Raw genomic sequence first — 72,089 nt, 5'->3', positions numbered from 1 at the left:
GGAATCTCAGCGAGCTAATAAAATACCAAAAATAGTCAGTTTATCTGTCTGTCTGTCTTCTTTAATCAATTCAATTCCTTCTCCTAATACAAAGGAGAAACTTTCCCAATCATTAGCAGCAAACACAATCACAATGACACAGAGAAGGTTCCTGTAGAGTACTACAGATATGTAGGGTGTTTAAACACTTCCCTATGTATAACCGACCCCCCGGACTCCAGAATTTCTAGTCTAGGTGAAATCCCCACACTTAGTAAACTCCTAGGGTTTAGTTGAGATCTTTTTTTCCCTTTCCTACTCGTAGGACAAATAAGAAAGTTCGTGTGATATCGTAGGAAGAACTGAAATAAAATTCATCCCACCACGGGCGCATTCTCCTTCCAAATTTCGCGTGAAGGGTTTAGCGTGCCGTCCTCCCAAGTGAAACGGGGAGGTAAAGAAAACGACCACCACAACTACATATACAGAGGATAACTAAAACAAAAACATAAAGTTTCATGGTAGCACCTATTATCATCAATGGCTACATGTACATGATATTAACTACACAAAGTATGACATTATGGTGGCCCCCATCCCAGTCTAGGGAGCCAGCGCCCCTTTTCTCAACTTTCTCCGGGGGATGGGTGCCCCTTCCTTGATTCTCCAAGGGAGCAAGTGCTCCCAATTACTATTCCTTAAGGGGGTGACCGCCCCTCCTTCACACACACATAGGGAGCGTTTGCTCCCTCACACACACACACACACACACACACACACACACACACACACACATATATATATATATATATATATATATATATATATATATATATATATATTCGTTTCAAGCCACACAGACTTGAGCAATTATCCAGTTTCTTTCTTCAATCCTCAATCTCAGACCAACACAACAATCAAGAATATGTTTAACTATAATTTCCTAACATAGTTTCCAGCAACACATACTTTAATCAATTGAGATTTCATGACAGTCAACACTAATTACTTTTATTAATTCCATAACAATCAACATTACAGCACAACGTTAATAAACAACAACAATTCATTATCAATCAATAATTTTCAGTACCAACCACAACAATCGAACATAACAGAAGCCATTTTATAAACCCAATCCCACATACTATTCATCATATACCCTATTATAGTGTCAGAACCCCACCCCTACCTTGGATTGAAGGTTTCTGTTGAAAGTATTTGTGGGTAAATATTTTCTATATATCGTATCCACAGGGATTGGTTTAATATCACTGCCGTTCTATAACAAATTATCTTGAGTGAGAAAATATGATTGAGTTTGTTTTGTTATTTTAAAGACGCTATTAAATCTAAACAAATATTAAAACTGGAATGCTGAAACTTGGTTAACAATAAAAGAGATATGTTGAGCTTTAGGGTTCATCAACCTATTCCTATACAACGTATTAATTAAATCATAACTGAACCATCATTTGAATCATCATCTTCATATATCCTCAAACTAGATCTCATGTCTGCAAATCAAATTAGATAAACTTCTACCGGTATGAGATTCGATCTCTCAAAATATCAATATCGATTAAAGTAATAAACCACGATAGTAATGAAAACTCATTCACAATTCCATCTTTGCAAATTATGAATTCAATAAAGGAACCTAGGGCAAAAGTTTAACCTTCTCTTTCAATCAAAGATTTAACAATAATTTAACATAAAAACAAGGTTTCTTATTGATAATGAATTCAAACAATTGTTCACGAGAATTAATCAATGGTATTGCATAATCATAGGTTAACTACTACCTTAAACTCAACAAAAGAGAATTAGCTCTCCATAGACATGAAGAACACACAAGGATTGATTAAGGAATTCATCATGATCAATAAAATATCTTCAATTGATGTAGAATCGTTCTCCAATGGTTGCTCTGTGCTTTAGAATCAGACCTCTCTCTTAATTTTGTTCACTAAAGAATCACACCTTTTGATTGGCATTAGGGTTGCTATTTATAAAGTTTTGGGCTGGACACGCCGTGCCCGCGGCGCGGCACGTAGTCCCGCGGCGCGACCTAAGGCAGAGGGTTTGGGGCGGCGCGCAGGATTCCTTCGCGGCGTGTCTTGCTGGAATTTTCTCCTTCTTGCTTGTCTTTTGATTTTTCCAGCTTCCTCTCCTCTTCATACCCTTTTAAAGATCTTTTTCAGCTCCAAACCTGCATCAATAATACCCAAAGTGATTCGATTTGCTTCACAACATGAACTACACATATGTAATTCAATTCTTACTGAAAAACACATGAAACTAGCACACTTTGCTTATGTTTTAGCTCAAAACTTAGTTATAATAACCCATGAAAATACCATAAATTCATTCCTAACAGTTTCCCTATAATTTTTTTTCTCCGATCGAATTTTAGATTTTGTGCCTCCTTGCTTGCAACTCTACGTATCTCTCTTATCCAAACCCTTGTTCCTCTTTTCTGTTAACCTAAACTCTTTCTACTGATACTTCTAATTTTCTTTTATTATAATTAACCAATATAATATTCTATTTGTCTTAGTGGGCCTAATTTCTACACCCCCACTATTACTACTTCTAACCATTAAAAGCCTAAATAATATAATCTAATATTATTTATAATACTATATCTACAACTTAATCAACTAAATTATCATCTAACAGCTTGACAACTTAAATTAAGATTTCACAACTTCGACAATTAAATCGAAAATAACTTGAAAATATTTAATTAAATAATTAATTAAATATCGGTCGTTACAATTACCGAGGCGCGGGGAGTCACGCTAGAAGCAGTAGGATAATGGTGCTGAAGATGAAGATGGTATAACTATAAAGGGTGTTCCTTCCAATGTGATGTGGAAATTATGAAAATAATACTAGATGGCATGCAAATGAAATATTATGTGATGGAAAAATTCACCATGTAGCCGATTCATTGCAATGGAAGAAAATTAATTCGTTATTTCCAAATTTCCCCCCTGAGCCAATGAACCTTAGGCTTGGAGTTTCCACCAAAGGAACAAACCCATTTGGTAATTTGAGTACTAACCATACTTCATGGTCTCTTCTTCTCATGATTTACAACTTAAAGATATTGATTGAAGATGTAAGACTTTTTTGAGAGGAAGACTTTGATGTTGACGATGCATATACAGGTGATAACTTTAAATTGCACGCCATGTTGTTTTACACAATTAATGACTACCCTGCATAAGGTAATTTGTCTGGGTATAGCGTCAAGGGACATGAAGTATGTCATATATGTGAAGATGAAACACGCTTCCACCAATTTCAAAATGGAAAAATACTGTGTACCTTGGGGCTCGAAAATTTCTAAGACCTAATCATCTATACCATAGATTGCAGAAGACTCTTAATGGAAAGTAGAAGTTTGATATCACTTCAAATCCTTTATCTGGGAAGGAAGTTTATAAAATAAAACAACACACTAATGTTGTCTTTGGAAATATACAAAAGGGCTTGTGGAGAAAGATAATTGGAAAACAAGGTTGGTGTTATTTCATTTTCCATATTGGTCTAGTCTCGATGTAAGACATTGTCTTGATGTGATGCATGTGGAGAAAAATATATGTGATAGATTGATTGGAACACTTCTCAACATTAAAATCAAGACAACAGATACTAAGAAATCCCATCAAGATATGGTGGTGATGTGTATACGACAAGAGTTAGTCCAAAAGGCATAAGAAATAGAAAATATTTATCCTGAACATGTCATACTCTTCCTATAAAGAAAAAAAGGTTTTTGCGATTGTTTGTGGTGTGGCGGGAAAATCGAAATCAAGATATTGATTAAATTAACTCAACAAAAGAAATAGTCGCCACTGAACTTTATTGTTTCCAAAGGAAAGGAAAAATATTGATAAAACCCAAAACGTAAAAATAAAACAAAAGGGTTATAGATATAGGATCCAATTATGCAAGGGAAAGGTATTAGCACCCCTCACATATATGTTACTCCAAAGGAACCTCTTGAAATTTTTTGTTAGGCTAAAACGACATTGTTTACAAAAAGATTGAGGTGATGAGAAAATAAATGTTTTTATTATTTTTGTGCTCTCCAAGACTTCAAAAGTCTTGTGCCTACATATCCTCCATGTGCAATGAGAAGTCAGAGCCTCGTAGTCTGTGGTAAAAGCAACCACGAAAGTGTGTTGATTGATTTTAAATTGGAAAGATATTTTATCATATTCGAGTGGAAAACACAACTTGCCATCCACAAGTACGAGGGAGTGAGTATTTGCATCATCTAGATATGGAGAACTTTTACTTGGACTTTCTCACAAGCCCGTATCAACATTCATGTGGAAAATATCAATCACTTCACAACATCTTTTAGGGTCCTAGTGGTTAGCATCACCACAAGAATTTAGACTAATATCCATCCTTTGAGAAAATGTTTTAAAATAAAAAGTGCATAAAGGCACAAAAATAAATTTGACGAGGTTTTGAATATGCTTAAGTATCTTAGCATTTATTAAGGAAAAATATTTTCGGTATCACTTGACAAAGTCAAGGTTTATTAAGAAAATATTTGAAGCTTAAAACAAGAAGTTCTGAAAATAGAGAGAAGTTTTGAAAATTGAAGAAGTGGGTAGGAGATGAAGAGACTATCCTAAAGCATAAATATAAATGAAAAGAAAATAAAAGGTCTCATTGTAAGGTATTCCATGAGAAAGTCTTTGTGTGTGCAAGTGAACCACACGATAGAGTAAGCATTTGATATTGGTAAAAATGAGCATTCATTTCTCTTTGGATTAAGCAAAAAGATAAGCAAAGCAGACAAGCATAACATATGATCAAATCAATCCTTAAGCAAGCATATGAAAATCACAAGCATCATATGAATATCTAGATCAAAATGTATCTAATGAAATCCCATTTCTTCAAACCAAGATTAAAAGTTTCTAAGAACAAATCCAAGTCTTAACTTGAAGTTCAAAGGTCCATATGAATCACAATGTCTTAGATACACCACTTTCAAGAAAAGGAAACAACTAAACCATAAGGTCCAAAGTCCAAAATACTCCTCAAGCAAGGGATATTAACACAAAGTCCACAAGAGAATTATAATGTTTTTTAGGATTTTTCCCATTTTATGACGTTTTTGGTCTTTTTGAATTAACAAAGCGAAAGAAACAATAAAGAAAATAAGCATAAAAATAATGACAAGAATGTAAAGGCATGAATGTAAATGGCATGAAAAATAAATGACATTAAAAATAACGGCATTAAAGATAAAGTGCCTAAAAGTAAAAGTTAGCACAATTATGTGTTAAAGTTAATGTTAATGAGAAATCAACGAATCAGGACAATTTAGCGCTATCTTAAGCAATTGTAAGTGTACTTATGTAGAAATAAAACTTATATGAGGTTTATCAATAGAAATTTATATGTCATACATGTTAGAGAAATGATACAAGACCATTCTCCTAAAACAATATAATACAATGTTTAAAACAAATGCAAAAAGAAGAAGATGAAGAAAGAGAGATGATCAACCACAAAACAAATTTAAAACGTTTTAAAGAGGTTTTTAAAAGGAAATTAAATATAAAATACCAAAAAGGCATCAAAATATCAAATAAAATTCCCCAAAAGTTTGAGAAAGTCAGAAATATTCCAAGTAATTAGACCTCAAAATTTGGAGAGAAAAAAGTTTAAAAATGAGTGAAAATTAATTGTTTAATGGAAATAAAAAAGAAAATAGCAAAAAATGCTAAAATGATTTTTAAAATTCTGAAAAAGGTATGTGATAGAATATTTTTTTTATGATTTATGAAAAAAATTAGAGTGGAAAAATTTAAAGGATCATTTAAAATTAAATGAGAAAAGAAAATAGAAATTAAAATGGATTTAAAATCAAAAAGAAAAGAAAATACCCAACGGCTAGCTGCGTGGCGCGTTTTGATTGGTTGGAACATTTGAATTTCCCAACAACGCGCGAACAACTTCGTCTTCAACCTCTATCTTGATTTTGCAGAATCATGAATTTTGAGTTTTAAGCTCAAACAACAAACGTCCAAGCTTTTACTCAAGTCATCGTTCATGTCTCTCTGCATTGAAACTATTAATTGATTATGAGAAGAGAGAATTTATCAAGGACACGAATAACCCTATCAAAGTAAAATTAAATGACAAATATAAACAATAAATTCCAGGTAAGAGAGGGATTTGAATCAGGGAGCTAAGACGAAGAGAGTGGTAACTTATTTGTTCAGGATTGTAACTCGTATCTACCTTTTCAGTTGAAGCTTTGAAGGTCAACAATGCTGAAATCAAGTTGAAGGTTGCAAGAGGGTGCAAGCTTCAACAGTGCTTCATTTAGCTTCAGAAGGTCTCGATGAGTGATTCTAGGCAGAGACTTGAAGTGAAAACAAGCTTAAAATGGCAGAGGTCCAGTGGTTCTCCAAGCTTGAAAATGAAGGAAAAATGAAACTCTATTTATAGGAAGTGAATTGAGGTAATGGTACGTGTGAGATTGGATCTAGAATGTGTGAACCAAGTAAGAATGTTTTGATATGCAAACTGTGTGAATGGATGGGTGAAATGCGTGAGTTTGGCATAAAAACAGATAATTTTCTCATCATCCTACGCATTTTGCAAAGATAAAAGTTTTCACATGTGTCTGTGATCCCAAGTGAATATTTAGTGATTTCACGTTTTAGGTCTTGCGCAAATTGCAGAGTTAAGGTAACCATGTTCGAGTTTAGGCCAAATGAAATTTCCTCGTGCATTTTGTGATTTTCTTTGGGTCAAATGATCTTCTTTTGACATATAATCAAATGCAAAAAGAAACAAGTCAAAAGGATTCTTGATTTGAGAATGGCATGGATGACAAGTTAAGGTCACAAGCTGAAAAACTAGGCCAGGAAATAGGTCGACCATGTTTTGGTCCTACTTTTGTGCACAAATGGCATCAAGGCCAATTCAAAAATTGAGATACTTAGGAGCAAAATTGATATTTGACCCTTGAAACAAAGTTGTAGATGAGCTCAAATGTGACATTTGGCTCAAAGAAGAATCCAAAAATGTTGAGAATTAAGAAAGTTTTGGTGATTGGATCAAATGACATGCCATACTTGAATTTTGCCAACCAAACATGCACCAACTTGAGATTTTTGACATTCCCTTGCATCCAAAAGCTCAATGATGATCACTTGAACCTATAACGAGGAAACCTTGACTTGCCCTTGAAAAAATTGAGAATTTGATGGAGATGGCATGAAAATAAACACATGAACCAATCTTGAATCAAACTTGAAAACAAAGCACCAAACTTGAAATTTTCTGGATTACATGAAGTTGAATGAAGCTTGACATGAATATGAACTAGGATTATAGGTCATGTCTTGAAGTAAAAGCTCTTTGGATCAATAGCTAACCAAAACTTTGAATTTGGGAATCCAAACCCTAATTTGGAAACCAAGCTTGTTCTTTTGGGAATTTTCAACAACAAAACAAGTAAACTTGAATCTTTGATCAACTTTGATCATTGAACAAGATCCTATTAAACATTGGACACTCTAATTATTATTTGATTTCCATCCCCTACCTTGTACAATAAGAAAAAAGAACGAAAACATATTTTTGTATTTTGAATAATGTTTAGTAAAACAAATTGACAAAATATAAGCAAATAAAGATGCAAAAGAAACACATGAGTGCTTGGTGATCTCCCATAAAAGATAAACCTAAAGATTAAGGGGATAGGAGAATGTCATTCTTGTGATATTGATTGAATGCAAATGATATGATAATGGATGATAGATGAAATCTTAGGGGTAAAAGTTAGGGTATGACATTTTGCAGGGTATCAAAGTTCCCTAGGGGTACTCATCAATTTTGAAGAAACTTGTGTCAATTAAAGATCTCAAATTAGTTGGCTTAAAACAACTTCTACCAGTAGAATTCCCGAGTCACGTCATGATATAAGATATGATGGTAGAGGTACTCAAGGTTTAAGTTTTAAGAAATTAGACCGAGATGTAGTTCTTCAAACACATTTTTATCTATTGAATAACATTGATGACGTCCAACCTTACTTTTCCGGTCACAGAATTATTATCAAGGAAAAATTCCTTTAGATGAGTGAAAAATTGTTGTTTACAGAGCATAACAAAACTTTCATAACTTGGTTTAATGAAATGGTTTATAAATAGAGTAGTGCATTAGAGATAATTAAATAGATGCCAAATATGGGGTTATAGTTGAAGTTTAATCCATGTACTTATCTAGTTCCAAAGATAACAATCATGTACTAGCATCTAGAGCATACTTTATTGTCATTGAGGAGATTTTAGAGATTGATTATGTTTCTTTTAAAGTGCCTTTATTTAAGTACAACTGGATTGCTAGTAACACTGATGTAGAAACCAATGAATTAGGATTCACAAGGGCTGATCTTCGAACAACAACTTATATGAACGAATCGTTCATCATGGAACCCTAAGCAAAACAATTTTATGTCACTGATCATTCTAATACTAGATGGTCAATTATTTTACAAGGAAAACATATTTTTGATAGTGATGAAAATGAAGATTTAAATTTTGAGACCCTTTCTTTTGCAATACATGTATGTTTCTCATTTGAAGAAAATCATTTCGATGATGTCCATGCTATTTGTCATGATCATCAAGAGGGGATATGGAAAAACTAGTAAGTAAATGTTTTATATCACTTAGTAATATATATATATACACACACACACACACACACATACATACATTATTTTGATTCTTTTTACTAAATATTTAATGTTGTTGTTGATTATCATAATTGGTTTTAAATGTTGTTCAAATTACAGGTGCTTAACAAACGTTGACAAGTCACAAAAGATAATTTTTGGATGACCACAAGACTTTGCATTTTGGTTATTGATTTTTTTGGTTAATCATTTGTTTTAGTTTTGTTGTAATATTATAAGGTGTGTGACATTTTGGCTTCACAAATTATGTAACCAATGATTTTTTTTGGTACAATGTTTATGTTAAAGAAATGGACAAAAGGTACAATGATTATGTTTCAGAAATGGGCAAAACATGGTTCTGTAATACATGTTCAAACAAAAAGTATAGAAAAAAAATTAAATGAAAATGTTTTCCCCTCAGTTAATATTATAAACTGAGGTAATAATATTGATATATTACATCGGTTATACTTTCAACCGATAGCAAATTTTGGGGGCGCCATCCAGTTTTGAAAATAATAAAAGTGCAGTTGCTGGGGATTGAACCTATTTGCATAAAACTTTACCCCCGATTAATAAAAAATTGAGGGGAAAAGTGGAAAGTCTTCATGATACTCTTCGATACATCGCTTGTGTAACCGAAGTTAGATCCCATTCGCGCCAGAGTTTAAATGTATTTTTTCTAGTAGTGAATGAACCATTCATTTCAATTTATAATGTAATATTAATATATTTTTCCAATAATATTTGATGACTTCTCAACAAGTATACCAGGTTTTGCATAGAATCCCTTATTTCTCCCCTATTGATGTTTAATACATTAGATGAATGATAAAGTCCTTATATTTCCACGAAGAATTAACAAAACTACTATACCCAATTTTTTGATGTATAACTCACTAATTTATACTAGAGGTATCCTATCCCTATTCAACCAGCGTAAGTGAAATTAGAAAATGCAACAATACATTAATGAGAAAGAGGCAATTTTGCATATAATCCCTTATTTCTCCCCTATTGATGTTTAATACATTACATGAATGTTAAAATTATTATATTTCCACAGAGAATTAACAAAACTACTATACCCAATTTTTTGATGTATAACTCACTATTTTATACTAGAGGTATCCTATCCCTATTCAACCAGCGTAAGTGAAATTAGACAATGCAACAGTACATTAATTCAAATGCCACTACTATAGGTCTCCTATCCCTATTCAACCAGCATAAATACAATAATTGCCCTAGTTCCAACACATAGACTAATAGTCAGTATTCCCTATGCGCCCATAATCAGATTAACAGAGTATCTCAAATAAAAAGTATTAAAAACAAGAGGGAATTAAATGAAAATATAATTTCAATTATTCATATGCACTGTCAAATTAAACGTATGCACCGACAGGTTCAAAATAAATTCATCATACAAAACATAACCTATGAGTGTTTAGCTACTCATACTGATGCAAATAAATACCAAGTAATAAGATGATGATTGCATGAGAATATCCTTGAAGATCTGGCCTCTAATGGCTTCCAATGCTCTCAAAATCGCACTCTCGGTACTATTTTTCGTCACTTTCCGTCAAAATTTACAGAACTCCTAACAAGATGCCAAAAACCTCCTTTTAAAGCAGTTAGAATGGGTCAGAACATGTCAGAAAAAGTCCAGAAAATGGCTCATCGCGCGCGATACTGCTTGTACCATCGAATCATGTGCACCATAGCGCGCGATTTTTCCAATAGCTTCCACGCTTTTGCTCTCACCGAATTCCTATTTCTTCATATTTAGTGAGTTTTGCATCTTTCTTCAGCCTTTATACTTTATATTTACTCATCTTTGATTGATTTTGATGTGATTTCTCGATGAAATATACGTAATGATCGAGTGTCATCGATATTCTTTAATCAATACCATTATGATGAATCTTAATATTTTGATAGTGGATATTTCAATAAGAATATTTGTGTTTTTTTAATAAACATTTGTCTCTCTTTTTTATTTATACAGTTTCCTATGTGAGGAAGGAGTATAAGTTTATCATAATTAAGATATTTTTTTTTTCTTTCTTCTTATTGAAATGTCTAGAAATAAGGATCTCTCCATATTAATACATTTTGATGAAGTCTTCTCTAGCTTACTATTAAAATATAAAACATCACATGCAAATGCAATTTTGTTAACTAATAATGGACAACTTTGTTCCAACTTTCGACAAATATCCAAAGACAGTGGGTTTATATTTGTCCTTTCCAGACAATTGATTTGAATTGTATAAATTAAATATGTCCAATAGTAATCAATTACATTTAAAATCACAATATTAATACCAATTTTTTATCTTCTTTTTATTTCACAAACAACAATCCTATCTTTTTTTATAGATAATGCTAGCTAGATTATGGGAATACAACAAACTCAAAAGCCAATAATAATAACAAAATTTGCTTTATAAGGCATGCTGTCCACATGAACACGTGATAGTTCCTTTCTCTTTTTCTATTGTCTCTATATAATTCTCAAAAATAGATAAAGACATTGATTAAATTCTTTACCCTATCCTAACGCAATTAGATCTTTTTATCACTAAAGTAGTAAAAATATTTTTTGTCGTAAAAAGAGTGATAGAAGCCTGAACAATCAATCTCAAATACTCAATTTTCATGTGAAAATATAAACAAACATTACTTTTTATTTGGTGGCAATTATATTTACGGTAATTGTTTATTTTCTACTCCCTTTTAGTGTGTTTAGCACGTTATTACCTGGCATTTGAAGTATGGTTTTTGTTAAATGTATTTATTTAATTAAATAGGTCCAAATATACTTTTGTAAAGACAAGCAACCTTGCCAATCTTGAAACATTCAAAGTCTAAATGAGTGAGTTGGATTGCATGAAAGTTGGTGCAAGTCCTTGTAGGTTTTTCACCATTGTTGATTAGCATTAGAGTTTTCATTTTGACTAAACAAAAGGATTGTATTTTTAGTTACATATATGAAATGATGGTTTTACTACCTACTCAACCCGTATAATATAAATTGTAATTTTTAGAGGGTGTGAGATGTATAATCGTCTCTATTTTAAATTATTTAATAATATTTATTTAATGTATTTACTTAATATTATTTTGAATTCAATTTAAAGAGATAAAAGTAGAAAGAAAGTTGCAAACTTTCCCATCAAACCTTAATCTATTTAACAAAAAATTCAAAGAACGCACACAAAGAAGGTAGTGTTGTCGCAAATGTCGTACGCATGCGACTGCAACAATCAATTTTTCACAACATGAAACACATACACACAAGGTCGACGGTTATACCATCTGCCAAACGCTGAGTCAAATAAGTATTCTCAAGGCACATAGACTCTAATTTCCTTTGAGCTGGTCACTACAAGAAAAAAGCACATTAGCTCGGCCTAAAGGCGTCGCTAATAGAGCAAAAACTGACGCTAACCACGTTTAGCGTCGGCTAAGCGTCTGTGTCGGGGTTGTCATTCCCAACCTCGAAGCCAACAGTAGCGTAAGATCGACGCTAACATAATGTCGGCTTATAGTAACGCTAAGTGGGACGCTACGCAAGGACCAGAGGTCTACGTTCTACAGCATTAGCGTCCGCTTGGTGCAACGCTAAAGTAGGACACGCGGTTATTTTTTATTGGGTTTCCCATTTATAATTACATTACATGTCATCTGTAGCGTCATCCATGTACGTCGCTACAGTACGCCACATGTTCACTTATGATAGGCTAACTCCTAGAATACAGTTTTTCTATTCAAATATTAGTGTCGGTTGTAGCCAACGCTATGTTTTTTCTTGTCTGACCAGTTTTTTGTTACACCTATATATTATAAAATATGTCAAACTATGTTTGATTACACCTATAAATTATAAAATATGATACAATACTATTACTAAATATAATTTAACCGTTTTGAAATAAAAACAATAAATTGCAAAATATCATACAATACTGATAAATCTTCATAGTGATACATTACTTATAACACAATCCTATAATCAGACGGGTTTACTTAAACATGCCAAGGTGTACCAAAATAAGAATACTTATAAGTCAAACTAGACATAAGGTTAATCATAACACATCCTCCTGCAACATCTTCCTCATCCTACTGATCCTGATCATGATCATCAACAACATCATCTTCCTCATCCTCCTGCAACATTTAAAAAAACAATGTAAATGTGAGCAGGAATCCAGCAGCTATTAGATTACTTTAAATAAGTGGAACACTTGTGCTATAAGCTCCAAATAAACTAATAGTTAATAATTATAGTATTTCACACAATAATCATATTTATGATGGTAGAAGATATCAACTGATTTATATTTTAATGTAGATGTTGAAAAACAAAAATCCAAAACAAAAAAATGTTGAACTTAAAATTTATAATGGTCTAATCTTAATTCTTCACATTACACTTTTAAACAAATGCACCAATTATGTCCAATTCAATTATGAGAAAAGAACAAAAGATAACATGTAACATGACCAACATCATATAAATATAATAACAACAAAGAGACACAACCTCTAACATATTGGCATTCATATCTCAAACCAACTACACCACAGAAGCACATAAATAAAATCAATAAAACAATGATGTTACATTGTTCAGCTTTTACACAAATTGCATATTGGCATTCATCTTAAATTTTATATGGGAACAATTCACTAGAGTAGAGACACAAAAGTGTAAGGCAACCATATCATCCTAGTAGATAAAGAAAAACAAGGAATACACCAATGAAACAAATTGCACTAGTTTCTCTGTATGTTAATGGAAACCCCTTTGTAAAATTTAATGCTCCTTTTTCGCCTCTTAAACATACAAAATATGCAGTACTTTAACTAGGGCTACGTATATCTAAACTAACATTAGCACCATCTCAAAAAACCATATATCACACAACAAAAGAAAACTACAGTCATACGCAATTTTTCCAAAAGGAGTCCATATGCAAACAGAGAGAAAGAAATAAAAGTCAAAGGAGTAGTAAAAGTACCGAGTAGTTATAATGAGCATGTTCACTCGAAGGAGCACTAGAAAAACCCGCCTGACGTGACTGAAAAATATCAAACATTTTCCTAAGATCTTCAAATTTCTTTGCCAATTCACCTGTCTGCGCATTAGCTCGTGCAACCTCTTCACGTGCAGCAGCAACTTCAGCTCTGGCAGCATCAATGGCTTGGCTATCTTCTTCTCTATTGGGGTTTGTAATTGACACCTGTGTCAAGAAGCTCACTCCATATCTTATGTTGTGCGCCAATTGTGCAGCTCCATAACACCGCCCCCGTGTTTTACCTCCGGCAACTTCTTTCCACATTTGTATTCTTGTTGATCCATCCACATCATTACCAGTTTGCGTGGCTTGTGCAAGACTAGTCACGTATGTTTCCTATACAACATAAGATTAATGTGTAAAAGATTACAGTAAAGGGATGTCTAGTGCTGTGTGAGACAAAAAATCGAGTGTGTGAAAGAATGCATACACAACCCCTAAAACCAAAATTTTAAATGACTCAATTTAATGATTGACCATTGAACTTCAAAATATATATTTATTAACATATTTCATATAGTTAGGCAACTTGCATTTATTTATTTTATATGTGATAGAATACTCGACTTTCTTTGAAATTTTATGGTATAAATATGTTGGTGCACAATGAATAAAGATGGTGACAAAGAGAATAATAGAATAACGGCGCAAAAGAGATGAGAGAATAAATGTTGTATTATGCTAATGATAGCTATTACAAGGCTATTTATAAGAAAAGAAAATCTTGCCACATAAGCCCTAAAACAGTAAACTTAGTGAACAAGTCTAAGGTACAAACAGTACAGTACTACAAAAATACTAAAGTACCCTTACTACAAAACAGCTAAGCTAATGGGACCCAGATAACATCTTCTGGTCAATACTATCTTCTGAGTAACCATCAGAAGATCAGTCCATCTTCTGAATATTGAATTACTCTTCAATACCATCCCTTAATTCATATTCTTCAATCAAAACTGACAACGCCAATTCCATCCCTCAAGAGCAGAAATTGATCCGTCTTGATCGCCTTCGTCAGAACATCTGCCACTTACTTCTGAGTGCTACAGTGCACAACTTCTAATGTTCCATTCTGGACTTGGCTTCTCAAGAAATGATACTTAGTCTCAATATGCTTGCTTCTTCCGTGTAACACCGGATTCTTGGCAAGATTGATTGCAGACTTGTTATCAATCATCAGTTTCAGAGGCTTCTTCACCCTAATCTTTAGGTCTTCTAATAGATTCAGAAGCCACACAGCTTGACATGCAGCTACAGCGCCTGCGATGTACTCAGCTTCACAGGTTGATAGAGCAACAACAGGTTGCTTCTTGGAACTCCAAGAGATAGAGCCTCCCAGAAACATGAACAAATATCCAGAAGTACTCCTTCTATCAACTCTGTCTCCACACCAATCAGAATCAGAATAACTCAATAACTCTGATTCTCCCTTTCTCCCAGAAGGAAACAATATGCCAAACTTCAGAGTTCCCTTGACATATCTCAAGACTCTGACAGCAGCTTGGTAATGGGACCACTTAGGTTTACTCATGAACCTACTAACCAATCCAACTGCATAGCATATATCAGGCCTGGTATTACACAAATACCTTAGAGAACCAACCAGCTGTTTGAATACCATAGCATCAACATCTTCACCTTCAGAATCAGAGTCCAACTTCTGATTCACTTCTGACGGTGTAACAGCAGCTTTGCAATTCTCCAACTTGAATTTCTTCAGAAGTTCTAACTCATACTTCAACTGATGCAAAATGATACCATCTTCTGAGTACAGAATCTCCATCCCTAGAAAATATGACATTTTCCCAAGGTCTGTAATCTCAAACTCATTCATCAGCACCTTCTTGAACTTCATCAGATCTTCTGGACAACTCCCCGTAAGCAATATGTCATCAACATAAAGACACAACAGAATCATATTGCATCCAGAATGTTGCACATAAACTCCATATTCCATCTCACACTTCTGAAACCCTTGCTTCTTGAAAAATGAATCAATTTTCAAATTCTAAGCTCTGGGCGCTTGCTTCAATCCATACAGAGCTTTGTGTAATTTGTACACCATCCCTTCCTTATTCTTTTTCACAAAGCCAGGGGGTTGTGACACGTATAACTCCTCTTGTAATGGACCGTTCAGAAATGCAGACTTTACATCCAGATGCATCAAGGACCAACCTCTGTTCGCAGCTAACGCAATCACCAGTCTGATTGTTTCATGTCTAGCTACAGGAGCAAACACCTCAAAGTAATCTAGTCCAGGTTTCTGAAGAAAACCTCTAGCCACTAGCCTTGCTTTGTGTTTACCAACTGATCCATCTGGCTTCAGCTTTACTTTGAAAACCCATCTGACGCTGATGGCTTTCTTCTTCTTTGGAAGTTCTGTCAGCTTCCAAGTTTTGTTTCTTTCTATAGCCTCAAGTTCTTCTTTCATGGCATTCAGCAGACCTTCTTCTTGAGCGCTTCTTCTATACTCACTGGTTCAGAATCTACTAACATGGTGCACTGAATGACCTCTCCTTCTGAGTCAACTTCTGTGTCTTGCAACATGTCAAAATCTGCAAACCTTCTTGGTATAGTTCTGACTCTTTGTGGTCGCTGAGCTACTTCAGAGTCACCACCTCCATGATCATCTCCAGAAGCTTGTCCTCCAGACCCTATGTCTTCAGAGTTTTCCCTTCCAGAATCATGACTACCACAAGACTCTGGATCATCATCAAAATCTGGATCAGAATCAGATTCTCCATCTGACTCATCTTCAAAAGATGCTTCATCTTCTGACTCGTCTTCAGAAGATTCTTCATCTTCTGACTCTAACTTTTCTTCAAAAGTTATCTCTACATCAGAAGTTTGTTGAGACTTTCTCCAATCCCAAACTTCTGATTCCTTCACAATGACGTCTCTGCTGACTTCAACTTTGTTAGTCTCTGGACAATAGAGCTTGTATGCACCTGTACTGTGGTACCCCACCAATAACATCACTTTCCTTCTATCATCCAGCTTCTTCCTTCTAGCTTCTGGAACGTGTTTGTAACACACAGAACCAAAAACCTTCAGATGACTAACACTCTGTTTCTCTTTAGTCCACTTCTCTAAAGGAACAATTTCCTTCAGCCTCTTTGTTGGACACCTATTGAGCACATATGCTGCAGTAGCAACAGCTTCTCCCCATAGATTATGAGGAAGCTTCTTCTCGTCATATCAAGCAAAGTACGGTTTCTACGTTCAGCAAGACCATTGTGTTGAGGAGTATAAGGAGCAGTAACCTCATGCTCAATTCCATTATCATCACAGAGCTTCTGGAATTCTGTAGAGTTATACTCACCTCCACCATCCGTTCTGAGAATCTTTATCTTCTGACCACTCTGCTTCTCAGCCTTCACCTTGAACTTCTGGAATTCTGTGAACACCTCAGTCTTAAACTTGATAAGTGTTACCCACGTCATTCTTGTGAACTCATCCACAAAAGACACAAAATACTTATTTCCTCCAAGTGAAGGTTCTGGAAATGGTCCACACACATCAGAGTGCACTACTCCCAGAGCATGCTTTGCTCTTGGAGCAACTTCTGATACAAATGTCAATCTGGGTTGCTTGCCTTTCATGCATACCTCACATGACTTCTCAGGCTTTACAATCTTAGGAATGCCACGTACGAGCTTCTTAGAACTTAGATGCCCCAGACTTCTATAGTTCAAGTGCCCCAACCTCTTGTGCCACAGCTTACTATCACCTTCTGAGCCTTCAGCACTCAGACACTCTGTTTCAGCTGTTTCTACATTCACCTTGAATGTTCTGTTGATTCCCTGTTCAGATTGCATAATCAACTTCTGATTGGAATCATACAACTTCAAGAGGTTGTTCTTCATAACAACTGAGAAACCTTTCTCAATGAGCTGACTCACACTCATCAGATTGCTTCTGATTCCAGGAACATACCAAACATCCTTGATCAGAACAGTCTTTCCATTCTTCACTCTGGCTTTGACATTTCCCATACCTTCTGCATATAGGTACTTATCATCAGCACATCTGATCTTTGTCCTCCTTTCAGAGTCAAAGTCTATCAGCCATTATTTGTTTCCAGTCAAGTGATTTGAACACCCAGTGTCCATATACCACCATTCTGACGAACATCTTTTGTCCGACTCTGAAGCCATCAATAGCACAGGTTCATCATCTGATCCTCCTCTGGCTATATTTGCTTCTTCTGATCTCCTTCCTTTGTTTGCCAAACAGTCTCTAGCAAAATGGCCAAACTGTTTGCAACAGTAACATTGAACTTTCTTCTTATCCTTTCCCTTCTGATATCTCTTCTCATCAGAAGTTGAGGCTTCCTTCTGGAATCTATCACCACGTCTATGCTTCTGGTCCTTCTTGACAAAAGAAGCCTTCAGAGCTTGCTCAACTTCTCTCTCAGAAGTTCTCTCAGTCAGACGCAACTCTTGTGCTTCTAAACTGCTTTGCAACTCTTTTATTCTCATGGTTTCCAGATCTTTAGAATGTTCAATGGATACAACAATATAATCAAATTGAGGAGTAAGTGACCTCAATATCTTCTCTATGATTACTTGTTCAGAAAGAGTTTCTCCACAAGCCTTCATCTCATTAGTGATCACAATCACTCTAGAGATATACTCAGAGACTTTCTCATTGTTCTTCATGTTGAGATTTTCATATTGCTTTCTCAGGGATTGAAGCTTCACCTTCTTTACTGATACGTCACCACCGTAACACCTGACCAGTATATCCCACGCCTCCTTTGACGTCATAGAATCAGCAATCTTCTCAAACACATTTACATCCACACACTGATGGATGAAGAACAACGCCTTTTGGTCTCTCTTCTTCGTCTCTCTCTGCGCTTCTCTTTGTTCTTCCGTTGCATCCGCTGCAACCGGAATATATCCTCCAGTGACAAGATCTAGAACATCTTGAGCACCAAATAATACACGCATTTGAATCATCCATCTATTCCAGTTTTTACCATCAAGAACTGGAAGTTTGGTATTCAAGTTGCTTCCACTCATCTTTAAACTTGTGCAGACAAAAACAGATTTCACTCACACTCACACAGTGTTTCCCAACCCACAAACAATCAATAAAAATGTGATTCAACACAACTTTGTTTCCCAGAAACAAAATCAATCACACAATCACACAAACTCACGTTCACTCGTGTTTCCCTGTGTTTGGAACCGGAGCTCTAGATACCAATTGTTGGTGCACAATGAATAAAGATGGTGACAAAGAGAATAATAGAATAACGGCGCAAAAGAGATGAGAGAATAAATGTTGTATTATGCTAATGATAGCTATTACAAGGCTATTTATAAGAAAAGAAAATCTTGCCACATAAGCCCTAAAACAGTAAACTTAGTGAACAAGTCTAAGGTACAAACAGTACAGTACTACAAAAATACTAAAGTACCCTTACTACTAAACAGCTAAGCTAATGGGACCCAGATAACATCTTCTGGTCAATACTATCTTCTGAGTAACCATCAGAAGATCAGTCCATCTTCTGAATATTGAATTACTCTTCAATAAAATATAGAATCTATCATTCATTACCTTGTCATTACTTAACACTCAAACATCCATCAGTATCAACAAATAAAAGAGTTTATCTTGTGTCTAGTTAAGGAACTACACAAGATAAATAATGAGCCTTGAAAAATCACATTATCAAAAGTAGTATTAAATTCGTATGAATCAATTATCTGAGACACACTAGCCATTAACTATTAAGTTTTATTTTATAGGAAAATGGTTTTTATTATCTCTAACACAGCCCGAGGCAAGAGCCCTGGGATTTGAAGCATGGTTAATCGTGCTTGAACTGTAGAGTACTTGGTCGTAGAGCTTTGCTCTCATGTTTTAAACAAACTATCTGAACAACAGTGTTGTAAATTGTGAATCACTTGAATAACAATTTGTTTAAATTCCGCTACACAACAGTGTTATAGCCGCTATTTGACAATATTTTGTACTAAATAGCATATAACGGAACACTAGCGATTTATTCAAATTCTGCTACGCTAAAGCTTCGCTATTAATAAATACACCTAAAAAGCTTCGCTATTAATAAATTCGGCCCAAACCGTCGCAAATATGAAAAATAAATAATTATATAAAGCAATTAATGAAAAGGAGACAAACAAAATTGATGGAGGGAAATGAAATTATTTCGCTTTCGCATTAGCGTCAACTACAGTCGACGCTACTGTTAAAATCCTAAAAAAATAAAAATTGCTTTTTCTTAACTAGCGTCGATTATGTGAGAGGTTACAGCAACACTAGTAGCGTCGGAGTCGGGGCCGATGCTAATAAATTGCAGCTAAAACGTGATTTTCTTGTAGTGGGTGAAATAGATGCTTGAGTAGATGACAAAGTGCCCTAAACAAAAGCTAGAGACTTGTATTTCCTTCCTACATCCCTCACCAAATAGATCACCTTGTTGGTAAGAGAGTCAGGGAGATCAAAGGGGCGTAAACCATTACTTACCCAGGTAAGAGAAGTGGAAGCTGCTTGTATTTCTTGCATGTAAGTATCCCATTGGAGCATCACTATGCAGACACTTTCTTCAAGCCGATGTTTCTCCTCATGTTGCTGGTCAGAACCAAAAGCATTAGAGCGATTGGTTCCTCTAAAATCCAAGGTAGTAGAAATGCGTCTGTGTTCCCTTGATGAGCGTGGGTCCGAACCCTTCAACATCGTAAAGGTTTGACGACCCGAAGTACGCAGCGGCCTTGGAAGGGCATTCAAAGCAGCATCACCTCCATAAGACTCCAAAGTTCTTGAAGAGCCTGCTATAGTTCCTATTCGCCATACTCCCCGCCTTAAAAGTTGGAGCACTACTTCATCCTTCATTAAGTATCCACTCAATCATTATCAAAGCAAACATGTCATGAATAAGTAAGTTGAAAGCAAAGAAGCCAATAACTTTCAAAACTTACCAAAATAATCTTCCTTTATTTCCAGGTATGGGCATCCACCAACAAGTGGGTTGATGAGACGTTTCAAGCATTTCCAGTAAGCCTCATCTTGAGGAATACTGCCCTTGAAATAACCCTATTCTTTGACAAAACTCATTAGTTGTTTCTTCAGATACATCTTTTCGTGAGAAAGGTCCTCCTCTTTGTATATGTACACTATATTTCCTAGTAGAAAATGACTCAAAACCCGGTACTTGGGGAACAACTCAACATATTTATCCTTGAGCCTCTAGGAAGATAAGGGTAACCAGAAAGAACTGGTCTTCGAAATGTTGCAAGTTCTAAAAAAAAGTCTCGAAGCCTCGAACAGTCGATACTAGAGAAACTAAGTCACTACTTTGCATACAAGTCACATGGCCACTGCGAACTCTGAAGAGATGAAAGAAAATAGTCAGAGAAGGCTTCCCCTTCAAGTATTCACACCAATACTCAAAGAATTTGACATACGCCCAACTCACTGGAGGGAGTTGCGACAAAACCACTATTAGATGCTTAAGAACTTCGATCTCGAAATCATTAAAAGGCAGCCTAAGGTACAATATTAAGAAGAGGAATTCATAAAAAGGAATGTAACATTCTACATATTTGGTCATTTTCACTAGGGGTCAAGACACTCCAATCAGACGATGAACCCACATCAAGAAAGACTCCCTCAAGATCACCCTTTCTAGTAAAAGCATAAATAGTTGAAGAATAACCAGAGGCCACCCATGAAGATTGAGTATTCTTCTATGATTTTTGACTAATGATGTACTATTTTTCTAGACACAAGGAAGTGAAATATCAAAAGAAAAGAGATAACGACAAACTGGTAAAGATAACTCAAAGAAAGGAACCATTGACTATTCCAGAATCATATGCTAGCATGCAAAAGAAAGTAGACTATATCAAACACTTCAAATCACTCACACACAACACTCAAGTGTTCCAATTCCCAAGGGTTATATGAGAATACCTCCGAAAAGACGTTTGAGATATGGGACATTAAAGGCACAAATTTCCAAGAAACTAGAACATTTACTCTTTCTATTTTAGGATAGATGAAACAATGACTGGTCATTGAGGCTTATACGACAAGCCCTCACCTTGCTACACAGAAACAAAGGCTTAAGGGAAATTGTTCTGGGCCAACCATATTATTCTCCCTGCCGACCACTCTAAAGGGGCTACAAGCCTTCTAGAATCATCTCAGCACATGAGAGCTATCATGCAGATAAGTACATAGGATCCAAAATCTTGATACATCCGAGGAATTTCTGCATTTCACGCTTAACAAATAACAAGTTATTTTTCCTCTCCACTATATATAGATATTGCACCAATTAAGGTACTCAATTTTTAAATTCAATTTCAATTCATGCTTCTCCCTTGCTTACTGACTTGAGTGTCGGAGGGATAAGCTTACATGTCATCTCCCCCTTTCTTTGTACCAAAAGCTCAGATCTAATGTTACCTGCGATTCTTACTCTATTTATGATTCTAGAACGAATCAGGTACCCAGATATTTTTGGGTCCTTTTGCGTTAATGGAATCCATATGGTCTCTAGAATTTTAAACACAAAAATAATATGAAACAAATATATTTATCATTTTATTTGCATGATATTTTTTATAAAAGTGAGAATGAGGATAAACATTCTTGCTTTCATGATTTTCATAACGATGCAAAATAGAGAAACATGATCATTTTAAATTAAAATAATTACATTTTGAAGTCATATTTGCACGACATATCTTTAGTTTCATAACCTAAAAATAAAATAGAGTGACGTATCCAAAATAATAGAAAGGAAATATTCTCATTTTTTAAAATATTAGATGGATTTTCCTTGGTTGTTTTGATTTGTGTCAAGTAGCATTTAGAGTTATGACATTCTTCAATTGGTGGTTTTTGGAGGTGATGTGTGATGTGAACTATTCACAAAGTGATTTTAAAAGTTGATAGAATTATTTTCTAATCCTTTGATCCAAGTCATGGAAATTGCATTCTGAATGACATAATAATCTAAAATAATTTCTATGTGCTCAACGTGCTCGTTAGGGTCTTTAGTGCCTTCACACACTACAAGAAATCTTTGAAATAGCCAAGGGATTTAGCCAGGGGTATACCTTCACGCAAAAAAAATAACGTTGCTTGGGGTTAAGCCCCTCGCAAAACACAATTTAAAAACAAATACGCATACCTAGGGGAGACCCCTCGCAAATAGGAGAAGAGGGAAATTTTGATTTTGAAAATTTGCATTGCGAGGGGATACCCCAAGCAAAGTAAAGTGGCGCCAAAAATAAAATTCATTCTGCAGCTAGTACAGCATTTAGCGAGGGGATAACCCCAAGGAAAAAAAGTACAGATTTTAGCGAGGGGTAGCCCCTCGGAAAAAAGACAGTACTGTCTCATTAACTGGCGCAAACAGACTGCGCGTGCAGTCTCTATTTTCAAGGTGAAATTTGCGAGGGGTCCCCCCACGCCCCCTTTGACCGTTTCATTTCCGTGGGGCAGCCCCTCGCTGATGTCTGACCCCATGTGCACGCATTTACTTCATCTTCTCTGTTTCCGAACGTTACCCATTTCAAACCTACATATTTATCTTCTTCTTCCTTTAACCAAAATACCCATTCATCTCAACTTCCTCACAACCCCATTCATCTCAAATCTCATTCATCTCAACCAACAACACCATAATTTGAAGGTAAAATTTCTCCTCTACTTCCTCTAAGTAATATTATACATTCTTTTTTATTTAAAATATAATCTAATTTTGTTTTTTTTATACAACAATTGATTTATAGAAGACAAAATCTTGGAAGAAAGATCTTATAATTTGAAGGGAATCTTCAGGCTACAGGTTATCTTCAATTAAGGTACACATATAAAATTTTTGAAATTTTTTTATATGTGTTTATGATGGAAGTGTTTATATATATATGTGTTTAGATTTTTTTATATGTGTTTATATTTTTTTATATGTGTTTATGATGTTGTTATATATAAATTTTATATATGTGTTTAGATTATAGTTTATATTTTTTTTATGTGTTTAGATTTTTTTATTTAATTTTTTCGAATTTAATATCATAATTACAGTTTATTTCTTTTAAAAATAACAGATTTATTGATGTGAACAATAATATATTTGCTGATTTTTTAAATTAGTAGTTTAAATGTAGTATAATAAAATTTATGTTTAGTATTAAAAATAAGATTATGTTTGGTATGTTTTTATATGTGTTAGTAAATATTATAATCTTTATTTACAAAACAGTATTTATATATTAAATAAAAAAATACGATTTTTATATATTATACAAATATTATTTAAAAACAGTATATTTTATAAAACCAGTATATTAAAAAAATGATTTTTATATATTATAAAAATATTATTTAAAAACAATATATTTTATAAAACCAGTATATTTAAAAAAAACGATTTTTATATATTATAATTTAAAAACAATATATTTAAAATGGTATATAATAGTTTAAAAACTGTATGTATTAAAAAATCAGTATAATAATATAAAAATAGTATGTATTTGGAAATAGTATGCATTAAAAACAATAAGTATTTAAAAAAACAGTATAAAAAATTTGTATAGTTAGTATTATTATATCAAAAAAACAGTTTGTAAATTTTGTACTTTTGAAATTAAAATTATATTTGATAGTTTATTATATTTAATATATATTTGATAATTTATTGTATGTTTTAAAAACAAAATATTTTTTTAGAAACAAATATTTTTAGGACTAAAAACAAGTATATAGTTTATATATGTTTAGAAAAAGACAAATATTGAATATAATTTTATTGTATGTAATAAAAAATAGTATATACAAACAATATATTTATTAAAACGGTATATAAATAAATAGTATATATATATATATATATATATATATATATATATATATATATATATATATATATATATATATATATATATATATATATATATATATATATATATATATATATATATATATATATATATATATATATATATATATATATATATATTTATATCTCACAAATTTGTGTGCTTTTGTGTATATATATAGTTTAAAAGCAAGTATGTATGTTTATGACTAAAAACAAGTAAATATATTTTAAAAACAAATATTTTTTAGGACTAAAAACAAGTATATAGTTTATTTATGATTCACATGTATATATATTTTTTTAGGACTAAAAACAACTAAATATATTTTAAAAACAAATATTTTTTTAGGACTAAAAACAAGTATATAGTTTATATATGTTTAGAAAAAGACAAATATTGAATATAATTAAACATGATTCACATGTGCAGTATGGAACATTACCAATTCTATCGTAGTTGGATGTATGATAGAATGTTTCCTGGACGACGTGGGCTTAAACCACTTTTTATGGAAGGAGTTGCCGCGTTTCTCTCGTATGCGTTTGCTCAAGAATGTTGTCGCAGGGAAGGAGGGGTAAGGTGTCCGTGTTTAAAGTGTGGTTGCAGAAATATTATTAGTGACCCTAGTGAAGTGAAGCGTCACTTGGAGAGAGTGGGTTTTAGGCCAAATTACTGGGTTTGGACATCTAATGGGGAAACAATGCAGGAGATGAATAGAGAGGCTTCTAGCAGTCAAACACATATAGAACCAGATATAAATAGAGTTGATCCAGGGAGTAGTTCATCACATATGCAGTGCCAGGAGCAATTTAATCTCGTCGAGGAGATGTTCACTGACGCATTAGGGGTGAATGTGGCATATGATGAACCACAAGACTTAGATGGAGAAGAACTCCCGAATGAGAAAGCTCAAAGGTTTTATCAGCTGTTGAAAGAAATAAATATACCATTGTTTGAGGGGTCTTCTGACTCTAAGCTATCAATGTGTGTGAGACTTTTGGCTGCGAAATCAAATTGGAATGTTCCTGATCAGTGTTTAGAATTCTTTGCGAGATTGATGTTGGACGCGACTCCTGTGAAAGAAAACATGCCTACAAGTTATTATGATGCAAAAAGGGTGGTGTCGAAGTTGGGATTAGAAGTTAAAAAGATTGATTGTTGCATTAGAGGTTGCATGTTGTTTTATGACAACGAGTTTGGTACAAATGATGGGGAATTGGAGGAATGTAAGTTTTGCGAGAGTCCGAGGTATTTAGTTAGCAGTAAAGGAGTTGACCAAAGGCAAAATCGCGTTGCAGCGAAATCTATGTTCTATCTACCAATAATACCTAGGTTGCAAAGAATGTTTGCATCAATGCACAGTGCAAGCCAAATGGCATGGCACCATACAAACAGAATTAGTTCAGGCATGATGCGACATCCATCTGATGGCGAGGCATGGAAACACTTTGATAGAGTTCATCCTGAGTTTGCACTTGAACCTAGGAATGTCCGACTTGGATTATGCTCAGATGGTTTCACTCCTTATAATTTTTCAGGAAATGCATATTCTTGTTGGCCAGTTATTGTTACCCCGTACAATCTCCCTCCTGAGATGTGCATGACGAAACCTTACATGTTTTTGACATGCATCATTCCGGGACCGTCGAGTCCAAAGGCTGGAATCGATGTTTATTTGCAACCTTTAATTGATGATCTCAAGAGGCTGTGGGTGGGAGCGTGGACTTATGATGTGTCTCGTAAACAAAATTTTAATATGCGAGCGGCTTTGATGTGGACAATTAATGACTTTCCTGCATATGGCATGTTGTCTGGATGGGGTACACATGGTAAAATGGGATGTCCGCATTGCATGAATCACACAAAAGCGTTTACTTTGGACTTTGGTGGGAAAAGTTCGTGGTTTGACTGTCATCGTAGGTTCTTACCTACCAACCATGAATTTAGAAGGAATAAAGATGCTTTTAGAAAAGGAATAAAAGTAAAAGATCTACCTCCCCCTCGATTGTCATCGACTCAAGTATGGAATAATGTTTGTGACCTACCAAAATTCACAGACTATGGTGAAACACGTAGAATTAAAGGATATGGGGTTGACCACAATTGGACAAAAAGAAGTATCTTTTGGGACCTCCCATATTGGAAGGATAATTTATTGCGTCATAATCTTGATGTTATGCATATTGAGAAGAACTTTTTTGATAATGTGCTTAACACGGTGATGGATAATGAGAAGACAAAAGACAATGAGAAGGCTAGGAAAGACATGGAACTTTATTGTAATCGAAAAGAATTGGAGTTGAAACCTCGACCAAACGGAAAATTATTAAAACCCAAGGCTTGTTACACTCTTACTCCCCAAGAAGCAAAAGCTGTATGTCGGTGGTTAAATGAATTGAGGATGCCTGATGGTTATTCTTCTAACCTGGCAAGATGTGCTGACGCCAACACTGGGAAATTGCATGGAATGAAAAGTCACGATTGTCATATTTTCATGGAACGATTACTTCCAATTGCATTCAGTTCACTGCCCAAGAATGTGCTTAATCCACTTACTGAGATCAGTCAATTTTTTAGAGACATTTGTGCTTCAACTTTAAGAGTAGACGACATCATTAAATTGGACCGAAATATTCCTGTCATTCTTTGCAAGTTGGAGCAAATATTCCCGCCAGGTTTCTTTGATTCTATGGAGCATCTCCCTGTGCATCTTGCTTATGAAGCTTTTCTAGGTGGACCTGTTCAATATAGATGGATGTATCCATTTGAACGATTCATGGGTGATTCAAAGCGATCAGTTAAAAATAAGGCACGAGTTGAGGGATCAATTTGTGCACATTATATACATCGCGAAACATCACATTTTTGCTCTCATTATTTCAATCACATGATGTTGTCTCCAAGAATCATAAGGAACGAAGTTAACTTCAGTGAAAGAAGTCAATTTACCTTATCAGTTTTCGGTCGTCCAGGCCGTCCCGCAGGGAAGAAGAGTGAGCATTGGCTTTCACAAAAAGAAATGCAATCTGCTCATGTTCATGTGCTGATTAACTGCGTTGAAGTTAAACCATATCTTGAGTAAGTATATTTTAAATTAAATCATGTGCTGTTTAATTGGTTAAGATTTACCTTCTCTAACCTCTTTTTCTTTTCGAAATAGGGCATTTGGTACCTACTATTATCAAAGCACAGGCGAACAACCATCGACTGGTTACACACATGCCTATTTTCCAACATGGTTTAAGCAGTAATTATCATGTATTGTTACACTAAGTCCTGACTTAATACATTTGCGAAATTTGTCTGAAGGCCCTAGTCAACGTGTAAATGAATGGCACACATATTTTGTAAACGGTTACAAATTTCACACTGAGGAATGGAGTGTAGGGAAGAAAACCGTAAACAGTGGTGTAGTCGTAAAAGGAGTTACAGAGGGTGGTGAGGACGACTTCTATGGGGTTATCACACATATTTACGAGTTGGTTTATAATTATATGGACTCGGAAAATAAAGTTGTCTTATTTTATTGTGATTGGTATGATCCATCTTCTAGAGGAACAAAAATTGATAAAAAGTATAACACTGTTGAGATTCGAAGAGATAGAAAGTACAAAGAGTATGACCCTTTCATTATGGCACATAATGTTAGGCAAGTTTATTATGTACCTTATCCTTCAATTACCCCACGGAAACGAGAATGGTGTGTTGTAATCAAGTCCAACCCAATGGGTCACATTGAGACTGATGAGTTAATGGAAGATGTTGCATACCAACATGATGAGATTTCACCTGTTAATGAGGTAATTGACACATAGGAGATTGTAAGTTTGTGTGATACTGCAGTTGAGGGTCAACAAATTGACGCAAGTATCTTGTTGTCAACAAATCCTATTGAAGAAGAGCATGAAGAGCTAGGAGAGTCTGAAGACAATAATATCAGATGCGATGAAGACAACGAAGATTATGATGATGAATGAATTGAATATGTAATATTATCTTGTGTATTTCACATATTATCATGTGTAATAGTATCTTGTGTAATATTAACTTTTAAATATTATCTTGTGTAATATTAAATTTCAAATATTATCTTGTGTAATATATTAACTTTCAAATATCATCTTATGTAATATTAACTTGATAATATTATCTTGTGCAATTATCTTTCAAATATTATCTTGTGTAACAGGAAAAGATGCCACCCAAAAAAGATGAAAAAGGTAAGGGTCAACTAAAGCCTCGTCGCACTAGATTCATTGTAGAGGAGGTTCCTAACTCAGATATGTTCGTTCCTATGCCACGCTCTACTCCACGCTCTACTCCACCGCCTATGCATCCTACACCGCCTATGCATCCTACACCGCCTATGCATCCTACACCGCCCATGTCTGGATCTTTCACTGGATTACTATCCATGCCCCCTGGATCAGGTTTTTTTTGTCCTCCTGGATACTCTTACCCCACATATTTTCCTACGGAGACAGGTGGATCTAGCATGCCATTACCCATGCATATGGGGACAGGTGGATCTGGTAGCATGCCATTACCCATGCATATGGAGACAGGTGGATCTAGCATGCCATTACCCATCCCTTCAGAGGATGATACCAGTGCTCCTGGAGATACCAGTGCTCCTGGAGATACCAGTGCTCCTGGAGATACTAGTGCTGAGGAGCAAACGAAGAGGAAGCGTATTTTGAAAAAAAATACGACTCAAAAAATTAAGTATCATGAGGGCAGACTAATCATTTATCCCGATGCAGGATCGTAAGTTTTTGTGTTTTTATATTATATTTTAAATATGAGTTTTATTTAATCAATACTAACTCAAGATTTTGTTGTTTAGAATTGTTCCCTCACATCAGGCAGTATCGATCATAACAAATATTATAAAAGAGAAGTACACACAATTCTGGCCGTCTTATGGAGCTGTACATGAAGATGAAAAGGAAAAATGGTTTCAGGCATTTCAGGTATAATTTACTTATTCATTTTGACATTTCCTTTTTTATTTTTGTGATATTCATGATTCTACTTTATTTAATATTTTTAAATTCATACAACAATGTAGGAGCATTGTGTTTGGGATGTTAGAGATGAGGCCGCGATTAAAGAAAACTTTCACACAAAATGTGCTGCTCGATTTTCTGATACCATGAGGAATGTTAGACTTAAATGGGAAGCAAAAGGGACACGTCCACGTTGGATAGGAGAAGATATATTCCCAAAGCTTATTGATCATTGGAATTCTGATAAGTTTAAGGAAATATCTGAGCATGCAAAGAAAACTAGAGCATCTGAAGTTGGTGGCTGCAACTACGCAGCGGGAAGTATTAGTGTGGCTGAAGTTGCGCGAAGGATGGTACATAAATTTATTAATTTTTTATTAAACTATTATTTAAATGTTTCATTACATTGCATTAATTTTTTTTACTTATTTAGCGTGAAGAATTAGGCAGAACTCCACTTCTTAATGAGCTCCACATGGAGACTCATCTCAAGAGAAATGGAGAGTTTATTGACGAGCGCGCAAAAATCACTCAAGTAAGTTATTTTTATATCAAAGATATTTTATTTATTTCTTTTATATGTACATAGTTTTATTTCTTTTATATGTAATAGTTTATTTGAATCATGATAACATTTAATTTTTTTATAGGAGAATTTTGATAAAGAACTTGCCATAAAGTTGTCAGAGCATCCTGAAATACCCCAACCACCACCAGGGTATCCTGTTGACCCCAGTATTGGTTTTCAGACTTGGTATAAGGTTTCAGGTGGAAAGAAGAAAAATGGGAGAGTGTATTGTACTGGAGGGTATTCCAAAAATATCAAGCGGCGTAGTAGAGATTTCAAAATGAGATATGCTGATGGAGAAGGATCATCCACTCCACCTATATTAACCGCCGAAATGCTTGAAACTGTGAGAAACTTGGCAAATACTGAGGCAGCACAACAAGTAGCAGCAAGAAATTTGGAAATTGAAGAGATGAAGAGAAAACAATTAGAGATGTAGGAGGAAATGCAAAGAAGAGAAAGAGAATTACGGGAAGAAATGAGGAGAGAATTTCAGGAAGAAATGAGGAGGCAGGCACAGGAATATCAAGAAGCAATGCGAATTGCAAATGAACGGTCACAAAGGTTTGATCAATTTTTTGCTTCACAAAATATGAGTGGTGGTGGATTTGGAGGAACTAGTGGATATGGAGGAGCTGATGAAGAAGAGGAGGAACAAAATGGGGGGAATAATTAAATTTACATATTTAAGTTTATTTTTATTTGTATGGAACAATTTGTGTTAATTATTTTGAACTTATTTTTAAATATTATTGTAATTTTGTATGGAGTTTAATTTTTAATATATTTGCTTAAATATTAATTATTATATGTATTATAATAATTTTGTTTTAATTTGAATTATTATTATATATATATATATATTTTAATTTAAATTATATTATATATATATATATATATATATATATATATATATATATATATATATATATATTTATTATGTACGATATTGAATACTATTTTTTTTTAAATATAAACAATTTGCGAGGGGCTTATCCCCAAGCAAAAAAATTTATCCTGCATTTTGCGAGGGGCTTATCCCCAAGCAAAATATCTGACGCAGTCTGCCCATGTGCAGACTGCTAGCTGGTGCCTATTGCTGTAGCCTGCAGAGCAGAATTTTGAGTTTGCATTTAGCGAGGGGTATAACCCCTGGCAAATTAGCGAAGTGTTTATCCCCTCGGTAATGGATTTGCGACCCCCTGTTTTGCTAGGGAAGCTGTCCCCTCGCAAATTGTGCATTTGTGAGGGGTTTTGCCTTTAGTGAGGGGTTTAGCCCCTGGCAAATTGCAGTATTTCTTGTAGTGACACACCTTAAGCTTTGGGGCTTATCCAAAGATCTAGGGATGATGAACTCTGTAAATTTTATGGTGAACAAGATAAACATATGGAGGATTTGAAAAGTAAGGAGGAGGAAATTGGTTTGACGGTGGACTTACTAGACGTGTTAGAGGGACATTAAGAGTTTCTTGGAATGAAACTTGAATTTGAGGAATTGTTGTTCAAGTATGGGATTCATGTAGTAGGGGACAATTTTTTTGGAAGGGTGAACGAGTTGTCATAAAGAATCTCAATGGTTGACCAGAAGTGTTGATCATTTATCAAGTTTCGAGCGCGATCTTTACTGACGGGTGAAAGAGCTTCCTTAGTGTTATCTTGAAGAATCTCAATAGTTAATTGGAGGTGATGATCTTTAGCGAAATTTCAGACAAGATTTGACTATACACCAAATATAAGAAGTAAGATTAAATGTAGTTATACATTTACAAAATTAAAGAAATTTAAGAGGATCAAAGAATATTGACCCCACAGATGACGTTATTATTCCATACTAGAATAAAAAATGATAAGTATGTTGAAGACAACCACCGTGAAAATTTTTTTAGTATCATAGTAACGACTCTCTAGTGACCAGAGAGAGTATCAACAAAAAATTTATCATTATGATCCTTAAGTCATTAAGACATTGCGGTGGAACATTACAACTATGTCTTAAATCGTATATTGATGTGGCTGATTGATGTAGAAAGGTTGTTTGAGTGTACTGAAGTTGAAACCGCGCGTCAGAAAATATTTTAATATTTAAGTGATTTTCTGTTTTAATATCAAGGAGTTTTTAGTTTTATTTCTATTTTGGATTAAAAGCCCATTAGAGTCTTTTTAAATCCATTAAGATTTTTTCTGTATTTAAAAATTCTAGGGAGTGGCTGTCAGGATTATCTCTCATTATAATAAAATTCAAAATTTTCTTTTTTTATGGTGGATTCCAGCTTTATTTGACAAGTTTTTCGCTTGCAAACTTGTATTTTATTCTAGGTTTAGCGCTTTCTATTCCCTAGGATTTTCGACTGCGTCATTTGGCATCATAACATGTTTTTTTATGATTTTTTCGTAGCTTGACAACTATGAAAAATCAACTGGCAACTAGAGCAAATCTTGAGGAAATTATTGTGGCTTTTACGCAACTCTAACTACTTTACCTGAACAAATATCGAATTTAGAAAATCAGGTGAACAACGCCAACAACAACGAAAATCAATGAAGAGATAAGAAATGAGAACATGTTAGGGGTGGAAAACTTTTAGATAACCCGATTTTTGTTCTACGTCCACCATCCATAATGGATCAAATAATGTATCAAACATGGACAATAAAATCGTCAGGCCTATGAGAAGCCATATCTTTTTATTGTATTCTTTTCTCAGGTAAAAGCTTCTAGTTTACACAGCTTGCAGAAAAACCCTGATACCAATGTCAATAATGGTTGAGTGATGATCGTAACTACCATAACTACCGTAACAGAATAGTTCCATATTCAGTATAGAGTGCAAGAGGAAGAAGAAGATAAGGAAAGTGATAAAAGTGATTATGCTCAACTCAACTACCAATGATACAAGAGTATGGTTTATATACAAGTAAATGCTATCCTATTAGCATATGCCAGCTCAGCTATAAGTTATCTAACTAGTGAGAATAGAAAAGCTTATAGTATGAATAATATACGCTAATACGCCCCCTCAAGTTGGACTATGGAGGCTACAAAGTCCCAACTTGCCCATGCTGGAATTGAAAGCCGAGGAATGGAGAGGTTTAGTGAATGCATCGGCCAGCTGAGAGGTAGTTGAGATTGGTAATTGGTGAATCAGTTTAGAATGGATTTTCTCACGAATGACGTGACAGTCCAATTCAATGTGTTTGCTGCGTTCGTGGAATGCCGAATTGTGAGCAAGATAGATGGCTGATTTGCTATCACAATATACAGAAGCCAGTTTTGGGAAAGAAATCATAAGATCATGAAAGAGGTATTGCAGCCATTGTAATTCACAAGTGAGAGACGCCAAAGCTCGATACTCAGCCTCAGTGGATGAGCGAGATACTGTGTTCTGTTTCTTGGATTTCCAACAAAGGAGAGAGGAACCAAGTAACACACAAAAACCAGTGATTGACTTCCTTGTCGTGGGACACCTGGCCCAGTCAGAGTCTGCAAACGCAGAGAGAGTAAGATCACTTGAAGCAGAGAAGAAGATACCTTTAGCAGGATCAGACTTTAGGTACTTTAATATTCTGGTAGCGGCTTGATAGTGTGAATCAAGGGGCTTGGAAACAAATTGGCTAAGATGTTGCACTGCAAAAGAAACATCAGGCCTGGTGTTAGTTAAGTAAATCAATCGACCCATAAGTCTCCTATAGGAAGTGGGATCTTCCATAGGTGTGCCATCAGTAGGAGATAATTTGAGGTTAGGGTCAAAAGGAACAAGGGAGGGTTTGGCAGCCAAAAGACCAGAATCTTCAAGCAATTCAAGAGAGTATTTCCTTTGGTTCATGAAGATGCCCTTGGATGATCTAGCAATCTCAAAACCTAGGAAAAATCTGAGCTGACCAAGGTCCTTAATTCTGAATTTTTGATCCAGAAGATGCTTGACCTGTCGAATATCATGTATAGAATTGCCAGCAAGAACAATGTCATCCACATAGACAAGGATGGCAGTAAAACAGTCCTTGTGATTGATAAGGTCTTTGTGAGATTTCACATATAATGAGTGGTCAGCTTGAGATTGATGAAATCCCAAGGAAATAAAAAAAGATGAGAGCTTAGAGTACCATTGCCTACTTGCCTGTTTAAGCCCATACAAGGATTTCTGAAGCTTGCACACATGAGAAGGCTTTGAAGTGGACAGGACAGGGGGAAGAGTCATGTAGACTTCTTCATCAAGATCCCCATGAAGGAACGCATTGTTAACATCCAGTTGCTCGAGATGCCAGCCCTTGATAGCGGCAGTAGCTAATAAAACTCGAACAGTGGTAATCTTAGCAACAGGAGAAAAAGAATCAAAATAGTCTATGCCTTCCATTTGTGTTTAACCTTTAGCTACTAATCGTGCCTTATAACGTTCAATAGAGCCATCAGGTTTGTATTTGATCTTATACACCCACCTGCATCCAATAGGGACCTTTCCTGGAGGAAGCTCAACAATACTCCATGTATGATTTTCCTCAAGAGCAAGCAATTCAGCATTCATAGCATTTTTCCAACAAGCAAACTTAACAGCTTGTGTAAATGTTTTAGGCTCAGAATTTGAAGATACAGACAAACAGAAATTTTTGTAAGATGGTGCACAATGATCATATGTGAGAACAAATGCTAAGGGATATAAAATGTTGGATGATGAATGAGATGCAGATGAATAACAGTGGTAGTCCTTTAAGTAATGAGGAGGATGAGAATTTCTAGTGGAGTGTCTAGAGGGTATAGATGGAACAGCTTGAGAGGGATCAAACTCTGAAATAGGAGACTCAGGGGAATAGGTATTGACTGGAGGACTTTGTTGGTTACTAGAAGGGGAAGGACCACTGGTTAAAGGAGAGTTATGGGGCTGTAGAGGCATAGGTGATTCAGTAAACTCGGGTAAAGCAGTGTGACTATGGACAGGGTCAGCATCAGTGGGCTGGCCAGAGAAACTAGGCTGACTAGAGGAATTAGAGTTTGTAGGGCTGCCATTGGGAAAAGGAGAAAGAATTCCACTATCGTCAGAAAAGATATCAGAAAGGGAGATGTCAGTAGTGCTGGACTGTGAGACAGGAATAGATGACATAGCTGAATGGTCATCTAAAACATGACTAGATGTATTAGATGGAGCAGATGTGTGATCAGAAGAAGAATTGGATTTAAAGGGAAAAGAATCTTCATAAAAGATCACATTTCGTGAAAGGAAAATTCGATGAGTGAAAAGATCATAAAGCATATAGCCTTTCACATCATCTTTGTAACCTATGAACACGGATTTTCTGGCTCGAGGATCAAACTTTGTCCTATGAGCTTGTAAAGAAGTGGCATATGAGAGGCAACCAAAAACCTTTAAATGCAACATGTAAGGAGGTTTATTGAATAAAAGCTCATAAGGGCATTTGGAGTTAAGCAAGGGAGAAGGTAGTCTGTTTATTATATGCACAGCATGCTGGATACAAAAATTCCACATGTTTAGAGGGATTTTGGAGTGGAAAAAGAGAGATCTAGCCACATTGAGAATGTGTTGGTGCTTTCTCTCTACCACCCCATTTTGTTGTGGGGTTTCCACACAGGTTTTCTGATGAATGATACCTTTGGCTAGTAAAAAATCTGATAGGGTGAGAAATTCTGTTCCATTATCAGTCCTTAGACATTTAAGAGTGGTATTAAACTGATTTTCTATGTAGGCAATAAACTGAATGAGGCTATTTTTTGTTTGATCTTTAGTTTTAAGAAAGATGACCCAAGTATGCCTTGAGAAATCATCAACAAGAGTCAAAAAATATTTGTAACCTAAAATGGAAATGGTGGAGAATGGACCCCATAGATCAGCATGCAGAATGGCAAAAGGAGAAGAAGAACTAGATACACTAACAGGAAAAGGTAACTTCTTTTGTTTAGCATAATGACATGAATCACATGGTACATTTTCAGTATTATTACATTTAATGAAAGGAAAGGATTTAGAAATAGCTTGTAAACCTATGTGTGATATGTGGCCTAGTCTTAAATGCCACAAATTACAAGTATTAGAAATATTGGAACTATAGGCAGAGTGAGTATTAGGATTATGAGCAGATTGGGAAGAAGTGGAATGAAGAACATAGAGCCCTCTGTGCAAGCTAGCTATACCAATCGTGGCCTTGGTATGATTCTGCAGGATGTGACAATTATTAGAATCAAATTGGATGGAACAGCTATTTGATCTAACAAGTTTTGCAACAGAGATGAGATTAACATGAAAGGAAGGAACATACAAAACATTATGAAGAGTAAGGGTATTGGATAAAACTACTGTACCAGAGATGGATGCAATAACTTGTGCACCATTAGGCAAGCTAACATGAATGGTCACAACATGATTGTAAGTACTAAATGATGCAATATGGAAGCAAAAATGATCTGTTGCACCAGTATCGAGAATCCAGAGATTTGAATTTTTACCATTCACAGTAGAGGAGTGAGAATTGAGGACAAGAGGTGATGTGGAAACTGAGTTTACAGCAGGTGCAGATTTTGATTGTTGGAGTAGTGCTAGAATGCTATTATACTGCTCTTGAGTGAAACCAAATGAAGTAGAGTTGGAGTCCTTAGGGGGTACCTCTGAAGCATTGTTGGCCGTAGCATTTGAAGATGAATTGATGTCTGGAGCCTTAGGTTTACCTCTAAAACCTGGGGGGAATCCATGCTTCTGAAAACAAGTATCAACTGTATGATTGGTGCGGCCACAATGTGAGCAAACACGATTGGTACCTCTGGGAGATTGCTGATTTTGAGGTTTAGATCGAAAATTAGTCCCACCATTCTTAGCAGTGTAGTGACTTTGTGCCTGAGTGGGAGCTTGCACTGAAGAAACTTCATCAGTGGACTGAGTAGCTGCAATCACATGAGAATTGGCACTGTCCATCTCACGCTCTTGTTGAATGACAAGGGAGAAAGCTCTATCAATGCTAGGCAATGGACTCATCATCATAATCTGAGTTTTAGATGAAGCAAACTTTTCATTCAAGCCTTTAAGAAACCTGATGACATAATCTTGTTCTCTATAGAGCTTGACTGAAGCAGTAGCACCGCATGAACATGGAATGGCACAAGAACAAACAGGTAGTGGACGATAGGTTTCTAACTCATCCCACATAACCTTCAGTTGAGTAAAGTAATTTGACACATCAAGAGTACCTTGGCGGAACTTGTAGAGGTCCTCTTGTATGTCAGAAATGCGGAAAATGTCGTCGTGTGAGAAACGAATCTGCAGATTCAACCAAACACCAGCTGCACTATCGATCCAAAGAACAGATTTGGCGATGGACTCTGAAATCGAACGCTGAATCCACGCGAGGACCATGGTGTTGCAGCGAATCCATGGAGCGTAGAGTGGATCTGAAACGGGAGGTTTCGTCAAGGTTCCATCAACAAACTTCTCCTTGTTCTTGGAGATGAGTGCGATTTGCATAGAGCGAGCCCAAGTATGATAGTTCTTGTCGTTGAGAAGAGGAGTCACAAGAACGATTGCTGGATTTTCATTTGGATGAAGGTAGAAAGGATTTGCAGAATTAGTAGAGAAATCGGCGTAGCTCTGGTTCGCCATTGAAGAAGAAAACAAGAATCAACAAGATTCAAGAAAAAGGAAGAAGAACGCAATCGGAACAAAAACCGTATGCGGAGAGGAAAGAATCAGAACAGAGCAATGGCTACCAGAGCTTTGATAGCTCTGATACCATGTCAATAATGGTTGAGTGATGATCGTAACTACCATAACTACCGTAACAGAATAGTTCCATATTCAGTATAGAGTGCAAGAGGAAGAAGAAGATAAGGAAAGTGATAAAAGTGATTATGCTCAATTCAACTACCAATGATACAAGGGTATGGTTTATATACAAGTAAATGCTATCCTATTAGCATATGCCAGCTCAGCTATAAGTTATCTAACTAGTGAGAATAGAAAAGCTTATAGTATGAATAATATACGCTAATAACCAACCGAAGCAGTCGAAAACACGAAAGGAATAGCAAGTGTTAAACTTATAATAAAACACAAATTTCCAAGTGACAAACTTATCGGATAAAGTTGGAATCTACCAGAAAAAAAAAACTTTGAATTTTAGTATAATAAAAGATAACCCTTACCGCCACTCCCAAATTTTTTTAAATATAAAAAAAAAAACCCTAATAGATTTTAGAGACTCTAATGACTTTTACGTGCTCCTATACGACCACATACTAGTCAAGTTCACCTACATGACACCGAGATGAACATCCGAGAAGAAATATGGCATATGAATTAGGTCAGCCTTTATCCAACCTGAAACAAAGTTAAATCAATAATTTTCATAAAATCAATTATTTTATATTATTTATTTGACTATATATACTTAGAGATGTTTTTTAATAGAAATAAATTTCATAATCAATACACCTAATATGTTTACTTATATAATTTATATAAAAAATGATATTTTTACACCAAAATTTTACACTACACCGTATTTTTTTATTTACTAATACGGTAAAAAGTGAAATAATATAAAAATAAAATATTTTAAAGAAAAAAATATAAAAATAATTTTTTATAAGTTTTTTTTTTGTATTAAGGGATACAAAATTGTATAATTAGTCAACTTTATAACTTTATTAACTAACATTTTATATTTTATTAAACAATTTTATGTTATTAGTAAAAGTTATTTTAATATTTGAACATTTATTAATCAATTTAATAAATTTATTAACCAACTTATTACATTTTATTATTTAACTTTTTTTTACTACTAAAAATATTTTTAATATCTGAGCCTTTATTAATCAATTTCATAATTTTATTAATCAATTTTTTATATTTTATTAATTAATTTTGTTTTACTATTTAAAATTATTTTTAATAATTGAGTGTTGATTAACCAATTTTATCAATTCATTAACTAATATTTTATATTTTATTAATAAATTTTGTTTTATTATTAAAATACACTATTCATTGTCAATATTCACGTGAATATCATTGTTGATAACTTGATATTACTTTTCACTATTTATATTACTGTTAACCGTATCAACCGTATTTCTGTGACTAAAAATATAAACATTAGTTATAAAAATAAACATAGCTAATCGATACTGTACTTATATACACTCATAAATTAATAAAATAAACATTATAAGAGTAGAAGATAGATACTCGAAGTAGGCGATAATGAAAGAAATGGCCCCATGTTCTCTATCATATTTCCATTCTTCATGGGTCACCACTTACTATCAATATAGACAATGACAAATACCAATATAAAAGGTGGCTTTTACCAATAGAGGAGGCCTAATGGGACTCATGTTCTTAATTTGGCTCAAACCATTAAATCTTTTAAGGCATCAAATTTTATAAGCTGATTAATAGAATTTAATTTCTTTTTACACAATAATAACTTTGTTCCCTAATATTTCTACTAATTAATTAAATAAAATATATTTACCAATATAAACTTATTCAATATAATATTTTACATTTTAATACTACCTCCGTTTTTTATTATAAGTCGTTTTAGATTTTTCACACAGATTAAGAAAAATAATAATTGTTGTATGAAAATGAGAAATTATAAAGGTTTTTACAAAATTATTCTTCATTAATGACATGTGGAAGATTAAATTCATAAAATTGAAAGGAGAGAGAATAATAAATATTTAAGGATATAATAGGGAAAATAGCATTAATTATTCATTGGAATTGTAAAACGACTTATATTTAAATACAAATTTATTTTCCAAAACGACTTATAATAAAAAACGGAGGGAGTATTATAAAATTAATTAGACTCTAAAAACTTTTATTTTATCATCGTCAGTTTTTTAAATGTGTACCGATATAATTTTATCGGGCGCTAAGAGTGGATAGTCCATAAGCAAGGGAGGCTAAACACACTAGCAAGGGTCGGGCTACATAGTGAAGCCTTAGCTTGCTTTGTACGAGCCAAACATATTCACCAAAACTTGGAGATAGGTCGTCCTATTGAACTCGAGTCGTCTAAGATAACTTCAGTTACCCAATAAACGTGGGTAATGATGCGACCGCGTGGTGGCTAACTAAATAAAGTCTCAATGGAGGAAATTTATTCTTCCATGAATTTAGAAAGAACAAGTTTTTTTCTGACTGTTTTCTTGGTAGTGGAGCTAGTGCAAAGCTGCTCCACTATATATGTAATTAAGACCCAAGAAAGTCTCAATAAATACCTTAGTCTTAGGATTGAGGAAACATCATCTAATTTCCCACAAAGAAACAAACATGCAAATTTATCACCACTCCGCATGAGCAAGGCCTACATGTTGCCTGAATACTCTTAACACATGAAACAATCTTACAAACAAGGGATATCTTATTGTAGTTTTTTAGCAATTTAATTGACGCCCACCATAGAACTCGATCTAAATGAGTTGGGCTTCAAGTTCATTCCACCCTACTACTAATGACAATGGTGATTGTAGTATTTTTTATGGCAATTGAAGGCGATGATAACGAAAGAAAAAAGCACTATTAACTGAGACTCGCATCATGGCAAGAACGACACCACTCATCCACTAGTATCCCTTCAGTAACATATGAAAAAAGGTTATAAATAAAGGTTATAAATAAAATTGTAAATAATAATTTAAGTAAAACATTTAAGTTAAAATAAATCTAAAGTTAATTAACCAAAAAATAAATTACATGACTTAAATGTACCTTAAAATAATGCTTTACACGTTTCGAGTGACTTGAAATCACCAATAATAGACTCAGAACTAATGCTTGCACTAAAGTTTCAACTTAGTCTTGATAATTTTCATTGTTGAAAAAGACCTCTCTGTTGTTGCAGTAGAAACGGGAAGAGTCATCATAAGATGAAGTAGTTTATCAATAAAATAAATAAATTTCATCCTGTCCAGATGCAACCAAGCATGAACATAATTCTTGAAGAGTTCATAAATTATTCAAGTTTGATGATTGACAAGCAACAAATAGAAAATGTTGGAGTTGAAATTGCAAATTATTCTTATATTGATCACTAAAATCCATAGGATAATATTTTTTAACTAAAGAACAAGTAGTATCAATGTTAAAAGCTTTATATTCATCCTTAGGAGACAAAGCACAAGAAAGGGTTAACAAATCCATTGCTTGCTCACTAAATCTGATATTAAACTATTGTAACAGTTTGTAAATGGTAGTAAAAAAAGATTTCAACTTTAAAGTAATATTGAATTGTGACTTGATTCTCTTCAAGACGAAAACGTCAAAATCTTGTTATGGAATGAACATCATTAAGATCAGGAATCTCAATACAATGATTTTCACAAAATGTTTTCACTTTAGTAGATAATATTTCCCAACCATTTTCTCTCAAACTTTGAATAAGATCTTTTGTTTTACGAACCAAATTCATAGCATTAACTACATCTTGATTTTGTTTTATAAGGCTTGACAAAACATATCTATTATGCCTATGATTTCTTTCATCAAGTGCAAAGTAAATATTAAATCAAATGCCTTCAAGTAATTGTAACAACTATCTGCATCCTCGCGTGTAGCATGTCTTCCTCTTTCTTTTGCATTTTTTTAAAACTGAACAAGTTGTTTCATACGTGTTTATCAAGCTAATACTAGAATTGTAATGTGATCCCCAACAATATCTCCAACTCGTTTCAAAGTACCAACTTGATTTGCACCTTAACCACTTACAATCTCATCAATCTCTAAAAAATATGCAATTTCTTCTAATTGGTCAGCTTATAACTCATCATGGAGTTTTATAGAAGAACAAAAAAAATTGAGAGCAAAGATCAGCTTGTCAAAGAGTTTATGAATTTATTTGACTTTTCTTGATGATGTAACTAATGCAAGTTACAATCGATGAGAAAATAAATGAACATAGTATGCATAAGGACAATATTTCATAAGGAGTGCTTGTAAATCATTCCATTCTCCTCTCATATTGTTAGAAACATCAAGGTTATATCGAGAAAGTATATTTGAGCCTTTGATTTTCAAGTGAGCTTGAGTATAAAATATGGTGGGCAAATTTTAGGGTATGACACTATCCCTTCTTGTTGACTATGAACTTGTGCAACCATTCGAGCCTTGTTTTTGACAACTTCACCTTTCTCACTGAGCTTGTTTCTGAACACCTATCTGGTTCCAATGACGAGGGCATCTTTAGATTTCTGAACTAGATCCCAAACATCATTTTTTGTGAATTGATTCAGTTCTTCCTCCATCACCAGAATCTAGTCCTTGTCTAGAAGAGCTTCTTCAATAGATGTGGCTTCAATCAGAGATACGAATCCCATAAGAGTTTCTTCAGTTGGTTTGAAGGTTGATCTAGTTCTGACAAGAGCATCTTTGTTTCCAAGTATCATTTCTTCAGGGTGTGAAGTTGCAATTTTGTTCTTCTATTGTGGGGGATCAAATGGAGTATCAGCAACTTCAATTACCTGAGCTTTTGATTCTTTGAATTGTGATTTATTTTCTTTGGGTTCTGAAAAGGTTATCTCCAAATCTGTAAACTTTTTAACTAGCTTTGACTTTTCAAGGTCAAGCTTATCATCAAATCAGACATGAATTGATTCTTCCACAATTCTTGTTTCTATGTTATAGATTATGTAGCCTTTTGAGCGTTTAGAGTATCCTAACAATAGACACTTATGTGCTTTGGAATCGAATTTACTCAGATTTCTTTAGTATTCAAAATAAAACATACACATCCAAAAGGATGGAAATAGGAAACGTTGGGCTTTCTATTCTTCCACAATTTATATGGAGTCTTTCCCAAAATAGGTCTTATGAAAAATCCTTTTTCTAAACATAACACGTTGTATTCACTGCTTCTGCCTAAAAGTGCTTAGCCATGTCAGTTTCTTGGATCATGGTGCGAGCCATATCTTGCAAGGTTATATTCTTCCTCTCTACAACACCATTTTGTGTGGAGTTCTGGGACAAGAGAAGTCATGTGATATACCATTCTTATCAAACACACTCTCAAAGTCTTTATTTTCAAATTCTCCACCATGATCACTTTTGATTTTGACTATCTTGCAATTCTTTTCGTTTTGCACTTCAGAGAAGAAGGTGTCAAATACAGAATGCGACTCGTCCTTTTGCCTTAAGAATTTTACCTATGTCCATCTGTTGTAGTCATTTACAATGACTAGTCCATATTTCTTTCCATTGATAGAAGCACTTTTCACTGGTCCGAACAGATCGATGTGAAGAAGTTATAATAGTCTAAAGGTAGAAACAACTTTCTTAGCTTTGAAAGAAGTTTTTGTAAACTTTCCTTTCTGACATACTTCACAAAGAGCATCTAAAGAAAACTTCAGATTGGACAAGCCTCTAACTAATCCAAGCTTATTTAGTTGAGAAATTTTTCTCATACTAACATGACCTAGACGTCTATGTGAGACCCATTGCTCTTCATTTATAGACATAAGACATTTTAAATTCTGGTTTTCCGAATTAGATAACCTTATTTTGTAAATGTTGTTCTTCCTCTTGCCATTGAACAAGACTGGGCCATCCTTCTGACTTACAGCCTTACAGGATGTTTGATTGAAAATGACATCATAACCATTATCACAAAGCTGGATAATTGACAATGGGTTATGCATCAAACCCTCAACTAAAAGAATATTATTAATAGAAGGAAGCTTACCATTACCTACGGTTTTGTAGCCAATGATGTTTCCTTTCTGATTGCCTCCGATACCAACGACTCCTCCAGCTTTAAGTTCTAAATCTTGGAACATAAGCCTTTATCCAATATTGTGACGCAAGCAACCATTGTCCAGGTACAATGATTGGTGTTTCAGTGGCGCCATCAAGGATGTCTGCAACATAAATTATCTCATCTTTAGGTACCCACTTTCTGGGTCCTCTTTTGTTAATAGTTCTAGAGGTTCTAACACCTTTGGATTCACGTGCAATAGGATAATCAAGTGGAATTTGTGCATGATATTTAGGTTTAGAAGTTTCCTTCTGTGTCAGGGAATGTGATGTGATAGAAAAAGAGCCTTGTTGTCCATAACATTTTAATTCAGTGCCGGCAAGCACAAAATGTTCAGGTAGAGGTTTTGGAATAACAAACTCAGTTTCATCAGGTTTCTTTGATGGTCCTCAATATCTCAATCCTCAAATCCATTTCTGCTAACACCATAGATCATTAAAGCCATCTTGCTTTTGTCTATGCTTTTATCTAAGAAATGTTGAAAAGCTCTATCGTATCTGATTACTTCGTCAATAACACATGCTATAGACATGATTTCATCTTCTAACTTTGAAACTTTAGTTTTAAGAGCAAGATTTGATTTTTCTAAAAATAATAATTTTTTAGTTTTGTCTCGCTCATACTCAGTAGATTTTTTAGAAGTAACTACATAATCCCTTTTTCATAATTTTGTATTTACTCATTAAGAGATGATATCTTTTCATTAGTTCAGAAAAAGAGGATTCAAGTTTACTACGAGAAAGAGAAGAAAGTGCCTCTTGTTCATCATCAGATTCTAATTCATTATCCGTTGCCAGCTCATTCTCTTAGATGACTCCACTTGTGTTGGCTTCAACCATGAATGCTACGTTAGCCTGTTCTTCATCAGAATCTTCTTCTCCTGAATCAGAATCATCCCATGTTGCCATGAGACTCTTCTTGGCTTGGAAAATTTTCTTAGGTTTCTTGTCTTTCCTAATATTTGGACAATCATTCTTGTAGTGTCCAGGTTCATTACACTCATAACATATGACTTTTCTTCCAGAAGCTTTCTTTTGACCAGATGATGATTCAGTTTTGTCCTTTGATCTTCTTGGTCATCTGTACTTGCTCTTTTTATGTCTCCATAGCTGATTTAATCTTTTGGATATCAGAGAAAGTTCATATAAACCTGAGTCTTCTTCAGACTCTTCTTAATCTTCTTCTGCTTGAAAAGCCTTTGTCTTTTCAGATTTGGACTTTAGAGCCACAGATTTTCCTATTCTCTGAGGTTCGCCTTCTTGAAGCTTAATCTCATGACTTCTTAAAGAACATGTCAGTTCCTCAAAACTGGTGTTGTTCAGATCCTTTGATAGTTTCAAAGTAGTTACCATTGGTCTCCATTTCTTAGGCAGACTTCTGATAATCTTATTGACATGATCTGAAGTAGAATATCCTTTGTCTAGAACCTTAAGCCCTGTAACAAGCATCTGGAATCTTGAAAACATCGTTTCCACAAATTCATCTTCTTCCATACTTTTGGATTAGGACCAGAGTCTTTGTCTCCTTAACATGATCCTTGCCTTCATGAGTCATTCTGAGAAAATCAAATATGGACTTAACATGAGAAATAGCAGATAGCAGAATAGACCTAGCTTTAAAATGATTCTTGTAAGCTTTATTTTGATCATCTGTCATTGCACTTCTTACAATCTTGATACCACTTGCATCTACTAGATATTTGTAGCCATTAACTACCAGATCTCAAAGATCAAAGTCAAATTCCATAAAATATGTTTCAATTCTATCCTTCCAATAGTCAAACTTTTCTCCATCAAACATAGGAGGTTTAGCATTATAACGCTCTCTATTGTTATTATCAACAGTAACATTGTTGGTAGGAGTACCTGAGGGAGTAGCCATTTTTTTCACACAGTCTGGATTGGTACTGAACACTGTTAAGTGTTTGATAAAGATTCAAACTCTTTATCACCATACAGAACCGGAGCTCTAATGCCAACTGAAGGTGTGAAAAACACTAGAAAGGGGGGGTTTGAATAGGGTTTTTAACAACAAAAAGTTTTATAAAAAACAACTCCTCTTAAAAACCACAAACTCTTCACTCTTGATAATAACTCTAAAGTGCAGAAAGAAAATAACAAAGTATATTTGTACTAGTTCACTTGAGAAACCCTCAAGCTAGTCTAGTCCACCCGCCAAGGTGATTTCTCCTCTCTTAATCGAGGACTTAATCCACTATAACCAAACTGATTACACTTGCATGAGCTAACCGCCGATGACTCACAATATAATGCATAAGCTACCTGCAAGTGACTAACAACCTTTAAGACACACTAGTCCTAAACTTCTCAAGAATACTGACCAACTAGTCTCTTGAGGAACAATCAAACAAGAGTTTGAATTAGAGTTTGTTTATAGTATAAATGCTTCTACACAAGCTTAATGTAAACGATATTTTCAATTTCTAGACTTTACAAAGAATGAACCTACGAACAGTCTTTCAAGAATATATATGATTGTTGTAGCAGTGAAATTGGTGAGACTAAAGCCATTGAATAGACTTAGTTTTTTTTTTTTTTAAAATAGAGTCGCCACCACGCTTTATTATTTCCAAAAGGAATGGTAGAAAGAGCGAATAAAACCCACAAAAGTTTTTAAAATCAAAAACTAATAAACTTATCAGAGATTTGGGTAAGGGGGTTTGTTATACAAGGGGGAGGTTTTAAGCACCCCTCATATCCATGGTACTCCATGGGAACCTTTTTGAAAATGTTATTGTCATTGTTTGTCCATTTTTGAAAATCATATGTGATACTTGTTTAAAATAGAGGGTGGGGATGGGAAAAGAAGTTTTTGAAAGTGAGCTCGATAAGATATCGCATCTTAGACCTAAATACCCCTTAAGTGCAAATAAGGAAGTCAGAGCTTTTGTAGTTCCTCTTAAAAGGAAAATAAAAGGGGGCCAAAGTGGACAAAATCTTTTTGGGTGTGAGCTTTAAAATACTTACAAGTTTTTTTAAAGAGGGTTAAGCTTTAAAATACTTAACAAGTTTAAAAGGGTTAAGCTTTAACAATACTTAACAATTTTAAAACAAAAGGGACCAAGCTTTAAAATACAAGGTCAATGGGTTAGGAGAAATTTCACCGAGAATAATTCTCCTCTTAACACCAAGGTTTTAAAACAAAAGACATAGCTTTAACAATACAAAGGTCAATGGACTAGGAGTAGTTTCACCGCGAATAATTCTCCTCTTAGTACCAAGGTTTAAAAACAAAAGGGTTTGGTTAAGCTTTAACAATACCAAACCATTTTAAAGGACAAGGTAAAAGCTTTAACAATACTTTTAAACACAAGATAAAAGAGATTGGAAAGGGAGTTTGAGTACCTTGACAATTTTAGTCAATATCATTTTCATCCTTTTGGAAAAAAACAACAAACTTAAGCAATTAACAATGGACACCTCAATTGTGTGTGTGTGTGGGATATCATGTGACACAAGAACAAACAAGTGAGTATGATAATCAACAAATAAGAGAGATAGATGTATCTAAACCCTTGGATTCAAACTCATGTATGAATAATGAATGATTGGTATGATGAATAAACATGGGGTTAGATAAACAACACATAAGAGAAATTAACAAGATAATGGTTAAAATAACAATTAAGTACAAAACAAGGATTAAATCAACAAGTATGTACAAGATAACAAACTTAATTAATCATGGATAAACAAAGATCAACATGTGTCTTTTTCTTTTCGAGTTAGGATTTTAAACCTAGGGTTTTTGAATTAGGGTTTAATCATAAACACCTAAACCTAATTGATTTTAATTGTTAAATACCTATTTTTTTAAGAGAAATGGTATAAGGGTGCATAAAGAAGTCAAAGACATCACATTCTAACCCTAAACAAATATTTACAAAACATTCATAAAATTCTATAAAAGAAACAATCAAAACAAAAGATTTTTTAGTTGATTTTCAATGTAAAAGACAATTTTTTTGGATTAATTTTTAAATAAAGAAATATTAAATATTTTTGGGATTTTTTAATATCGTATGAAAATACACAAAATGAATAAATCACACAAAAAAGAAGGGATTAAAAAACATTAATTTTCTATTTTTTTAGGATTTTTTGAAGTTTAATAAAAACTAATCAAAATAAGTGGTAAAAAGAAAGGTTTTGTCTTTGGAAGGGTTTGAACCCATGCCCTTCACATCACCACTCAAAACCTTAGTCACTGGGCCAGGCGCGTGTACTGATCATAAGGCCCATTCCATTTCAATACATATTAAAACAAGTTAAAAATGTTTAAAATAAAAAAAGGAACAGAAGGTCTGGGGCGAGGAGGATTCGAACCCCAGACCTAGGGGACGCGCTTCACACACACCCACAACCAACTGGGCTATAACGATGTAGTCGTTAGTGAAATAACTTCAATTCATTTTATTTTAAAACGTGTTTCAAAGATGATGAATGGCGCCAAGGCCTTCATCTTCTTCCTCGTGAAGAAACAACAACAACACAACCATGGCACAAAAACTCAAATTCTTCAATTCTTAACCAATTTTAAAAAATTAAAGGTGCATTCTGATCAGTTTTCAACTACGAATTCAACCACATAATTATCAATAATTAAAAGAAACTCAAACTCATGAATTTCTAGATTTCACTCAAGAACCCTAAAATTTGAAATTAAAATTAAATGCTCGAATCAAACAATTAAGCCCCCAAAGTTTAGGGCTATTATTCCTTACATGTTTCTGAACAAAATGGTATCAAGAACTGCAAGGAACAATGCTTAGACAAGTATGCTCGATTTCAAGAAAAATACCTCTGAAAATGGATTTCTGATCCTATGTTAGAGGTGTTACAGGGATGCTTTAAGGATCTGGAAAGCTTCAGGGACCTTCAAGGAAGCTTTTGGAATGCTCGGCAAGCTTTGATCACCACTTCTTCTTCAAAATCGATACCACCTACACACACCAAAAGTTATGCCTAGAACTCAATGTTCTAGGTGTTACAGATCTGAAACAGGTGTTTGGATAGCTTCTATATATGATATAGAAGGTATCTAACACAAAAAATCCAAGAACGCACGAGCCAATTTCAAAATCCAAACTTTGGTTCAAAGTGACACTTTAATGGAATTTTGAATGGTGATTTCTGGTTCAAGGCTTTTGGTAAGTGTTTAGAGGTTATGGATAGATTCTATATGTGATATATAAGCTATTTGAAAGGTTAATTTGGTTGGTAAGTGTTTGGTTTGGATTTTGGTAAGTTATGAGCTTGAAAGAAGCTTTAATGGAGGTAAAAATGTGATTTTTGGTTAGGGGATCTTTGAGAGGTTGAGGAAGGTATGGACAGCTTCTAAATGATGTTTAGAAGTTGTCTAAACCTTTGGTTGACACCCAGAATTGCTTGAACTCAAATTGACCTATAAAGTGCCAATATAGGAAAATGAGAATTTCAAGTGAGGTAGTGACTTGGAGAATGCTGGTGTATTTGATCAAGGGAGTGATACTCTCTATTTATAGGCAAGGATTAGGGTTTGTGGAGGTAAAAAATTCAGAGTTTTAGGCTCACATGTGATCTTTGTACCTTTTTGCTTGTTTGTGAAGAAATGAGAAAGTTATGGTTTCAATGGAAGGTACAAACTTTAAGCATGCTTGCAAGGACTTTGATCTGATCTTAGAGAGCTTGATTGTTGGATTTGTGTTGCTTTTGCTGCAGAGGAGACATGGGGGAGGCTCAAGGAGAGTGGACTTTGCAAAAGCAATGCTTTTCTAGAATGGAAGTGTGACCTTTATGTCATTAATGGAATGATCACTTGGATAATGTCTTAAACACTTAGATTATAGCTCAAAAGCAAGTGTAATCTTCTGATTATGGTGCTTGGAACAAGTAATATGGGCTGCAAGAAAGGAATCTTAGCATTTGAAATGGTATTGGTTCATAGCTTCTTCATCTTCATTCTTGAATTCAAGTGTTCATGGTGCCTTCTTCACAAAATCTTATCTCATTGATCAAGCCATGAATTTTCATGCTAGTGGTCTCTTTGGAAAGCCCTTGCTACATACTTAAATTCACTTGTTAAAAGTTTCCTCAAACTCTTTTTGGATCATGGAGAAAAAAGGGCTTAAAGTTAAGAAAAAAACTAGGTGAAAACACTTAGAATTTTTCTAAGTTTTTTAGACATAAACCTTCTTAATCCAAAATTTATCAATAATCACTTTTAGCCAAAAGTTGCGTTGTGATAAGTTGTTTGTTTTGTCAAGATCTATAATTTTCATGTTTGGAGATTTTTGAGTTTCTAGGCAAAATTTGAAGTTCCCAAAATTAGGTCAAAATTCTCTTAAAACCCTAATTTTGACTTTTGTTGACTTTTTGATTTTTGATGAATTCTTTGGATTTTCTTTGATCAAATGTCTTCAATATCCATATGAGGATGATTTGGATCCTTAAAAGTCCATAGTTGACCATTTTTCTCAAAAGTCCAAGGTTGACTTGTACAGTTGACTTTTTCCAAATGAATTGCAGTTTTGTGATTTAGATCTCCTCTTTAAATGAATGATGTGAATGGACTATAATGTTGATTTGGATGCCTTTGAATCATAGTTTGAGTCTTGGAGCCATGTCCTGATTAAAAGTCAACTCTCTAGTGGAATTAGGTCACACACACTAATTAGAGCCTCTGGTGAACTTGAAGGTGATTGATCTTGCATTGAACCATCCTTGGATCTTGATATTGATTAGAGAATCTTTTGAATCATATAAAAATGTTGAATTCCCTTGTGAGCCTCAAAACCCTAATTTGCTCAGCCTCCTCTTGACCAGTCTCCTGTCTTGGGGCACAAGCAACAAACAACAATTTTTTTATATTTTTGTTAGCAAATGATAAATGCATGATGACTATGATGACAATGATGATTCTAATATTTAAAATATGGTGGGATCTCAGTGGTCAAAAATTGGGGTACAACAATCGTGAATTAGCATATTCTTCTTTGAGTCTTCAAGCCCTTTATATAACCAATATAATGATATATCTGTTGGAGGGCAGTTTTGGAATTTCCAGAAGTTTGGCGGCTTGAACGCAGTGGGAGACAAGATAGTACGCAACGTTTTTCCTTTCATAGTAGTGGAACGAAACATTCATCTGTACCTTGTACCTCGTACTACATAACGTTATCTTCTATTAATTCTTAATCTTCAGAGGCTGACAGCATGAGTCGGAAGAAAAGAAAATAAGTTGTTGGGTCTTCAGAGCTACGTCTTCAGAGTCTTCAGCACTTGGTCTTAAGTACTCTTTGTCTTTAGAAACTTGAGTCTTCAGAGTCTTCAGAACCACGTCTTTAGCACTTGGTCTTTAGATTGGTTTCTTCAGACATCGTATCAGAGTGAAAACTTCGAAGTCTTCTGAAGCTTTTTGCTACTGTTATTCAGAACTTGTGTAGCGCAGAAGCGAAACTTGGTATCTTCTGATATGTTGGTCACGCCTTTCATCATATTCAGAACCTGATTGTTAAAAGCTCAAAGCAACAAACATTAGAGTATCAAAATTGTTCATGCAAACATACTCATTATTATCATCAAAACTTAAGAGACATATAGTAGAACCAAATCTTATTCTAACACTTTTTGCACAATCTATCATGAGATTTTTTCAAGTTTAATCCCTTAAGTAAAAATCAAACTTGTCTTTGTTTACTAAATTTCCTAATAAATACATAGAATGTGGCATTTGTGACAATACGTCTAATTGTCACAGTACAGAAGCGCAAGGGTGGTGAATTTAACATTTAATATTTGAATATGATATTGCATTTTAATTATTTAGGTTTAGTTTGATTGAGTCTCGAGTAACAAACCAAACTAAACCTAAATAATTAAATTGAAATATAGTTATGAAATAGTTAATATAATATAATTTAACAGAAAGTGTTTAAGTAGTTTTCCTTGATATGATATTCGCTTATAATGTTCGTAGTCTTTATTTAAAATGTTTGATTTTTATTTTTGACGGAGTTGACTCTTTTCTATAGCAACGTCGGTGAATACTGATGGTGATGTCGTCTCTGATGTTGCTTTTATTTAAACTTTTTTTTCTTCGTGGGGTTTATTGGCTTTAACTTTGGGGTGAATGTGAAGTTTATATGAAGGCACATTTGTGACACATTCTCTTTTTAGCATGTACTATTTATGGGTGACTTTCAATGGTATCCTTATGGTGAGTTCATAGTTTCTTATGGTGAGTTCATAGTTTCTGCTGAAATGGCGATTATGAAAAATCGCGTCTATTAGCTTTATCTAGGATGTTAGTATGTATACTTTTGGCCCTGGTTATTTTGAATCTTATATGTTCTATCAATTCTTTGGGAACCAGAAGAACGGGTCGTAATCTTCCCCGATACTGATCTTCACTTTTGTAGGCACTATCCCCTGTGTGAATTCCAATGTATGATGTTAACTTTTAAAATGTTGGCTTTTGACGGTTTTTTCCCCATATTTTAACCCTATATACTGATTTTTGTTTGGCTCCTTCAATGAAATTTTTTTTTGAGAAATGATTTTTTTTACTGACCGAGAAATTATCTTAAAAACGTAAATAAATGTTGTTTAGGGTGTGTTTGGTTCGGGGTAGATGGAGGGGAGGGGAGGGGAGGGAACATTTTTAATTAAATGTGTTTGGTTCAAATTTTATGAGGGGAGGGGAGGGGAGGGGAGGGAAGGGGAGGGGAGCAAAACCCCTCCAAAACACACTTTTTGCGTTCCTCCAAATCGGAGGGATTTGGAGGGGAGGGGAGGGAATCTCAACTTTAATATTTTAAAAATTATTATAATTACCATAGTATCCTCAGTTTAATTTTAATATTTTAAAATTATTCATTTTCTTTTGTATTATTGCTCTCTTATGTGTGATTTTTCTCGATTGCTTCTATCAACTTATTATAATTATTCTCCACCTTCAAATTATTTTGAAATTTTTGTCCTTAATATAAATCATAATCATTTCACTTTTTTTGATTTTTTTTATAACTCTTTTATGTTTATTTATGTTTTTTTCTAATTTTGTTATGTATCCTATCATATTTTCTTTTATATCAAATTTTAAAATTTTCATTTTAATTAATTAATTTATTTTATTAAAAAATTTAAACCATTTATATTTAATACTAAATTATTTTATGTGTTAAATAATTCATTACGATTTCAAAGTTGTTATCAACATATAGTTTAATTTGTTTTTGAACATTTTATTCGAATTAAGTGAACTCAAATTTTTAACGTTATGTAATAAATTATAACTTTTTAGTCGCTCAATATTAGAAATTTTACTAACAAAAAAATATGTATAGATTTTTCACATTTGAATATCATATTGTATCACTTATATAAGATAATAAGGATAAAAATGTAAATTATTAATAAAACCCCTCCCCTCCCCTCCTGAACCAAACATATTTTTAATTAAAATCCCTCCCTTCCCCTCCCCTCCCCTCGTTTGAACCAAACACTTATCTGATTAAAAAAATCCCCTCACCTCCCCTCACCTCCCCTTCATTAAAATCCCTCACCTCCATTGAATAAACATTGGAATGCTTAGTAGTTTTTATGTTCATGCTTTCTAATAGGTTGAGTATTGTAACTCATCTTGATAATTTCAATGATGATCAAATGTTTGAAAAGATTACAAATAGGTAAAATGCCAATCATGTAATGAAATATTTGTTTAGCTAAACTAGTTTTCTCATTTATATTTATTATTGAAGAAAATAAGTCATAGTTAAACAACTAGATAAAAACTTAGAAAAACTATATGAATAATTATTAAAAAAGATCTCAAATTAATAATTTGAATAGAAGCATAGTTCTAAATAGAACATTAGAACAAAAATTAATCCATATATCTGACTCCACAAAATTTGGTTGGTTATTGTAGTAGTGGAAAATAAACCGTAGAGTTTGCTAAACTTTGATAACTGAAGTGCAAATCTTGATGTTTGAAATGAAGTTCTTATATAAGCTTTCATTTCTCATGCATGTTTAGAAATTAGCCCAAATGTGATAAATTTTACATTACCGCTTATGATTAGCAAATATTATCATCTATAAAAAAACTCATCTTTTACAAAACAAAAAGAGGATACAAAAAGAGAATATAACGAGTGTTTATTTCACTCAAACCTATTATTCCCATTAGTGTTTATACGCAGAGAGAGTAGTTTGAAATGACATCGTAGTTAGTATGACCTGAGCCATTTCTTAGCCATGAACTTCCAAATACTATAATAGTTCACATCATCAAGTCAAGAATTTTCTTGCAACCGATTTGTGGTTTAGAAAAAATTACAAAATATGTATATATTTCATTATGAAAGATGTGCTTAAAATAAATGTTTTTGTTGCATAATATGCAGATACTCTTAAAAGTTAAGTTTTATTTATGTGTATCTTTCTACTAATACTTTTTTTTAAAAAAAGTTTTTCCGAGTTTAACCACAGAACACACTAAATACTGACTAATAGAGAATTGCAAATTGGAACTCATATCCCAAGACACCAATTGCTCTACAACCTTTGACCAGCTAAACATATTTACAATGCTAATTTTTTATATTCCGCCAAACCACCAAAACATACTTCACCCATGCATCCTACGGAATAATCACTTTTTTTTTCTATCTACTGTCAAATACATAATATAATAATCTAATTAAGATACATGTCAAGAAAATTTCTACGTCTGCATCATATTTCTACAAGCTTACACAAGAAGAAATCTGTAATACATCTTGTGCACTGCAACCTAAACCAACAAGCAAGGAGAGTGATTTCAGCAAATTAGTGGTCTGTAGTCTGTGAATCTTGCTGCAATCCGTCTTCTCTACGCGGATGATCTGATGAAGCACGGGGAGAACAAAATTGTAAGTTATCTCTTAAAACAATTAACAGAATCTCAATAGTGAAACATTATATAGCCCAATCTAACCAGTTGCTCACATACTGTTACAACTAGAATAAATGTACCATAATGAAATCCCGATAACTGTTAAATAACTTAAATAGTTACCTGATATTCTGGTTCCTCAGTATTTCCCTAGTTGATGAAATGCCATCAAATCTGCGGAAACTGTTACCTTGTGCACTCCCAGCATCTTGAACAAAGTTTTTAGAGATTTTATACGAAAGTTGCCCTGAATGACCATTCAAATCGCTTTGAATTTCTGGCAATGGGTTCACAAGATATCCACCCTCATCTCTACGATGCTGAAATCTTTTGCTATTTGTAGTTAATATTTCTTTGCTTCCATTTCTATCAGTTGCATTATGCACATTATTTATTGGTGCTGAGCTTCCAAAAGAGAGCCTTGACGTCGTCGAATACCGACCTTCTGTCTTCTTCCAGAATTTAGAACTCAGAAAGTCAGTGCCAGGTAGCTTGCAACACATGTCTTCTATGGCATCAGTGTTGGGAATCCTGCCACTTGATACTGCCAAATCATATGATATTTCATCCAATGCCATCTCTAGACCATGTACACGTGTCTCCAGAGAATTCATCCCAGTTTGGGAGGTTCCAATAAATCTCTATATTCAAATAAAGATGAGGACACAAGTCAGAAATATATACTTCTATGATTTGTTTAAAATAAAATTTTAGAAACAACATCTATCAAATAAGCATTTAAGAAAAACCAAGGGGTATATATCACAGTTAACAACAGGTGAAAATTGCTTATATAAAAAGAAGAAGGTTGTTATAAATTCTGAATGTCATAGACGTGCAGCATTAACCCAAACAGTAAGTTTTCAATTAATATATACAACTTGTCAATATTTCCAAGAAAAATATCATCCCGAACCTAAAAGTAAAACCACAATTAGGGTACTAATAACTAACAAATGACGGAAAGATTAAACTTTGGAGGTTAGATCATCGATATGTCAAACACATCAAAGAAGATAGGATAGACAAACAAAGAATATAAAAGCACGGTATTAATTAGTCAAATTAGACCAGAGTCATCTAGGGTGGATGACGGAAATAAAAAAATCTGCCATATGGTTCCGCCATAAAACGCTATGGTCTCACCATGGCCGATATTTGACAACAGTGAATTAGACAGGAATAGAACTAGTCTAAACAAGATAGACCCAACACAGTAAAAGGTATATCAGACACAACATACCTGGAGGAGGTCTAACAGATTTGATTGCTGGTTTTCAATTTGTAAAAGTTGTTCGCGTATCAAAGACAAATCCTCAACATCTTGTGGGCTCTCACAAACTTCATTTACATTATTGACAGTAACAACTGTGTTGAGATCGTCATCATCATCACATGGAACTACGCGAGAATTTGAACCACCAATCTTCCGCACTTTCTCATCTGACATCTTGTTAAGGAAAACCTGCTTTACATCCGCCTTCGAATTTGTCACATTCTGATACGTGGGTGACTTAGAAGATTCAAAATCACACCTTTTAATATCTTCTTCCTTGGTCATGTTTGAATGGGAGGACTTTGATATTGGAGTTTGAAGGTTTTCAACAGATAACTTTTCGTGATCTTGCTGGCGCAACGCCCCCATCCTTGAATACTTATCATTACCCTTTATAGGAATCTCTCTTTTGCCAGACGATTTAAATGAAACTGTAGATGGAGGTGACCTTTTTGAAGGGACCATTTTATTTAGTTGGGACAATTTAGAGCCAACAGAGGGTGAACTTTTGGCAGCATACAGACCTTTACCATCTTCTGTGCCTATGGAAAAAATGCAAACATCAAGAACAATTAGAGATTACTACACCAACTTCTACTAAAGCCTCATTCCTTCAATGGTTATAAATTCATAGCAATTACTAAAAAAATAAGTCAAAGGATATCCTAACTTCAAATTCTAAATGGAAATATCTTCATCAACTTGGTGTTTAAACAAAACAGCAAAAACATGGATAAATTTGATACAATTTTTTTTACCAAAGGGCCCATCCAAGGATTTTTTGCCACCAACTTCAAAGAGATTCCAGACGTATGAAGCACTAACACAGACACGACAACACTAATACATCAAGGAGACAATGGTTTAAGAAAATCATATCATTGCATGTAACCATGTGCGTGGGTGTCATGTTGCCTAACACATGTCATGATAATTCTCTTTACAGCTTGAATAACCAAAGTCATCTTAAGTTTATGGAGACCTTGTGTAGAAGTTAGTCACAGTTCAACCATGACAAAACAAATAGAAGACCTATTTAACCACGTTTTAACACTGTCTGATTTTATCAGATTTTATGAGACCCTAATTAGGTAGCATTTAGACATGACAAATTTTGAGTCCTAACGCATTCAATGACGGCCATGTGAATAACTATCATCACAAGCGCATTCTTAGTTTCAATTAAACTAAACTGAAACTAACATAACACACATGAAGATTCACTTCAGTTCATAGAGAGTAATAGCTTACTAGACCAAATTTTTAAAGCAGCAATATTTATGAACTAAGATCACCCCTATTTGGAAATTAAATTAAAATTTACAAACACAATTAAACAAAAAAAAAAAAGAACTTACCAACTGAAACACATGGAGACTTAACCGGAGTAGGAGCATTTTCAGACACATCTTTTACTTCCTTCCACATATCCAATGCCAGATTCATAGTCTCTCGAACAACTTTGACCTGCAATAACAGTATCACCGTCATCACATCAACCTTCAACAACCCTATCCTTTTCATAAGGGTAAGTTTTTCAATAAATTATTCTAAGTGTGTCCTTAGTTTCAACACATTTGAGGCACTCAGAATTGATTATAGAGGTATAGAATTGGTTTTGACATACTTGATTGCTCTCTCGAGTAGAATTGCTTATACTTTCTAAAATTGATTCTAATTGAAAATAAGATTTCTAATCTTTGAGTCTAAAAGTGATTTTTAAACTGAAATTTTGTTACTCTTTTTTCAGAAATTTATTGAAACATTAATCATTTTATCTTCACTTCAAAATCAATTTTTCAAAATCAATTCACTCAAAATCAATTTTCTTAAGACATAACAAAACACACTGTACATTACCTTATCAAACCGTTTATTTTGCAACGAATCTAAACACAGAACTTTATGCTGCGAAGCCAAATCTTTCTCCACTGAAGCTACTTTCCCCAACACTTCCACAGAGGCTTTTCTCACATTCCAATCCTCACTTCCGAGAAACTCAACAACGCAAGGAACTAACCAATTCATTACTCCACGACTCGAAGCACCGCCGACGGAGACAACGCTTCCGATCAGCACCAACAACGGCGCCTTCGCCTTACACGAGTCAGTCTTCAGAAGCTTCCCTAACCTCGGAAGCGTAGTCCTCCGGAGCGACTCAACATCCGGCTCCGGCGCCGCATCAATAGCCGCGGCAAGGCACAGTGAGGCGCCGATCTGCACATTCACGTCCTGCTCCAGCGCTAATGCATCCATAAACGGCCTCAGGAACGCGACAGAGAACGAAGGCCGAGTTATGCGCGACGACATCTCAGCAACAGCGTCGACGCAAGCGGATCGTACAACCGAGTCTGGATCTCTCAGACGACGGAGAACAGTAGCAATCATCTTCGAGATAAAAGGAGAGAGAGCGTCTCCATGGAAACGCGAGAGAAGGCTCAAAAGGTTAACACATTGTTTACGAACCGGAGATTTAGACGACGAATCGGTGTTGTGAATGCAAGAGAGAAAAGATGAAAACGAGTCATGACTTAGGGTTCTGGCAATGGATTCAAGCTCCAAACTAGCACCGGCGAGAGTATCTCGGTCGGAGAGTTTGTTGAGACAGGTAATGACTCGTTGCCGGAGCTCGTGAGTCGAAGCGGTACCACTGAGTTGAGGAGGAGGACCACTCAGCGAGTGGCGTCTTGAGGACATTGTCGTCTTTTTGTTTGGTAATAACGTAACGAGTGAGTCTGAGTCAGTGACTCGGCATTCGAGAAGAGGAACACCGGTGGTGAAGGAAGCTGAAGTGCTTAAACGGTGTGTTGAGAGGGATTTGGCGGCAGAGTTTGGAGGAGTTTGTTTGGTTCTTGTAAAGGAGTATCGTTATCAATACGGTTTTTATACCAATGTAGTGAAAGCTCTGGGGTGTGTAAGATTAATTGATTTTAATTATTTCAACAGTTGAGTATCTAATCTAATCTAAACTAATTAATACAGTATCTAATCATTTACTACTATTGTTATTTTTTTTCACATTAAATTATTTAAACATAAATTTACTTTAAGATATTGGTATTAAATCAAACTTACTAAAAATTCTAGTACCTTTTATTGATTGTATTAATTACTTTAAGACTTTTTTTCTCTCATCATATTTAATATGATCAACCTAAATGTCATGTCTTAATATTATTGGGTTTATTGGTATTAGGGGTGTTCACGGCCGGTTTGTTTCGGTTTTGAGAGAATCTGATACTCAAATCGATTAAAATTAAATGGATTGGTTTCGATCGAATTTACAAATTTTTGCGATAAAGCTCAAACTGAACAAATCCGAAAAACAACGAATTAGTTTGGGTTGGATTGATCGGGTACATAAAAAAATGCAAAAATATTTTTAAAAAATAACTTATTTACAAAAATTAATTTTTAATAATATTATAAAAAATATATTATTAATAGTGTTCAAATTTAAATATCATACTAGAAATTTTTTTCTAAATAGATTCAAAAATATCTAAGATTAAGACTTTTGAATCTATAACTAGTCACTTGAATTAATATGGTAATGAATGTGTTTCGTAACTTTATGTTCATTTATCACATTACATTATCAATTTTCTAATAACAAATTAAAATAGCATAATTTGTCCACACCTAACATTTTATTTTTTTTCTTATTGAAATTGAATGCTTGGGAGTAATTTTCATAATAATTAATGAACACCCCTAATTGGTATTTGTAGATTGTTAGCATTGTTTATTAACATTTTTTATTTGATTATAATATTTTTAAGGTTTAATTGCAACTTTAATCCACTTATTTTGTCTTTTTTATTTATTTTGATTTATCTATTTTAAATATTACTATTTTAGTCTCTTTTTAAGTTTTCTGTATAATATTTCTTCCTTTATTTTACTTTTTTCTGCAAAATTAGTTTATATTTTTATCTCTTTTTCAACAAAAAATTTAAAAAAGGAACCAGAATCATAGTTTTAAAAATAGGGACCAAAATTAAAAAAGACAAAATAAATGAAATAAAGACACTTTTTCAAGCTATAAACCATTTTCAAGCTAAAAACACTTTTTTCTTCCATCTCTTTCTCAATTTTTGTAACATCATTAAAGATGATATCATTATGCATTCTCCAAATGGTTAAAATTACATTGTGTTTGATCATAACAAAACCACTTCTAGTCTTGGCTTTACCACCTAAAAAAAGAAAAAACTCAAAAAGAAATTTATGATCACTAGGAAGAACAATCTTCAAACCCGATCAATAGAATATCCTTACCACACAAGCAAAACTAACCCACAAATGAAAAAGATGAGACACCGACTCAATCGAAACCCCACAATAGGTCACAAAACCTCGATAGGATTAATAGTCACTCCCTCTTTTATACAGATTTTCTCTAGAATAAAATATATCTCAAAGAAGTTGTCAGAAGAAGACCAATACTTTAGGGGGGGCTCAGCTACCCCATAAGGGGAATGTCAAATTCTCAATTAAAAGAAACGAAGAGGATCACGGATTTGTTTTGCTAGAATAGTGAAAACGAGAGCATGTCTAACCAAGATAGAAGTTGGGTCGTCGTGAGTCCAAGGAGAATGAGAGCAGTTAGGTCGGATAGCAGTGGGACTGATCAGTACTCACCATCAACAAAAGGAATAACCACATGCTACGTTAACAACTTGCCCAAAGATATCACGGAGAAAGAAATAGAGAGAACGGATGGGGAAGGGTGTCAGACGTGTACATTGCAAAAAAAAGAAACAAGCTAGGAAGGAAATTTGCCTTTGTTAGGTTTGTAGACATCAAAGATGAAGTATGGCTTGAGAAGCAAATGAAGGACATATGGTTTGACACCTATAAGGTGTGGGCAAACATATCAAGATTTTCCAGACCCAGCAGATTAGGGAGAATAATGAAGAGTAGCAGTTTGGGAAGAGAAGTCCAACAACACAGATATAAAAATTAGATTCAAGTGAAAGAGAGTTCAAGACCAAGAGCTAGAATGTGGCAGAGCTTGAGAAAGGAGGGGAAGTCTTATGCACAAGTAATCAAGGAAGAAGAGCCTAGGGTAAATAACGTCAAGGTATCATGTCCAACAAAATCGAACAACAAAGAGCTCAATATAGTGGAGAAGCAGTGGATAGGAATATCGATAAGCATTAAGGAAGATGAAATGGAGTGGGCCAAGGAGGAGCACATAGGATGCCTGAGAAATGCAAATATGTTAGGATCCATCAATCAAAGGTTGGCCAATGAAGGAATTGTCTCTATCAAAGCAATACCGATGGGCGGCGAAAAGGTGTTCATTAAAACAACGGAAGATGAGGATCGGAGTGCTTTGATGAAGGAATCAGATGATGTGTTTAACCAGATATTCACAGTGGTAAGAAAGTGGGAAACTCAAGATGTCGGAGGGGCAAGATACATTTGGTGTCGGATGTATGCCGTCCCCATTCACGAATGGAAGAAAAGCGTCTTCTCTGCATTGACAACGTCATTTGGCAGGCTCATCATGTTAGATCCCGTGACTGAAAATCTATAGAGACTGGATGTGGCTAAGGTATATGTGAGAACACAAAAACTTGACTTTATTAACAAGGTGATAAAGATTAATATTAATAACGAAAGCTTCAGTATTAGAATTATAGAGGAAATATGTGAATGCTCGTATGTAGAAAAGGAAAAATTCATCCCGGAACTAAATGAAGAAGGTACTAGTGACGAAGATTGCAATTCGTCTTTCATTCCTTCATCAATGATGTCTTCAGAAGGTGAGGAGGTGGGAGAGTGGCTGGAAAGTAATTACGATAATTTAATGCGGGAGTCAAAGCACACAATCAAGGAGTGTGAGCGGCTTGAGAATTTTGCGGAAACAGAGAGACAAAAGATCAAATGCAAACATGTTAATGAGGAGAGAGAAAGGAATATTGGAGGCGACAGTAAAGGGACCGTTATACCTACATTACTCGAGAACATCAACAATGCCACAAGGAAACAAATAATCAATCTTGATGAGGTGGAAAAAGAAATGTGTGGGTATACACCTAAAAAGCTCAGGGAAATAATAGGAAATTTAGGTGGGCCCAGTCAAGAAAAAAAACAGGAAGCAGATATGGGCCAAGCTAATGTTGAAAGCCCTGTCAAATATTGTGGAGTAAAAAAGGGAGGTACTAGAAAGGAGATAGGGAACCTTAATAGTGAGAAAGCGGTAGAAACCGTAAAAGGCGAGGAGGAAAATAGAGGCATCAGAAATCAAGAAAGGAATCAAGAATCACATATAGAATTAGTTAGTGTTTCTTCAAATTCAATAGGAAGAGAAATCGAAATTTCAAATCAGGTTCAAAATCCAGCAAGAACGCCCAAAGAAAGAAGAAGAAGAAGGAATGCTATACTCAGAGAAAAGAAGAGAGCAAGAGCAAAAGGGGGAAAGGGAAGAGCCAAGTTTGCAACTGCAATCAAAGGAGAGCATCACAAATTCAGGTATTAGATTCTTCCGATCTCAATTTAGTAGGGAGTGAGATGGATAGGGTTAACTGGAAAATACTACACGGTGATGCAAAAGAAATCGCAAAAGATGTGTGGGATCTAGGCAAAGACTTCGGATTAATCCATAAAAGGGAGGAAGGGGAAATTATGTTAGAACAAGATTTGTTCTGATCAATATTCTTGTTTTGATGATAACAATATATATGAATTTTGTATAAGATAATGTGGTACTCTAATCCTATGCATTTTCCATTTCAGGAAATATATAAGGAGTATGCACAATTCAGCGCTAAGAAGCACTGACTCAGAAGGTTCAGGATTGCAACATCAGAACATGCTCTCGCAAGACATCAGAAGATGGTCAAGCAGAATCAGAACATGGTCTATGAAGCATCAGAAGAACTTGAGATCAGAAGTAGAAGCACTGAAGTTCTTATGGTATCACGCTAAAGCACTTCAAAGTCAGAAGACAAGAAGATGCTCTGCACCAAGCTGTAACTCTGATTCTGATTATTCAAATGTTGTATTCACAAAATCTGAGATCAGAAGTTAGTACTAGATGACAAGCTACAAAGTCTAATCTCTGACTGACAAAAGGAACGTTAGAAGCTACAAAAGGCAAAGTCAGTAATAGCATAGAAAAGCATGGCTCGAGGTAGTTGACAAAACAGTGAAAACATTAAATGCAAAGCTGTCCAGTCACGCAACGCATTAAATGCAGTTCAACGGTCATCTTCTCAAAATGCCTATAAATACGAAGTTCTGATCAGAAGCAATAACAATATACTTGCAAGAATACCAAAATGCAGCTGAAATCAAAACATACGAACTTCATCTTCAAGCTCACATTCTTTGTAATACTTAGTGAGTAATAAGCTTAGAACTTAAGAGAAATATCACAATTGTGATTATAGCTTTTTAAGAAGCATTTGAATACTCTTGTAAACATTTATTTTACATTGATTTGTAAAAGGTTCCTAGAGTGATCAAGTTGTGCTCAGTAGACTCTAGAAGACTTAGAAGTTTCTAAGTGTTGATTTCCTAGAGTGATCAAGGTGTGATCAATATACTCTAGAAGACTTAGAGTGTTTCTAAGTGGATAACCATTGTAATCAAGATTGATTAGTGGATTAAATCCTAGTTGATGTAAATCACTCTAAGGGGGTGGACTGGAGTAGTTTCGTTAACAACGAACCAGAATAAAAATATTGTGTTCATTGTTTTTATCTTAAGAGTTTTTAAAGTCACACTTATTCAAACCCCCCTTTCTAAGTGTTTTTCTATCCTTCAAATTATTCAAGAACTGGAGCTTGGAGTGAGTAGGGGGATATGGAGCAATCCAATTGTGTAAAGAGGTGTTCTGGAAAGGGGAGTCAAAGCAAGAATCAAGAATATGAAGATAATCAGCTATAATATCAGAGGGTTATGAGGGTTGGCTAAGAAAAAGGAAGTACATAATCTAATTCGGAAGGAGAAACCTAATATCATCGGCATTCAAGAAACAAAGTTGGATTTAATCGATAGAGTAATGTGTCACTCGATGTGGGGGTCAAACGACTTCGCCTATGCTTTCAAACCATCAATTGGCAGATCTGGAGGGTTACTGGTTATCTGGGATAGTAAAGTAATTTCAATTCAGAGGAAACATATCTTGGATAACTTTTTATGGCTGGAAGGTGAATGGGGTGAAGACAGAATAGAAGTCAACTTAGTTATAGTGTATGCCCCTTGCAACGGAAGAAGAAAAGAAACTCTTTGGGAGGAACTAGCGTCGAGAATAGAAGGGAAGCAAGGAAAAAGTGTCTGCATAATGGGGGACTTCAACTTTATAAGAGAAACTTCTGAAAGAAAATAGGGCAATGGGAATATTCGAAGGGATGAGATAGAAGAATTTGATAACTTTATAGTAGAAGCAAAGTTAGTGGATTTCCCGTTGCACGGCAGAAGGTTCACCTAGGCCAGATCCGGGGGCGCAGTCATGAGTCAACTGGATAAATTCCTTACCTCAGACCAATGGATGTCAATTTGGACGAAAAGTACTCAATGGTGCCTAGATAATGGGTTATCCGATCATTGTCCTATCATGCTTTGCGATTCAGTACAAGATTGGGGCCCGAAACCTTTTTGTATGCTGAAATGCTGGAAGGATGTTCAAGGGTATCATAACTTCGTTACCGAAAGTTGGCGCGACATAAAAGTGGAGGGGTGGGGAATGTTTGTCTTGAAAGAAAAGTTCAAAAGAATCAAGGCAAGTCTTAGAGAATGGCACAAGAACCATATTCAAAATTTGGAAGAAAGAATTCTCGAGGTAAAGGAAAAGCTAAACCAAATAGAGATTCGGGGTGAAAGCGCAGCCCTATCGGAGGAGGAGTTAGGAATTAAGAGAGATACTTCAAGAAAACTACACGATCTTACGAGACTAAATTGTAAAATTCAGTGGCAAAAGGCCTGATCAAGATGGTTAAAGGACGGGGATGCTAACACTAAGTATTTCCACAAATGCATAAACAAGATAAGAAAAGACAACAAAATCTTGAGTCTGTCCGTGAATGGAAAAAGGATAACGGATGCGAAGGAAATAAAAAATGAGATCTTTGAGCATTTTAGACGTCTCTACTCAGCCCGTGATGTAAGAGTGATCCCGGATAATATGGAATTCAAAAGAATTGGTGCTGAGCAGAATATTGACTTGGTGCGAGAATTGTCGGAAGAGGAAGTTCGAAGAGAAATGTGGAAATGCGATAATGACAAAAGCCCAGGACCGGACGGAGTGAACTTTGGTTTTGTGAAAGAATTCTGGGAAGAAATCAAGCAGGACTTCATAAGGGTTATGATAGAATTCCATGAGAATGGAAAGGTGTCGAAGGGCGCCAACAACTCATTCATTGTATTAATACCAAAGAAGAGAAAGCTGATGCAAGTCTCAGATTATAGGCCAACCTCGTTGATAGGGTGCATTTATAAGGTGATCTCTAAAGTCCTATCCAACAGAATTAAAAAAGTTATTAGTATGGTGAAGAAAGGAATTCTTATTGCTAACGAAATCGTGGACGAAGCAAGAAAAAGGAAAAAAGAAGTGTTGATGTTCAAGGTTAACTTTGAGAAAGCCTACGACTCGGTGGACTGGAACTTCCTTGACCATGTGATGTTAAAGATGGGATTTCATGATAAGTTGAGGAGGTGGATAGTAGAATGTTTAAAATCGTCAACAGTGTCCGTGATTGTTAATGGTAGTCCGACCAAGGAAGTGAGAATGGGGTGAGGTTTAAGACAAGGAGACCCTATGTCACCTTTTTTATTTTTAATCGCGGCTGAAGGTTTCAACATGCTGATGAAAAAAGCAGTGGAAAGTGGTAAATTTACCGGGTTCAAATTCGAGAACGGAGAGGCTCGGTTCTCCCACCTTCAATACGTGGATGACAAGCTTATAATTAGAGAAAAAAGTTGGTCAAATATTCGACTAATAAAGGCAAGTCTCCTGATGTTTGAAGTTATGTTAGGTCTCAAAGTGAATTTTAACAAGAGCATCCTTGTGGGGATAAACATCCAGCAAAGGTGGATGGAGGTAGCAGCAAATATCATGAATTATAAGACAGGTTCAATTCCGTTCAAATACCCCGATCTCCTAATCGGAGCTAATCCAAAGAGATTAGTAACTTGGCAGCCTGTGGTAGAAGCTGTTAGATCAAGACTTGCTAAATGGAGAAACTCTCATCTATCGATTGGCGGTCGAGTGGTGATCCTAAAATCAATCCTATATGCGTTTCCGGTATGCTTTCTCTCTTTCTTCAAGGCTCCGACAAGTATTATCTCGAAGCTCAATTCAATCTTCGAGCAATTTTTATGGGGTGGGAGTGAGAATGAGAGGAAAATTAATTGGGTCCACTGGAATAAGGTGTGTAGGCCGTTAGATGAAAGGGGTTGGGTGTTAGAAATCTCAAAATTTTCAACAAGGCTTTTCTAGGTAAATGGAAGTGGAAAATTAAATCGGAAAGAAGTGGTTAGTGGTGCAGCGCATTGACCAATAGGTATGGTAGATTAGAGGATCTTTGTGAAATAGAGTGGAGAGGAGGGTCACAGTGGTGGAAGGACGGTCGAAGAATAGAAATAGGAGAGTGGGAAAATTCAAGCTTCTTCTCTGTTAAAGAGGCGTATAGGGACTTGCTTTCGAGTGTTACTAATCCCTCTAGCCCCACGTGGGTTAAAGCTAGGCATAATTCGATTCCGTTGAAAGTGTCATGCTTTGTTTGGAGATTATTTCAAAACAAAATAGCTACTAAGGATAATCTCTTTAGAAGGGGTGTAATCGGAAACAGTTCGCTCAACTGTGTTGGTGAATGCGGGGGTTTAGAATCTGTCTCACATCTATTTTTCGAGTGCCAGTTTTTTGCAGGTTTGTGGCAGAACGTTTGCAAATGGATTAGGACAGATACTGCTCTGCATAAAAAAGGAATGACTCATTTCTCCCATTTTGAAGAGTTGGGTGGAGGCGGTAGGGAAGTGTCATCTAAAGTCAGCGTGGTCTGGTTCGCATGTGTATGGAGTATTTGGAAAGCCAAGAACGACAAACTGTTTCGCAACACTAAGTTAGCTTCTGGAAAGTTATTCGAGGACGCTAAAGAATATGCATGGAGGTGGTTATCCATAAAACTTATTGACGTGAAACTAAATATAGCCCAACGGAATGCAGATCCCAGGCCATGTTTAGGAATATCAAAGTTATGAGCTCAAGCTTTTGGGGAGTGGCAGTGGATCTCGTCTCGTCTGAGTCCAATTCAGGTGCGGATGCATCTCAGGTGATCGGTTTGTAGCTGTGGATAGTGATTTATCTTCGGGGTAGGGACAAAGATCTTTCCTTTTGGGTGGTCGCTGTTATTGTGCCTGTCTAGTCCGTTTCATTCGTCTCAGCGGGTAAGAGAGGTGGAGTGCTGCTGTAGGTGGTGTTTTGTCGTCCGTTTGTCTGCTGCAATTAGTCGCTCTGAATCAGTATCGACGCTTTTTTGCTCAGCTTCATTGGGAAGATAGTGGCAGCATAAGTGCCAGTGTTGTTTCGAGTCGTCATGGTGTCGGTAATGTTGTGCTGGCAGTGTATCACATTCGTTGATTCTCTTGAATTTTCTGAATTTGCTAGTTTGCTGGTGTTAGTTAGTTTGTTGTCATCTGTAGCAGGAGTAATCTCACAGTTATGAATTGCAGTTGGTGTGATACTAACAAGTACTGAGGTGTATTTAGGTAGTGGATTAATTCTGTATTTAGATTGTGGATTCATTCTGTACTGGTGTGATGTGGTGGTAAACTGGTCATTGGCTACATTGAGCTATTATGCTAGCCATTGTATTCTTTGTAAGGTGAAGGGGCATGTCTCATGCCAATGTGCTTGATAATAAATTTTTTGTTGTTTCAAAAAAAATCATGATAAGTAGAGGCAACCGAGAAACTATCATCTCTCAAATGCTTTAAAATCTTCTTATCTCTCTCTTGAGAGAGAGAGAGAGAGAGAGAGAGAGAGAGAGAGAGATCCACCTAAAAATCAAGCACTAGTCCACAATATCCACCTTAGTGATATCTCATACCAATCTTTCTTTTTTGATAAAGTTAGACAATAGACTAGGGAATTTGAATCTTAAGAGAATAAGTCCTAACTAGAGTTCCTTTGCGAAGAAAGTCTAGAAGTATGATACTACAATTCTAAGAATATCATCATCAAACCAACTAGAAGGGTCTTTGTAAAAAAAAAACATATTTTCACCGAGTTTAAATAGATCGAAACCTTGATATTATTTTTCCTTATAGAGAGAATGACTAAAGCATCATGCCTATGTACAAAATTATTATAGAAGTATCTCTAAATAGTAAATGGAAAAAAAATACATGAAATACAATAAGAATAAGAATTAAAAGGTTATTAAATTAAGAATAAGAATTAAAATGTCATTAATTTTTGATATAATTTTATTTTATACTGATAAAACCAATAAAACTTCATCACTTTACCATTATCATGGAAATAATTTCAAAATTCACCTTGTAATAAAGTGGAATAACATGAGAGAATATTCAGAATTTATTAAACATTGTAAAATAAATTTATATATACAGTGCACATGCATGAAACGCCACGTAATCAAGGTAGAACATGTAGAAGAGTTTATGTGTTTAATCTTAATTTTGATAGCTAGTTCCCTAACATTATAGATTGGCCTTATATACCTTATCATATGGAGTATTTTATTATATCATATATTAACAATTAACAATGATAAGTATGTATATTCAGGAGAATAGCAGCACATGCTCAAACCACATGTAATGCAACAAAGGGCACATGTTTCTTCATGTGGAGTTGTAAACTATGGTTTTAAAACTCAATTTTAATTGTTAGTCCAAAACATTGCAAATCAATGGACTAGAACTTAAACAGTGCAAAATATTGCTACAAACAATTCAGCTTTTCAATACAATATTTGTGTAAGGAGTTTTATTGCTCCTTTTACAATTATCGATTATCAATCTTGAACATAAAAAATATTTATTAATTTATATAATATAAAAATTATTAGAAAAATTTTAGAGTCCCATATTAATTGGAGATATTTTTGAAAAGATAAATTAAGTCAAATTTTAATATGGTATCAGAGTATATCGATCGGACTATGAACCGTCTAAAAAAATACTAGACGTCAGGAAGTGGATTAAGAAGATGCTAAATTCTTCTAGATCAAAATATGTGGAGCATGTGAAAGAAAGAGGCAAGGATGAAATCATATACTATAGTATTGTCAAAACATCACAAGCTTACAAAGGATTCAACTTGTAAAGTAGTACTCACGTGACACCTTGAATATGGAGATTCATTCATGATTCATTGTATTGTACCCATTTTAGAAGCAAAACATCTCCATTGGCTGTGGGGAAGATTTTATTTTCTTTCCAATAAGTTGCTCCACAATTGGATAAAATATTTTTGCAAATTTTCTATATAAATTTAATTTATTTATTTTTAGTATGGGTGTTTACTTTTATGGTCTGAGGAGTTTTTAAAAAATTCATTTGATCCAACAATAAAAGTATTTGTGGTTTTATTCTATTTGGAGCGACAATTTAAAAAATTTTGATTTAAAATTATTCAATTTAATTCTGTTTCTTTGAATATTTAAATTAATAAATTATAATTTTTGAAATCACTAATAATATTATAATACAATATAAAATAAAAATTTTAATATAAAAAAATATAATTATTAAAATTTAATAACATAATTAAATTTATCAATTATTTTTGAAGTATATAATTTAGTAAAATTAAAGAATAAATTAAATTAATAATTGTTTTAAGAAATTAAAAATAAATTAATATAATAAACATGCCAACTTAATTCTATTTGAGTTTAAAAATTCAATGTAAAATCAATGTAATCCAAACCATTCATAAAATTGTTGAAGTTCATTGAAAATATATATATATATATATATATATATATATATATATATATATATATATATATATATATATATATTTTGAAGAAATTCCGTATTGCTTAATTTTATGAAGAAACAAATGTTATATATAAAATTCTCACATTATTTAATTTAGTAAAAGAAAAGAGAATACAAGGTTATATATAAAATTTAATTTTTTTTCAAATATATCAATTAAAAGCGGAACACAATAACAATATAAGTAATTATTATGAAAAATTTTAAAAAGCAAAAAAAAAAAAATCACGACCGTTGTCAAATGACAATCACAAAATAACACTATGTGAAAATAGTCACAATACATAAATCACTTTCAACCAAGGTTGTTAAAATCTTGATTTAAAACTTAAACTCTATAGATTTCAAGTTTCGAGGTTAGTATTTCGTGTTAAATCGCAGGTAAAAACTTTTTTTTATATAAAATCGTATTCTAGAACGATTTTAAGTGGTTTAAATCTTTCTGAAATCAGTGAAATCGTGTAAAATCATGTAAAATCGTTGGATTTTACTCTTTTTGACCTAATTTTACTCTTTTTTTGTCAAAATTTATATATATCACATTTTATATTTTTGCAAATAAAATTTTTTGTATGAATTTTTAATTTTATTCACATTCATATATTGGTTATAATATTAAAGAATCTTTAACATTTGGAGATGAATTTAATCAAGTCAAATATGAATGTTCTAACGAAGATGATATTTTAGAAGGATTGAACTTTTGATTAAGTTGAAGATGAAGATGAAGATGAAAAGATTTGTTTTTTTGAACTTGAAAAACTTATGAAACTAATTTTTGTATAATGTTACATTTTATGATTTGGTGGACAATTTATGTAATTTGATACAAATTGTGAAAATTACACTTTATTATGATGATATAGTATATTTTTGCTTTATAATTAAGTTAAAATTTTAAATAACTAATGCATTTTGAATATTATATATATATATATATATATATATATATATATATATATAATTTAATATAATTTTAATATGATGTAAATTCTATGATTTTACGTTTCGATTTTACCTAGACAAAACGAGTCAAAGTATAAACTCGATTTTGACAACCTTGCCTTCAACTACCCAAAAATCTCAATACACCCGCACTCTTCAAAATAAATATTTAACTACCACTCACAACACTCTAAAATAAGAATATAAGAGAAAATATAAAAATTCAAATATAGACTTAAAGTGCTTTTAATTGAAATATCTTGAAAGAAAAATCGGAAGGTGGTCAAGCTTCAGTGTCGTTCACCTTCACTTGACGCTGAAGGCAAAATAAATTCACCCCATTTGAGCTCAAGAACAACGACGATTTAGAGGTTATGTGGACAACTTTTCAACAATATTCTTCGAAGGGTGCGATCGAGTTGGATGTGAAACTTCAAAGATCGGGAGAAAATACTATCAAAATGTTGCGCAGTTCTTAACTACCCGTTTATAATAATATGTAACGTTAAATTTATGTTGAACTATCTATGTAATTTCGATTATTTATGATAAATCGATGCTTCGTTGTTATGAATTATGTCCCACAGATATTATTTGATATGCACATTTGAATTCATTTTTTTTAATAAAAATAGGTGATTTCGGAGATGCATATGCAAAAACACTTTTTTCTGGAAAAAAAATGTGACTTCGGAGATGCATATGCGAACGCGCAGTTTTTTTTATAAAAATATTTGACTTTGGAAATGGATATCTGAAATATAGGTGTATTTTAGGGTTTTCACAGAGGTCCGTGAGAAAGCATATGGTTTTCTAATAAAAATTTGTGTGATTTTTATTTTTTAATTAATTTTTATTTTTAATTTAAATCTATTTAAATTTAAATCTATTTAAATTTAAAAACTCTTTTTATCCATTAAAGAGAA

The 72,089-nt window shown here is 34.2% G+C and overlaps 3 protein-coding genes across 3 annotated transcripts; 2 read left to right on the top strand and 1 right to left on the bottom strand.

Annotated features, from left to right (window-relative positions):
• Positions 1 to 23,386: 23,386 nt before the first annotated feature.
• LOC131649439 (uncharacterized) lies at positions 23,387 to 30,887 on the top strand. The gene is made up of 7 exons (XM_058919203.1): positions 23,387 to 23,488; positions 23,589 to 23,660; positions 28,873 to 29,450; positions 29,530 to 29,656; positions 29,755 to 30,045; positions 30,126 to 30,227; positions 30,343 to 30,887. The coding sequence occupies exons 3-7, from the start codon at positions 28,879 to 28,881 to the stop codon at positions 30,697 to 30,699; spliced, it is 1,449 nt and encodes a 482-aa protein (XP_058775186.1). The 5' UTR covers positions 23,387 to 23,488; positions 23,589 to 23,660; positions 28,873 to 28,878; the 3' UTR covers positions 30,700 to 30,887.
• LOC131649440 (uncharacterized) lies at positions 25,114 to 28,478 on the top strand. Its single transcript, XM_058919204.1, has 3 exons — positions 25,114 to 27,761; positions 27,844 to 27,899; positions 28,115 to 28,478. The coding sequence occupies exons 1-3, from the start codon at positions 25,114 to 25,116 to the stop codon at positions 28,123 to 28,125; spliced, it is 2,715 nt and encodes a 904-aa protein (XP_058775187.1). The 3' UTR covers positions 28,126 to 28,478.
• Positions 30,888 to 54,391: 23,504 nt separating the features above from the next.
• On the bottom strand, positions 54,392 to 59,142 carry LOC131651566 (TORTIFOLIA1-like protein 4). Its single transcript, XM_058921225.1, has 5 exons — positions 58,093 to 59,142; positions 57,591 to 57,699; positions 56,200 to 56,774; positions 55,080 to 55,597; positions 54,392 to 54,906 (listed from the first exon to the last, which is right to left on the bottom strand). Exons 1-5 carry the CDS (start codon positions 58,927 to 58,929, stop codon positions 54,894 to 54,896), a joined length of 2,052 nt encoding a protein of 683 aa, XP_058777208.1. The 5' UTR covers positions 58,930 to 59,142; the 3' UTR covers positions 54,392 to 54,893.
• Between the last annotated feature and the right edge of the window lie 12,947 nt (positions 59,143 to 72,089).

Source organism: Vicia villosa, linkage group LG2 (genome assembly GCF_029867415.1).
Source record: "Vicia villosa cultivar HV-30 ecotype Madison, WI linkage group LG2, Vvil1.0, whole genome shotgun sequence".
NCBI lineage: Eukaryota > Viridiplantae > Streptophyta > Magnoliopsida > Fabales > Fabaceae > Vicia > Vicia villosa.
The sequence above is the reverse complement of the archived record's forward strand: the minus strand, read 5'-3'. Positions and strand labels throughout refer to the sequence as shown.

Coding starts and splice junctions, on each gene's coding strand:
- LOC131649440 (XM_058919204.1), top strand. CDS start 25,114: ATGGAACATTACCAATTCTATCGTAGTTGGATGTATGATAGAATGTTT. Junction 27,762..27,843: donor GAAGTTAAACCATATCTTGA/GTAAGTATATTT, acceptor TTTTCGAAATAG/GGCATTTGGTACCTACTATT.
- LOC131649439 (XM_058919203.1), top strand. CDS start 28,879: ATGCCACCCAAAAAAGATGAAAAAGGTAAGGGTCAACTAAAGCCTCGT. Junction 29,451..29,529: donor ATTTATCCCGATGCAGGATC/GTAAGTTTTTGT, acceptor TTTGTTGTTTAG/AATTGTTCCCTCACATCAGG. Junction 30,046..30,125: donor CTGAAGTTGCGCGAAGGATG/GTACATAAATTT, acceptor TTACTTATTTAG/CGTGAAGAATTAGGCAGAAC.
- LOC131651566 (XM_058921225.1), bottom strand. CDS start 58,929: ATGTCCTCAAGACGCCACTCGCTGAGTGGTCCTCCTCCTCAACTCAGT. Junction 57,700..58,092: donor AAAATAAACGGTTTGATAAG/GTAATGTACAGT, acceptor CTGTTATTGCAG/GTCAAAGTTGTTCGAGAGAC. Junction 56,775..57,590: donor GTCTCCATGTGTTTCAGTTG/GTAAGTTCTTTT, acceptor TTTTTTCCATAG/GCACAGAAGATGGTAAAGGT.